At 37.8% G+C, this 72089-nt stretch overlaps 3 protein-coding genes across 3 annotated transcripts; all 3 read left to right on the top strand.

The window, feature by feature from the left end:
• Nucleotides 1-30864: 30864 nt before the first annotated feature.
• Nucleotides 30865-31840, top strand: LOC118488800. Its single transcript, XM_035986160.1, has 2 exons — nucleotides 30865-31410; nucleotides 31511-31840. Exons 1-2 carry the CDS (start codon nucleotides 30865-30867, stop codon nucleotides 31838-31840), a joined length of 876 nt encoding a protein of 291 aa, XP_035842053.1.
• A 3269-nt stretch (nucleotides 31841-35109) lies between these two features.
• Nucleotides 35110-48396, top strand: LOC110920945 (eukaryotic initiation factor 4A-3). The gene is made up of 8 exons (XM_035986752.1): nucleotides 35110-35508; nucleotides 37041-37281; nucleotides 37402-37482; nucleotides 46925-47032; nucleotides 47118-47237; nucleotides 47327-47494; nucleotides 47574-47660; nucleotides 48036-48396. Exons 1-8 carry the CDS (start codon nucleotides 35201-35203, stop codon nucleotides 48147-48149), a joined length of 1227 nt encoding a protein of 408 aa, XP_035842645.1. The 5' UTR covers nucleotides 35110-35200; the 3' UTR covers nucleotides 48150-48396.
• Nucleotides 48397-49546: 1150 nt separating this feature from the next.
• Nucleotides 49547-49954, top strand: LOC110923811 (zinc finger protein ZAT11). Its single transcript, XM_022167869.1, has one exon. It carries the CDS (start codon nucleotides 49547-49549, stop codon nucleotides 49952-49954), a length of 408 nt encoding a protein of 135 aa, XP_022023561.1.
• Nucleotides 49955-72089: the final 22135 nt, after the last annotated feature.

Here is a 72089-nt window from a genome sequence, read left to right as displayed (position 1 = left end):
CAAGATCGTCCAGACCTTGTTTCAAGAGTGTTCCGGGCTAAATTAGATGATCTTAAGGAACAGCTCTTCAAGAAACATATCCTCGGGGAAGTTATGTCACACCCCAACCGATGGCGGAATCATCGGGGCGCGGCACTGAGCGAAACAGATTGTTCAAAGAAATTCCATAACAACTATTATTACCGAATAGTTTAAATGTCACGTCCCATACCGTGACCCATAAGATAAATTTAGTTATTACAGTCATAGGTATCCTTTAAACAAAACAAGTTCCGACAACTCAGATTTAAACACATAAATGTAAATTGTCTTGGTTTCTAGACTCTTCCTAGCCTCGATTTCATCACCACACGTCTATGCATCCTAGCAACTTAAGCACCTGTCACATACGTTAAAATAAAGTCAATACATAAAATATAAAGGTGAGCATACAAGTTTGATAATAGCATATAGAGTTTGAATAGTTTACGCATAACCAGCACGTACACAGAGGGCAATGATGCATGTAAATTATCGACATGGACCTATCAATACCAGTGACTGTGGGTTGACTATCCGAGACAGTTCGCAATACATGATCACCACCGTAAATCATGCAAGTAGATTGTCCTTAACAACCCCCGTGTGAACGGGTGCTGAGTCCAAACTATAGTACTACGTTGCTAAGGCAGGTAGACAGCTTTCCACGTGTAAACATAATAACAAGCATACATTTAATCACGTAATACATGCAATTGGTTAGCGTTCAAATAGTTTGTATAGTGTGTTCGATTGTGATTTTGATAGGTAACGTATGTAACACCCAAAAGTGCTAAAGCTAAAAGGGTACCAGTATACTCACAGTGATTGGTTGTGGATTGAAGGGAGCACTGAGAGTGAGATTAGTCTGAATAGTTCGATAGCATAACGATAAGTAACGCGAAAAAGCAAACAAGTATGGATGGATCGAATAGGCTGGTCGATCGAACGGCAGGTTCGATCGAACGGCCTGTTCGATCGGCTGGTATATCCGATTGGACAGTCCTGTTCGATCGGCCGGTTGGCTCGATCGGCTGAACCATTCGAGTGGATTGTTTCTTCCTCTGGCGTGTTTGTGTTAGAGGATTTGAACTTTTGAAGTTTTTGTTGCAGTATTAGAGAACCTTGAAGTGTTCCTACCTTTCAAGTCGGTCGATCGAGCGAACCGCTCGATCGGCTAGCTCACTCGATCGGCTAGCTCACTCGATCGGCTAGGAGCTTCAGGGTTAGTCCTCAACTGAATGTCACTCGGATCGAATAGTCTGTTCGATCGGCTGGCATTCCCTACTACGAACAAGTTGTGAAAACGATTAAGTGTTGAAGCATTGTATCTCATGATCCGAACAGTAATGTTTACCCATCGAGTGACCCATTCGATTGAACATTACTTCGTCAACACTATACTTCAAAAGTTTGGGAGTGTGGGACCATGTGCTAGCCGATCGGCTGGCCCGGTCGATCGGCTGGCATGTCCAATCGGCTGGGCTGTTCGACAGCCTAGCCGTTCGGCCAGCATTTCTGACCTGGTCGGCCTTTCATCTAACACTTGGTTGTTTGTTTATTTGTCATTCTTTCAAGGTATCTTGACAACGTGTTGAACTATGATAACCTTCGTTCCCACCTGTTCCCTTGGCTCGAACAGGAATCACCCAAGTCCGGCCGGTTGAACGGTTTGGAATGTCGGTTTAGAGTTTAACCGATATCGGGTTAACCTTGTATATAGAATCCGAATCTTGAACCTTTTAACTGTTAGAATGGTTGTTTAGCCGGTTCAAGCTCCGTTTCTATTGATTTGAAAGCATTGAGTGTAAAAGAGTTGAAAGAAAGTTGGAAATCCTTCTTTCAATCCTTCACATCATGAAAATGTTTAGATCTATGATGGATCTTAACTTGTTTATGTGGAAGTCGGTTAGATCTAAGCTAATCATAGTGGAATGAGGCCAAAACATGATGTTCTTCAAGAACACCATGATGACATCACCCAAGAACACTTAGCTCTTGGTGATTTCATGGTTAGAATCCAAGTTTTGAAAGATAGAAAGGTGTAGAATCAAGTAATGATCAAGATCGTACAAGAATTAGAGTGAAAACTTACCGGGATTGAGAGAAATCTGAGAAAAGGTGAAGAAGATAGCTGGTTCGGTCAGAGCTTTCCAAAAATGGAAAGTATGACAATGACAGCCCTATTTATAGGCTTCCAAAAGAGGAAAGTGGCAGCCGATCGGCTGGGAACTCCGATCGAGTGGGCAGCTCGATCGGCTGGCAAGGTGCTAGCCGATCGGCTGGCCTGTTCGATCAGGATGCTTCATGTTCGATCCGCCACGCACTTCGAGTATTTTGCGACGATTTTCGACGTTTCGATTCCGACGTATGATGTTATGATTTCGATAGAGTTCTTAGTCAAATTACTTTTAATCCCAACCACTATATCTAACATACAATCTTCGTTAAGTCACGTTTTGATGCCGGTTTCGATTTGAGTTTGATTGCCTTTCGAGTTTCGATTCGATTTTTCGATTGGTTTGCTTGAATACCACACCAAACATAAAGTAAACACGCACAAGTAACACATAAGGCACACACACACGTATAAGGATACCGCAATTCGCATAATTCTAGTCTCGAGTTCGATTGATTGTTAGATTGGTTTGATTGCTGATTAGGTTAACTTTATCGCATTGTTACTTCCTATCGTTCACAGTCGTAGATCGGTTCACATTAAAACACATTCGATTACCTCGATTCTTGCTGATTACAACACTTACTCCACATAATACAATTAAAACACAAAATCGACTATCTACAGTCAAAGAAAGTTAAAGTTGACTTGGACTTTGACTTTGACTTTGACATTCGAAAACACGGGGTGTTACAGCCTCCCCTTGTTTAGGGAATTTCGTCCCGAAATTAGGCTCGAAGGCTACACGACACCGTGATTTACCAATTTGATGCTTCAGATCTATTTATTTAAACAACTGCGGGTACTTGGCCTTCATGTCGCTTTCGAGTTCCCAAGTGAACTCCGCGCCTCGTTTGCCTTCCCACCGGACCTTCACGATCGGGATGCGAGAGCACCTGAGCTGCTTGGTTTGGCGATCCATGATTTCGACAGGCTTTTCCACGAAGTGTAACGTTTCGTTGACCTGAAGATCGTCGAGTGGTACGATTAGATCATGATCAGCAAGGCATTTTCGGAGGTTAGAGACATGGAAAGTCGGGCGGACGTTACTGAGTTCTTCCGGTAATTCGAGTCTGTAGGCGACTTTTCCGATTCTTTCCAGAATCCTAAAAGGTCCAACATATCGAGGCGCGAGTTTCCCTTTCTTGCCGAATCCGACTACACCCTTCCAAGGTGATACCTTTAGGAGTACGTAGTCACCAACTTCAAATTCAAGGGGCTTGCGTCTTTTATCGGCGTAACTTTTCTGTCTGTTCCGAGCTTTTACCAAATTGTCTCTTATCTGGTGGATTTTGTCAGTCGTTTCTTGTAGAATCTCGGGACCGGTTAGTTGCGAGTGACCGATCTCGTGCCACACAATAGGCGATCGACATCTTCTACCATACAAAGCCTCAAAAGGTGCCATTTGGATGCTGGCATGATAGCTGTTATTGTACGAGAATTCCACCAATGGCAGGTGTTTGTTCCAACTTCCACCAAAATCTATAACACACGCTCGGAGCATGTCTTCAAGAGTACGGATCGTTCTTTCAGTCTGTCCGTCGGTTTGAGGGTGGAATGCAGTACTCAGATTAAGCGACGTACCAAGGGCCGCTTGAGACGTTTCCCACAATCGCGAAGTGAACCGAGCGTCACGATCTGAAATGATATCACGAGGCGTACCATGATTACGAATGATCTCGTCGGTGTAGATTTGGGCCAGTCCTTCCACCTTGTAGTCTTCTCGTATCGGCAAAAAGTGGGCTGACTTCGTGAGACGATCAATTATGACCCAAATACTGTCGTGACCTGATGGCGTGGGCGGGAGCTTCGTTATGAAATCCATGGCTATACTCTCCCACTTCCATATAGGTATCGGCGGTTGTTCGAGTAAGCCAGATGGTCTTTGGTGTTCAGCTTTGACTCTTGCACACGTTAAACAGCTTCCAATGTAGAGAGCGATATCCCTTTTCATCCCCGACCACCAGTACTTATAACGCAGGTCCTGGTACATCTTATCTGCACCGGGATGAATAGAATACCGGGATTTGTGGGCTTCGTTCATGATAATCTTTCGCAAATCGGTCCGCTTAGGGATCCAAATTCGGTCCAGATAATAGAATGTCCCATCTGGTTTGCTTACTAACTGAGCTCCATCATGATAGATCCTTTCTCTCTTCAATGTACGCTCGTTAAAGCAAGCATGTTGAGCTTCTCGGATGAGGGTTTCGAGGTTGTGCTGTGCTTGGATATTTCGGGTACTGAGCACGTAACTCTTTCTGCTGAGAGCGTCAGCAACCACATTCGCCTTGCCTGGGTGGTAACGAATCTCACAGTCGTAATCGTTGAGAAGTTCTACCCATCAGCGTTGACGCATATTAAGCTCTCTCTGGTTAAAGATATGTTGTAAAATCCTGTGATCAGTGTAGATTGTACACTTAGTGCCATACAGGTAGTGTCGCCAAATCTTCAATGTAAAGACAACCGCGCCTAGCTCGAGGTCATGGGTTGTATAGTTCTTCTCGTGGATCTTGAGCTGACGAGATGCGTAGGCTATAACCTTGTCTCGCTGCATGAGAACACTGCCGAGACCAAGGTTAGAAGCATCACAGTAGACAATGAAGTTGTCGCTTCCGTCGGGCAATGTAAGAATCGGTGCGTTGCACAGCATATGTTTGAGGGTTTGAAAGGCAGTCTCTTGTGCGTTTCCCCACACAAAAGGCTTGTCCTTATGGGTAAGAGCGGTAAGCGGCACAGGGATCTTGGAGAATCCTTCGATGAACCGTCGATAATAGCCCGCTAGTCCGAGGAAAGAACGAACTTCTGACGGGTTCTTAGGCGTAATCCAGCTTTTGACAGCTTCAATCTTCGCAGGATCGACATGGATACCCCGACTATTCACTATGTGACCCAGAAACTGAACCTCCTCCAACCAGAATTCGCACTTGGAGAACTTGGCATAGAGTTGGTTCCCCTGAAGTAACTCGAGAACCAAACGTAGATGTTGCGCGTGTTCGGCTTTCGATTTGGAATAGATCAAGACATCGTCGATGAACACGATGACGAAACGGTCAAGATAAGGCTTACACACACGATTCATGAGATCCATGAAAACCGCGGGTGCGTTGGTTAAACCAAAGGGCATGACAACAAATTCGTAATGGCCATAACGGGTTCGAAAAGCGGTCTTTGGAATGTCTTCCCCCTGAATCCGTAGCTGATGGTATCCTGAACGCAGATTGATCTTAGAAAAACATGCTGCACCTTGTAGCTGATCAAACAAATCGTCAATTCGTGGCAAAGGGTATCGGTTCTTGATGGTTAGCTTATTCAATTCCCGATAGTCGATGCACATCCGGAACGACCCGTCCTTCTTTTTGACGAAAAGGACTGGCGCGCCCCAAGGAGAGGTGCTTGGGCGAATAAAGCCTTTTTCGAGTAATTCCTGGAGTTGGTTCGAGAGTTCCCGCATTTCGGATGGAGAGAGTCGATAAGGGGCTTTGGCAACGGGGTTAGCTCCAGGAATGAGGTCGATACGAAAGTCGATATCACGACTTGGTGGTAGTCCAGGAAGATCATCAGGGAACACCTGAGGAAATTCACGAACCACTGGAACATCTTTGACTTCAACTTTCTTTTTCTTTCCTTTCTGCGCTACTACGATGTTGGCAAAGAAGGCTCGGTATTCCTTGCAGAGATACTAGCTGGCTTGAATACATGACATAAGCTTGAGACCCTTCGACGTTGTTTCACCGTATACACATAGAAGATCACCATCCGCGAGCGAGAATTGAATCATCTTTTCAAAGCACACAACTTCAGCATGGTTTTCACGAAGAAAGTCCATGCCTATTATGACATCAAAACTTCCGAGTTGCATCGGAATAAGGTCGATCGGAAAGATGTGATTGTTGAGTTCGAGGGTACAATCATGGAGTACTGAGTTAACGGCAATAGTTCTTCCTGTAGCAACTTCGACTTCGAATGACGAGGATAGATAAGAGCGCTTACGACTAAGGAGCTTCTCGAATTCAAATGACACAAAGCAGTTATCGGCTCCAGTATCAAACAAACATGATGCATAAATACCATTCACAAGGAACGTACCATTAACCACGTTGTTATCCGCCTGAGCCTGGCGGGCGTTGAGGTTGAAAGTTCGGGCATGGGCTGCTTGCTGCTGCTGCTGGGGCTGCTGTTGTTGCTGTTGCTGCTGGGGCTCTTGCTTGACTACCCTGTTCGGGCATCTGTTGGCAAAGTGGTTAGGGTCACCACATGCAAAGCAGACTCGAGCATTGACTGCTGGTGTTGGAGCTGCTGGTTGGCCTTGAGGAGCAGGGAGTAGAGCTTGGTTGACAGTAGCTTGAGCTGGGGTTTGACGAGGACCATAACAGCAGTTCGTAGTGAAATGACCGTAGAGGTTGCAGTGAGCGCAAAATCGACAAGCTAGACCCACTGGGTGATGATACGAACATGTCGGGTAGAGTGGGTGAGGGCCTGTGTATGCACGCTTTGCTGGTGGTGCATTGATCACTGGAGCTGAACGCTGGTGCTGCTGCTGTTGAGCTGGTACAGATTGTAGCAGTGGTCGCGGCAGCACAACTCTTGTTGTTGGAGCTGTTGTTGTTGTTCTTCTTCTTCCTTCTTGAAGACTTGGAGGATTGAGCAGGTGAGTCGGTGGGTGTTGCAGTGGCTTGATGCAGAGACTTGGTTTGCTTATCCCAAAAACCTGACTTGACTCGCTTATCGTTGATTTCAGCGGCGAGTAGGTAGGTTTCCTCGATCGTTGCTGGCTTGGCTGCGTGAACAAAATCGGTTACACGGTCGGGTAGGGCTCGGATATACTTCTTGATGGCTTGATCTGAGGTCTTGACTTGATCAGGACAGATAATGCTAAGCTGCTTGAAGCGAGCAGTGAGAGCAGCGTTATCTCCATCCTTCTGCTTGATTCCCCAGAACTCGTCCTCCAGCTTTTGGCGCTCATGAGGAGGGCAGAATTCTTCGATCATAATCGCTTTCAACTCCTTCCATGATAGCCCGTAAGCTGCATCATTTCCGCGCTTGTTTCGTTCGGCCGTCCACCAGTCTAGAGCACGGGACTGGAAGACGCCTGTAGCATTGAGAGTGCGGAGATGCTTAGGACATCCGCTCTGGCGCAGAGTGACTTCGACCGAGTCGAACCAGTGAAACATGGCTGTCGGACCATCTTCGCCAGTAAACTCTTTTGGCCCGCATGCTTTGAACTGCTTGAAGCTGAAGGCAGCCTTGCTTGAATCCTTAGGGATTTCAGCTCGTGATTCTTCAGACGACTTGCTAGCGTTCTCATACACCTCACTCACAGCTTTCGCCACAGTTTTGGAGATGATGGCAGCGAGACGTCTGTCCCTCTTTTCCTGGCGGGTAAGTGGGGCTCGGGGTCGGGATCCAGACGACGACATGGTTTGCATTAGACATCGTTACGAGTCTCAACACAACGAAATCGAATCTCACCTCACGCGTCTACTACTATCTAAAGCTTAGAATCGCGTCGAAACACATATCACGTAAACACATATGCACAAAACCACAGATGCACGTAAGCACAGAAGCACATAAATACAGAGGCACATAAACACGAAAACACGTAATCATTTAATCACAGAAGCAGTCATAATATCGTCTAGATTGCAGCAACTGGAGATCGATTAGGGGTAGAATAACGGTACGAGTCGTGTGTGTCGATTGAAATGATAGCAAAATCGAATAACATCCCAAAATATAAACACAAAACAGAGAAAGCACACATAAACACATAAAATTAACGAGTCATCAGAGTACGCGGTTACGGTTCTCAGAATCGAAACACATAAAATCGAGAGATAGATTGTCTGCGGCTACTAGACATCGACTACCCAAGGTAACTCGACCATTCACAGTAGACTTGTCGTCACCTTCGACTCTAGAGGTCGTGTTTCTGCCTCGGTTCTTGGGCATTCCACACGCGCCTCCTAGGTCGTACTTGTGAGTTCAGGTCGTTGGAGTCCATCGAAGCCTTGGTGAGATAAATAAAATCCAGAACAAACTGCCAAGGTCAGGGTTTCACCCCTTGGCTTAGCAATTTCTTCCTTGTTTTTAATAAAATAAAGGAGGTTACTTGTAACAACTGTCACTAAAATCCGTAATTAGGACGATAATTAGTCAATAAGAAAACCTTAATTGAGAAACCCAAGTAATTCTGCACTAACCCTAAAATTTTCATAACAATCGGAATTAGGATCAGGGCCCCTAAAACTCAAGGGGGGTTAAACCCTATTGACGTTTATCTTCAAAACGTGCTGGGGAAGTAAAAATTCGTTTGATCAACAACTCAGCAGGGCTATACCCGCGACAAGGCTACCCTAGGCTATGTAGGTTTCCATGGCGAGTCGCGACAGAGGTCACGACATCTTCCGCGACATGCGGGGGAGTCCAATTTTCAGTATAAATAGAAGGGGTTGGGACTTGAATTCAGGTGTTCATTCGACGTTAAAATTCATAATATACGTCGAGTTATAAGCAACACAGTCCAACACACACACACTAATCACGAGGTGCTGCCGCAATCAGGGTAATAACTCGATCGCTATTACGATTCAACGTCCGATCGATTATAACTATCCAACGATAGTCCGGGTGCTGCTCAATTGAGCTTGTACTTTGATTATTCGTCATGATTTAGACTTGAATATTAGAGTGCTGTTCGAATTCGGACTATGCTCTGTTATTCGTTGTGAATCCGATTGAATTATCGAGTATTGCACTGATTAATCGTTGTGAAGGTTTAATCTCGTGAATTGACGTAACTGCTGTATTAGTTACTAACCTGTGTGTGTGCATTGTGTTAAATTAGGTTTAAGCAAGGCTAATCAGTAGGCTTATATCTATTGCTCGTTAATCTGCAATGTGAGTCATTCTTCTTTTTAAATTGTTTTCTCACAGTTTGTGAGTAAATATTACAATACCTCAAATTATTTTCAAGGTTATAATTACAAGGATTAAGTCTTTGTAATCACCAAATTACAGCTGGTATGTGGGGTATTGTGCACATTACTGTTATTATCACTCTATGTGAGTGAATATCACTCTATGTGAGTGAATATTACTCTATGTGAGTTATTATTACTCTGTGTGAGTACACCGTCACTATTTGGGCAACGGGACCCAATAGTGGTATGACCACAGTCACATAAATGAATCGAGTGACAAATACCCATTCTTGATAATTGGTTGATAGAAACATTGTAATCGCTCTTAATACTGTGAATTATAACTAACGGGTCGTTTTAGAAAACAGAATGATTCACTCAGTATTTCCCGCTGACAAAACCTTTTTCAAACATGTTTCAGGTGATCTGTGTGATCCAGGAAAAGTGCAGTAAAGCACTATCAAGCTCAGAGAAGTGGCTCAGTGTAAATAAATGAATAAAACATGTTTTGAAAAATACAGATTTCTGTGTGAAATCAACTATTGTACATTATGGGATTTATCCCTTAAACTTTGTGTAATATATTAAAACGAGCATATTTCACGGATAAAAGATCCTGTTATAAAAAGACTTCCGCTGCCGCCTAAATTAAATACCACGGGAACTGCCTCGCGGACCCCGACTCCGTCCAGGGTGGGTCGGGGGCCGTGACAGCGAAGGTGGTATCAGAGCTAATAATTAAATTGAGCCACTGATCGAGCCACTGATTCAGCCTAAATTAAGTATTTGGACAAAGCTTAATTTTACTAATTGTTATTCGGTGATTATATGTTTTATTAACTGGCTATTTTTAGTTACAGTATGGGTAAGCAAAAGATGTCTGCTATCTACCACAAAATAGATATTGCATCTTCTTCTAGAAACCCAGTAAACCTAGAAGAAGGAATCTTTGTCCGCAAAGCAAACTATGAGAATCCACTTTCCCCAGAGAAAAGGGATTCGATACTTAAAAAGAGTCAGGAGACAAAGAAACCCCGAACCAAGAGAGTTAGGTTTAACCCAGAAGTCCAAGAGTTGGGTAATAGTACACCTTGGGAAGATAAAATAGACGGGAAATGGGCAAATCTCTATATGCTAGCTACTGTAGCAGAAAATGCTAATCTTTAAATATCCGATAAGTTGGGTCTAGTAAGAGAAATCACAGTCCCGTGAATAAATAAAATCCTAAGTGTGTTTATTTATGTTGTTCTTTGTATAAATTAATATGCAATAAAACTTCAGTGTTTTGTTTGTTAAACTTTGTTCCAAAGTTTTAACATTGCATTTTGCATATATGCTATGCAGCATGAATGAGATGTCGGAAACATTCCAGAATCTCAACTTATATCCAGTGCCTATCGAAGTCTCTCACGACTTTACTGGTTACATTGCTGACATAGAAGAACCTGTGGAATTTAAAGCTCCACCGCTGGAAAAAGCCAAACCTAAAAAGAAGAGAAGATACGTAGGGTGGAGGAAAGTGCGCCGTAGGAAACCTGCCACTAGGAAACTCCCTAAAATAGAAAATCCTGTGAGTATGAGCAAGGGAAAGGAAATAGAAACTGGAGAAAGTTCAAAACCACATGAAAAAGAAATAGGAATAGATCTGAAACAAAAGGGAATAGAGATTGGCGAAAGCTCTAAACAATCTGAGGAATTCACGTTCCAAGACGAAATAGATCGCCTACTGGAAAATTGTGATGTTTTAGAGCCTATCAACGATAATCTCTTTTCTTACCCGGCTACAGTTCAATTCCCACTAAACCTAGGACCAACTATTCCAGACCCACTAGTTCATACCAGACCATTGGGCCAAATGGAGGAATGGTGGACCAATGATTGGCAATTCCAAAACATAGTCAACAGTCCTTATAGCTTTCTTCCACAATTTGACCCAGAACCACTCCCAAATCCTCCCATGAGTAATGAAAACCTAGCTGAACTCCGTCAGTTCGGTGAAGAACTGATAGGTACAGGTAATATGATCAGGGAAATGGGGGAGCATCTAACTTGGAAGTACGATGAGAGGGAGCATCGTTACTAGAACCGTCAGTTAAACCACAGAAAGTCGTATTGTATGATAGTAACTTAAAATTCTGTAAAATGGGCAATAAAACTCTGTAAAATACGGTGTGTATGGATGCATATACAATATACCATAACAAAGTAAAAGTCGAGAAATCGACAATTTTGGTTATATTCGTATGTTGTGATAATCTATGTGTATCTATGTGAATTTTGTCATTGATAAGTTAGACACTAATAATTGTTACCAATTAGCAGATGGAAAACGTTAACAATGAACCAATTAATGAAGTAAATCAATCTGAGCAAGAACAGGAAGATCAATATATAACTCGACAAGATATCGAGCATTTTATTGCCCAAGGGATAGCTCATGCTATTCCAGAAATTGTGGCTGCTGTTCAAAAACCTGCCGAACCACAATTAATTCCTAGTAAACGTATTCCAGAAGATAACGGCAGTAACAGCGTTAATGGAGGCGACAATCATGACGATCATGATCCGCAAAAGGCCCCACTCCCTAAAAGAATGAAAGCTGCAACGTCTGGTTGCACTTACAAAGAATTTCTTGCTTGCAAACCCGCTGAATTTGCAGGTAACGAAGGGGCAACTGCAACACTGCGTTGGTTAGAGAAAACCGAGGCAGTAATTGCAATAAGCAAATGTGCCGATGGAGACCAGGTGATGTATGCATCCAATCTGTTCAAAGAAGGAGCACTCGAATGGTGGAACACGGTCCTCCAGGCAAAAGGAAGAAGGATAGCCTACGCCATAGGTTGGGAAGAATTTAAGAGTTTGGTAGAAAGAAAATTCTGTCCCGAATACGAGAAGGAACAAATGGCAAACAAGTTCCTAAGTCATCGTATGCTAGGAGTAGATTGTCGGGGATATACTTCGACATTCTTTGAATACGCAAGGGTAGTGCCATCACTGGCTTCGCCAGAACCGGTACTTATTTCTTGTTACATCTGGGGTTTAATTAGTGAAATCTGAAACATCGTTAAAGCTGCGAGACCTCGTACTATTGACGATGCTGTAGAATTAGCTAACACCCTAACAGATGAATTGGTACGCACAAGAGAGGAAGATCGCAAGAAGGAATTAGCTCAAAAGATTACCCAGGGATTTCGTGTGGGTAATGCCAAGAAAAGAGGAACCGGGCAATCCTCATCATCTCCTTTCTGCAAAATTTGCAAAAAGAAGCATTATGGACAATGCAACATGGTTTGCAATTTTTGCAAAATGAAAGGACATCGGGAAGAAGACTGCAGGAAGAAAACAAAAGTTTGTTATAATTGCAGAGAAAGGGGACACTTTCAATTTGAATGTCCTAAGTTAGCTAAACCTGTAGTTAACCAAGCCAAACCAGCTGAAGGAGCAACCAAGAGAAATGCGCGAGCATTCCAGCTAACCACTCAAGAGGCCGAACTCATTCCAGATGTGATAGCTGGTACGTTCTTAGTTCACAACGTCTTTGCAAAAGTATTATTTGACTCTGGTGCGAACCAAAGTTTTATAAATACTTTATTTTGCCAAGATCTTAAGTTACCATTAACCACTCTTAGGCAAAACTTCACAGTAGAAACCGCAGAAGGAAATTCTGTGAAAATAGATAAAATCTGGCAAGAAGGAAAAATAGAATTATTAGGCCATAAGTTTTCTGCAAATTTGTTACCAATGAATTTAGCAGGATTCGATGTAGTATTAGGAATGGATTGGTTAATAGCCAACCATGCTCGAATCCTATGTGACAAAAATGCAGTAGAAATTCAAACCCCTTCAGGAGAAATAATTTTAATTACTGGAGATAAACCTCGAAAGCCACTGAAATTTATCTCAGTAATGAAATTGGCTAGTTATTCGAGAAAACAGGAAATGGTGTATATGATTTCAGTAATCATTAACACTAAAGATAAAGAATTTCAGGACATCCCCGTAGTCTCAGAATACCCAGACGTTTTTCCAGAAGAATTACCTGGATTACCACCTGATAGAGAAGTAGAGTTCAGAATTCATTTAATTCCAGGTACTGCACCAATAGCTAAAGCACCATATAGATTAGCACCTACCGAAATGCTAGAATTGAAAAAGCAATTAGATGAATTACTAGGCAAAGGATTCATACGACCGAGTTCATCCCCTTGGGGTGCACCAGTATTGTTTGTGAAAAAGAAAGATGGATCGATGAGAATGTGTATCGATTATAGAGAGTTGAATAAGATTACGATTAAGAATCGATACCCACTACCTAGGATTGATGATCTTTTTGATCAACTGCAAGGAGCTAGGTATTTCTCTAAGATAGATTTAAGATCCGGATACCATCAGTTGAAAGTACAAGAAGAGGACATACCTAAAACTGCTTTCAGAACTAGGTATGGTCATTATGAGTTTACAGTTATGCCCTTTGGATTAACGAATGCCCCAGCAGCATTCATGGACATGATGAATCGAATCTGTAAACCATACTTGGATAAATTTGTGATCGTTTTCATCGACGATATACTTATTTACTCCAAAAGTCAAAAAGAACATTGTGAGCATTTACACGTTCTCTTAACTTTGTTAAGAAACGAAAGGCTTTATGCCAAATTCTCGAAATGTGAATTTTGGCTGCAAGAAGTACAATTCTTAGGTCATGTGGTAAATCATGAAGGTATCCATGTAGATCCTGCTAAGATAGAGGCAATTACGAAGTGGAAAGTTCCACAAACAGCTATGGAGATAAGAAGTTTTCTAGGCTTAGCTGGATACTATAGACGATTTATCAAAGATTTTTCTAAGATAGCCGTACCATTAACTAAGTTAACCTGTAAAGCTGCTAAGTTTGAATGGGGACCTAGACAAGAAGAAGCCTTTAAGATTTTAAAGCATAGATTGACGAATGCACCAATCTTAGCTTTACCCGAAGGAACAGAAGATTTTGAAGTATATTGTGATGCTTCAAAATTAGGATACGGATGTGTGTTAATGCAACGCAAGAAGGTAATTGCGTATGCTTCTAGACAATTGAAAAAGCACGAAGAGAATTATACGACTCATGATCTAGAATTAGGAGCCATAATCTTTGCCCTTAAGATATGGAGACATTATCTGTATGGAAGTAAGTTTACTGTTTATACAGATCATAAAAGTCTAAGATATATATTTGGGCAAAAAGAGTTAAACATGAGGCAAAGAAGATGGATGGAAATGCTAAGCGATTACGACTGTGATATCCAATATCACGAAGGAAAGGCAAATGTGGTTGCAGATGCCTTAAGTCGTAAGTACCATGAGAAACAGAAACGAGTCCGTGCTCTGAGATTAAATCTACAAGTAGATTTAATGGCACAAATCAAAGAAGTTCAGAAAACAGCAATCCAAGACGATGCTGAAGGAATGAAAGGTTACCTAAAAGAACTAGAACAAGGAAATGATGGAATTTGGAAATTCCATAAGAAACGAATTTGGGTACCTAAGCAAGGAGAGTTAAGAAATAAGATTTTAGAAGAAGCTCATAAATCTAGATATACCATGCACCCAGGAAACAATAAGATGTACCAAGATTTAAGGAATAATTTCTGGTGGATAGGAATGAAAAAGGATATAGCCGAATACGTATCCAAGTGTTTAACTTGTTCACAAGTTAAAGCTGAACACCAGAAACCTTCAGGACTACTACAACAGTTAGAAATGCCTGTATGGAAATGGGAACTTATAACAATGGACTTTGTTACAAAGTTACCCAAAACCAAAAGAGGTAATGATGCGATTTGGGTAATTGTAGACCGATTAACCAAATCAGCTCATTTCTTACCAATGAAAGAAACCTTTAGCATGGAAAGGTTAGCACAACTATACGTGGACGAAGTAGTATCCCTACATGGAGTCCCAATCTCTATTGTATCGGATAGAGATAGTCGTTTTACATCTCATTTCTGGAAAATTTTTCAGAAAGCAATGGGAACTCGACTAAATCTAAGTACTGCTTATCATCCACAAACAGACGGACAGAGTGAAAGGACAATACAAACTCTAGAGGACATGCTCCGAGCATGTGTAATTGACTTTGGTGGAAATTGGGATAGCCATTTGCCATTAATTGAATTCTCCTATAACAATAGTTATCATTCAAGCATCGAAGCTGCACCGTTCGAAGCACTGTATGGACGCAAGTGCAGAACCCCAGTATGTTGGGCAGAAATCGGAGAAAGTCAATTATCAGGTCCTGAAATTGTACAAGAAACTACTGACAAGATAACTCAGATTAAGGAAAGATTGAAAACGGCTCGAGATCGTCAGAAGAGCTATGCAGACAATCGTCGTAAGCCTTTAGAATTTCAAGTAGGAGATAAAGTACTTTTAAAAGTCTCTCCTTGGAAAGGAGTAGTACGATTCGGAAAGAAAGGAAAGCTAAGTCCAAGGTACGTTGGACCATTCTCAGTGATTCAACGAATAGGACCAGTAGCTTATCGGTTACAACTACCAGAAGAATTGGCTGGAGTACATGATGTATTTCATGTATCCAATCTCAAGAAATGTTTAGCAGATGAATCCCTGGTAGTACCTCTTCAAGATGTAGAGGTGAACGAAAAGTTGAAGTTTATAGAGAAACCACTACAGATCGAGGACAGAAAAGTCAAGTTTCTCAAGCACAAACGACTAGTACTAGTAAAAGTCAAATGGGAATCCAATAGAGGACCAGAATACACTTGGGAACTGGAATAGGAAATGAAACGAAAGTACCCTCATCTATTCCAGTAAATCTCGAGGACAAGATTTTTCTTAAGGTGGGGAGGATGTAACAACTGTCACTAAAATCCGTAATTAGGACGATAATTAGTCAATAAGAAAACCTTAATTGAGAAACCCAAGTAATTCTGCACTAACCCTAAAATTTTCATAACAATCGGAATTAGGATCAGGGCCCCTAAAACTCAAGGGGGGTTAAACCCTATTGACGTTTATCTTCAAAACGTGCTGGGGAAGTAAAAATTCGTTTGATCAACAACTCAGCAGGGCTATACCCGCGACAAGGCTACCCTAGGCTATGTAGGTTTCCCAGGCGAGTCGCGACAGAGGTCACGACATCTTCCGCGACACGCGGGGGAGTCCAATTTTCAGTATAAATAGAAGGGGTTGGGACTTGAATTCAGGTGTTCATTCGACGTTAAAATTCATAATATACGTCGAGTTATAAGCAACACAGTCCAACACACACACACTAATCACGAGGTGCTGCCGCAATCAGGGTAATAACTCGATCGCTATTACGATTCAACGTCCGATCGATTATAACTATCCAACGATAGTCCGGGTGCTGCTCAATTGAGCTTGTACTTTGATTATTCGTCATGATTTCAACTTGAATATTAGAGTGCTGTTCGAATTCGGACTATGCTCTGTTATTCGTTGTGAATCCGATTGAATTATCGAGTATTGCACTGATTAATCGTTGTGAAGGTTTAATCTCGTGAATTGACGTAACTGCTGTATTAGTTACTAACCTGTGTGTGTGCATTGTGTTAAATTAGGTTTAAGCAAGGCTAATCAGTAGGCTTATATCTATTGCTCGTTAATCTGCAATGTGAGTCATTCTTCTTTTTAAATTGTTTTCTCACAGTTTGTGAGTAAATATTACAATACCTCAAATTATTTTCAAGGTTATAATTACAGGGATTAAGTCTTTGTAATCACCAAATTACAGCTGGTATGTGGGGTATTGTGCACATTACTGTTATTATCACTCTATGTGAGTGAATATCACTCTATGTGAGTGAATATTACTCTATGTGAGTTATTATTACTCTGTGTGAGTACACCGTCACTATTTGGGCAACGGGACCCAATAGTGGTATGACCACAGTCACAGAAATGAATCGAGTGACAAATACCCATTCTTGATAATTGGTTGATAGAAACATTGTAATCGCTCTTAATACTGTGAATTATAACTAACGGGTCGTTTTAGAAAACAGAATGATTCACTCAGTATTTCCCGCTGACAAAACCTTTTTCAAACATGTTTCAGGTGATCTGTGTGATCCAGGAAAAGTGCAGTAAAGCACTATCAAGCTCAGAGAAGTGGCTCAGTGTAAATAAATGAATAAAACATGTTTTGAAAAATACAGATTTCTGTGTGAAATCAACTATTGTACATTATGGGATTTATCCCTTAAACTTTGTGTAATATATTAAAACGAGCATATTTCACGGATAAAAGATCCTGTTATAAAAAGACTTCCGCTGCCGCCTAAATTAAATACCACGGGAACTGCCTCGCGGACCCCGACTCCGTCCAGGGTGGGTCGGGGGCCGTGACAGCGAAGGTGGTATCAGAGCTAATAATTAAATTGAGCCACTGATCGAGCCACTGATTCAGCCTAAATTAAGTATTTGGACAAAGCTTAATTTTACTAATTGTTATTCGGTGATTATATGTTTTATTAACTGGCTATTTTTAGTTACAGTATGGGTAAGCAAAAGCTGTCTGCTATCTACCACAAAATAGATATTGCATCTTCTTCTAGAAACCCAGTAAACCTAGAAGAAGGAATCTTTGTCCGCAAAGCAAACTATGAGAATCCACTTTCCCCAGAGAAAAGGGATTCGATACTTAAAAAGAGTCAGGAGACAAAGAAACCCCGAACCAAGAGAGTTAGGTTTAACCCAGAAGTCCAAGAGTTGGGTAATAGTACACCTTGGGAAGATAAAATAGACGGGAAATGGGCAAATCTCTATATGCTAGCTACTGTAGCAGAAAATGCTAATCTTTAAATATCCGATAAGTTGGGTCTAGTAAGAGAAATCACAGTCCCGTGAATAAATAAAATCCTAAGTGTGTTTATTTCTGTTGTTCTTTGTATAAATTAATATGCAATAAAACTTCAGTGTTTTGTTTGTTAAACTTTGTTCCAAAGTTTTAACATTGCATTTTGCATATATGCTATGCAGCATGAATAAGATGTCGGAAACATTCTAGAATCTCAACTTATATCCAGTGCCTATCGAAGTCTCTCACGACTTTACTGGTTACATTGCTGACATAGAAGAACCTGTGGAATTTAAAGCTCCACCGCTGGAAAAAGCCAAACCTAAAAAGAAGAGAAGATACGTAGGGTGGAGGAAAGTGCGTCGTAGGAAACCTGCCACTAGGAAACTCCCTAAAATAGAAAATCCTGTGAGTATGAGCAAGGGAAAGGAAATAGAAACTGGAGAAAGTTCAAAACCACATGAAAAAGAAATAGGAATAGATCTGAAACAAAAGGGAATAGAGATTGGCGAAAGCTCTAAACAATCTGAGGAATTCACGTTCCAAGACGAAATAGATCGCCTACTGGAAAATTGTGATGTTTTAGAGCCTATCAACGATAATCTCTTTTCTTACCCGGCTACAGTTCAATTCCCACTAAACCTAGGACCAACTATTCCAGACCCACTAGTTCATACCAGACCATTGGGCCAAATGGAGGAATGGTGGACCAATGATTGGCAATTCCAAAACATAGTCAACAGTCCTTATAGCTTTCTTCCACAATTTGACCCAGAACCACTCCCAAATCCTCCCATGAGTAATGAAAACCTAGCTGAACTCCGTCAGTTCGGTGAAGAACTGATAGGTACAGGTAATAGGATCAGGGAAATGGGGGAGCATCTAACTTGGAAGTACGATGAGAGGGAGCATCGTTACTAGAACCGTCAGTTAAACCACAGAAAGCCGTATTGTATGATAGTAACTTAAAATTCTGTAAAATGGGCAATAAAACTCTGTAAAATACGGTGTGTATGGATGCATATACAATATACCATAACAAAGTAAAAGTCGAGAAATCGACAATTTTGGTTATATTCGTATGTTGTGATAATCTATGTGTATCTATGTGAATTTTGTCATTGATAAGTTAGACACTAATAATTGTTACCAATTAGCAGATGGAAAACGTTAACAATGAACCAATTAATGAAGTAAATCAATCTGAGCAAGAACAGGAAGATCAATATATAACTCGACAAGATATCGAGCATTTTATCGCCCAAGGGATAGCTCATGCTATTCCAGAAATTGTGGCTGCTGTTCAAAAACCTGCCGAACCACAATTAATTCCTAGTAAACGTATTCCAGAAGATAACGGCAGTAACAGCGTTAATGGAGGCGGCAATCATGACGATCATGATCCGCAAAAGGCCCCACTCCCTAAAAGAATGAAAGCTGCAACGTCTGGTTGCACTTACAAAGAATTTCTTGCTTGCAAACCCGCTGAATTTGCAGGTAACGAAGGGGCAACTGCAACACTGCGTTGGTTAGAGAAAACCGAGGCAGTAATTGCAATAAGCAAATGTGCCGATGGAGACCAGGTGATGTATGCATCCAATCTGTTCAAAGAAGGAGCACTCGAATGGTGGAACACGGTCCTCCAGGCAAAAGGAAGAAGGATAGCCTACGCCATAGGTTGGGAAGAATTTAAGAGTTTGGTAGAAAGAAAATTCTGTCCCGAATACGAGAAGGAACAAATGGCAAACAAGTTCCTAAGTCATCGTATGCTAGGAGTAGATTGTCGGGGATATACTTCGACATTCTTTGAATACGCAAGGGTAGTGCCATCACTGGCTTCGCCAGAACCGGTACTTATTTCTCGTTACATCTAGGGTTTAATTAGTGAAATCCGAAACATCGTTAAAGCTGCGAGACCTCGTACTATTGACGATGCTGTAGAATTAGCTAACACCCTAACAGATGAATTGGTACGCACAAGAGAGGAAGATCGCAAGAAGGAATTAGCTCAAAAGATTACCCTGGGATTTCGTGTGGGTAATGCCAAGAAAAGAGGAACCGGGCAATCCTCATCATCTCCTTTCTGCAACCGATGGCGGAATCATCGGGGCGCGACACTGAGCGAAACAGATTGTTCAAAGAAATTCCATAACAACTATTATTACCGAATAGTTTTAATGTCACGTCCCATACCGTGACCCATAAGATAAATTTAGTTATTACAGTCATAGGTATCCTTTAAACAAAACAAGTTCCGACAACTCAGATTTAAACACATAAATGTAAATTGTCTTGGTTTCTAGACTCTTCCTAGCCTCGATTTCATCACCACACGTCTATGCATCCTAGCAACTTAAGCACCTGTCACATACGTTAAAATAAAGTCAATACATAAAATGTAAAGGTGAGCATACAAGTTTGATAATAGCATATAGAGTTTGAATAGTTTACGCATAACCAGCACGTACACAGAGGGCAATGATGCATGTAAATTATCGACATGGACCTATCAATACCAGTGACTGCGGGTTGACTGTCCGAGACAGTTCGCAATACATGATCACCACCGTAAATCATGCAAGTAGATTGTCCTTAACAACCCCCGTGTGAACGGGTGCTGAGTCCAAACTATAGTACTACGTTGCTAAGGCAGGTAGACAGCTTTCCACGTGTAAACATAATAACAAGCATACATTTAATCACGTAATACATGCAATCGGTTAGCGTTCAAATAGTTTGTATAGTGTGTTCGATTGTGATTTTGATAGGTAACGTATGTAACACCCAGAAGTGCTAAAGCTAAAAGGGTACGAGTATACTCACAGTGATTGGTTGTGGATTGAAGGGAGCGCTGAGAGTGAGATTAGCCTGAATAGTTCGATAGCATAACGATAAGTAACGCGAAAAAGCAAACAAGTATGGATGGATCGAATAGGCTGGTCGATCGAACGGCAGGTTCGATCGAACGGCCTGTTCGATCGGCTGGTATATCCGATTGGACAGTCCTGTTCGATCGGCCGGTTGGCTCGATCGGCTGAACCATTCAAGTGGATTGTTTCTTCCTCTGGTGTGTTTGTGTTAGAGGATTTGAACTTTTGAAGTTTTTGTTGCAGTATTAGAGAACACTGAAGTGTTCCTACCTTTCAAGTCGGTCGATCGAGCGGTTCGCTCGATCGGCTAGCTCACTCGATCGGCTAGGAGCTTCAGGGTTAGTCCTCAACTGAATGTCACTCGATCGAATAGTCTGTTCGATCGGCTGGCATTCCCTACTACGAACAAGTTGTGAAAACGATTAAGTGTTGAAGCATAGTATCTCATGATCCGAACAGTAATGTTTACCCATCGAGTGACCCATTCGATTGAACATTACTTCGTCAACACTATACTTCAAAAGTTTGGGAGTGTGGGACCATGTGCTAGCCGATCGGCTGGCCCGGTCGATCGGCTGGCATGTCCGATCGGCTGGGCTGTTCGACAGCCTAGCCGTTCGGCCAGCATTTCTGACCTGGTCGGCCTTTCGTCTAACACTTGGTTGTTTGTTTATTTGTCATTCTTTCAAGGTATCTTGACAACGTGTTGAACTATGATAACCTTCGTTCCCACCTGTTCCCTTGGCTCGAACAGGAATCACCCAAGTCCGGCCGGTTGAACGGTTTGGAATGTCGGTTTAGAGTTTAACCGATATCGGGTTAACCTTGTATATAGAATCCGAATCTTGAACCTTTTAACTGTTAGAATGGTTGTTTAGCCGGTTCAAGCTCCGTTTCTATTGATTTGAAAGCATTGAGTGTAAAAGAGTTGAAAGAAAGTTGGAAATCCTTCTTTCAATCCTTCACATCATGAAAATGTTTAGATCTATGATGGATCTTAACTTGTTTATGTGGAAATCGGTTAGATCTAAGCTAATCATAGTGGAATGAGGCCAAAACATGATGTTCTTCAAGAACACCATGATGACATCACCCAAGAACACTTAGCTCTTGGTGATTTCACGGTTAGAATCCAAGTTTTGAAAGATAGAAAGGTGTAGAATCAAGTAATGATCAAGATCGTACAAGAATTAGAGTGAAAACTTACCGGGATTGAGAGAAATCTGAGAAAAGGTGAAGAAGATAGCTGGTTCGGTCAGAGCTTTCCAAAAATGGAAAGTATGACAATGACAGCCCTATTTATAGGCTTCCAAAAGAGGAAAGTGGCAGCCGATCGGCTGGGAACTCCGATCGAGTGGGCAGCTCGATCGGCTGGCAAGGTGCTAGCCGATCGGCTGGCCTGTTCGATCAGGATGCTTCCTGTTCGATCCGCCACGCACTTCGAGTATTTTGCGACGATTTTCGACGTTTCGATTCCGACGTATGATGTTATGATTTCGATAGAGTTCTTAGTCAAATTACTTTTAATCCCAACCACTATATCTAACATACAATCTTTGTTAAGTCACGTTTTGATGCCGGTTTCGATTTGAGTTTGATTGCCTTTCGAGTTTCGATTCGATTTTTCGATTGGTTTGCTTGAATACCACACCAAACATAAAGTAAACACGCACAAGTAACACATAAGGCACACACACACGTATAACGATACCGCAATTCGCATAATTCGAGTCTCAAGTTCGATTGATTGTTAGATTGGTTTGATTGCTGATTAGGTTAACTTTATCGCATTGTTACTTCCTATCATTCACAGTCGTAGATCGGTTCACATTAAAGCACATTCGATTACCTCGATTCTTGCTGATTACAACACTTACTCCACATAATACAATTAAAACACAAAATCGACTATCTACAGTCAAAGAAAGTCAAAGTTGACTTGGACTTTGACTTTGACTTTGACTTTGACATTCGAAAACACGGGGTGTTACAAGTTAAGGCATACGTTTATGTCATCGAATTTCAAAAGCGTGGTTTGCTGCACGCACATTTTCTCCTTATCATGTACCCGCAACACAAGATCAATAACGCGGACCATTATGATAAGGTTGTGTGTGCTGAAATTCCTAACAAACTAAGACATCCCAAAATGCATGAGATGGTTGTCAAGCACATGATTCACGGTCCTTGCAGAAATTTACGATTAAGCAGTCCTTGTATGCAGGGTGATCCTAAAGTTTGTCGTTTTCACTATCCTAGACAATTTAATGAACAGACAACACAAGGAGAAGATGCGTATCCGTTGTATCGAAGGTGAGACACCGAGATAGAAGTGGACGTACGAGGAAAAACACTTGATAATAGATGGGTGGTCCCATATAACCCAAGGCTTTTGATGATGTTTAACTGCCACATGAATGTTGAAGTTTGCTCAAGTATAAAATCTGTGAAATATCTTTTTAAATATGTTTATAAAGGACATGACAAACAGGTTATTCAAGTCGATCAAAGTGAGCCAGGGGTTGTTATTAATGAGATAAAAAGATTTCAAGATGCACGCTACAGATCGCCCCCAGAGGCTATGTGGCGCATTTTTTCCTTCTCTCTTTCTCAAATTTTTCCTGCTGTTCTAGCCTTACAACTTCATCCCCCAAATAATCAGATGGTTAGATTTAGAGATGATGACAGAATGCCTAATATTGTTGATAGGGAAAGGGATAAGAGAACCATGCTAACAACATTTTTTGAGATAAATAGAAACGATGAAACAGCAAGGGTACATTTGTATAAAGATTTTCCAAAACACTTTACGTGGAATGGAAGCACACGCCGTTGGAGTCGTCGTTTCGGTAAAAAACAAAGAGGTCGTATTGTTTCCGCTAATCCAGTCGAAGGAGAAAGGTACTACTTACGCCTACTTTTGTCAAATGTCAGAGGGCCTACTTCTTTTGAACATCTTTGCACAGTTAATGGTCAACGGTGTGAGACATTTCGGAAAGCAGCTCTTGAGTTAGGCTTAATAGAAGACGATGAATATCTATCACAATGTCTTGAAAAAGCCTCTACGTTTAGTTTCCCAATGCTCTTAGAAGGTTATTTGCGACCATAATGATTTTTTGCCAACCTAGAGATATTCGAAAGTTATGGAATGACCACTTTGATTCACTGTCTGAAGATCATCGGTTACACTGTCAAAGTATAGAACGAGTTCAAAATATGGTTCTTACCGAAATTAGTGTCTTGGTACAATCCATGGGTAAAAATATCAATGAATTCGACCTTCCTAAGATAACAGACGATGTTAACTTACAAGATGAAGGTTATCGTGAGTTACAAGAAGAGTATGGGATTGTTTTGGAACCTGAACACTTGAGTGCCAAAGATTCACTTAATCCGGACCAAAAAAACGTGTTTGATGAGATCATGATGCATGTTGATAATGATCTTCCAAGCGTGTTCTTTATTGATGGTCCAGGTGGAACTAGAAAAACATTTTTGTACATTGCCTTGCTTGCTGAAATTCGGTCACGTGGTCTTATTGCTCTCGCAACAGCTTCATCAGGTGCAACGGCTAATAATATGCCAGGAGGTAGAACGGCTCACTCGAGATTCAAGATTCCTCTTAATCTTGAAAATAATTCAATGTGCAATATCAAAAAATAGAGTGGGGCCGCTAAACCGATTCGGTCTGCCAAAATAATCATATGGGATGAAGCGTCGATGGCTAAACGACAGGCGATAGAGGCAGTCGATCGTACATTCCAAGACATTATAGGTGTTAGTCTCCAATTGATGTCTGTCGTTAAGGACATTCAAAAACCAACTAAACCAGTAGATAGGGTAAGTCGGATATCGAACCAGAGGAGGATTGTGGAAAGTGTATAATGCTCAGTTTTGACTAACTACTATTAAAAAGTAAAACTCAATTGTTGAATTTGATTGATTATCTAAAAATTACAACCTAAAAGTGAAGTTTAAAGCAATAGAGAGAACAATGGTTCCTCCAGATTTCAGGTTTTACAGCTAGATTCAGTTATGTGTTAAATCGAAACACTTACATAGACATAAGTGTTGAATCTAATTAACCAGTTGTGATAACCAACGACTAAGTACTCCGGTCAATACATAACGGGAGGTTATCGAATGATTATCAATTACAATTACAAACCCTAACCCCATGTCAAATATATCCCAATTACTAGAACTCTCGGGAACTGAATGCTTAGAAATTAAGGCTTAAATAAATGCAATTGTTTACAACCAATAATCAAATCAAAGGTGAAAAGCATCGAATGCTTAGATCACCGAGTTAAACGATTGTCACAAACACATAAAATTATCCAACTTACAAAAACCTCCATCCGGAGGAAACCATAAAAGGACTAGCCGCTCATTAGGGTGGGATGATCTTCACAGCTTGATAGACGGTTGCCCCGTAGCCGACTCCCCTCTTCTCTCCGTCGAAGATGATGATGTGATCTCTCCTCAATCAATCTTCACGTGTGTGAATCTAATCGTGGGCCCCCAATTTACGAACAATATTGTGATGGTACCAGCCTATGTGAATGCCAAAGAAGTCCACGTGATGGCTTGTTTTCTTCTGCCTTTGGTCTCCTAATCCAAGATGGCAGCCCTATAGTGGAGCCCAAAGATATAATATGTAGTATAATGATGACCCAATAAAAATAGTCCAATGCCCACTTGTGATGATAATTCGATATATTCAAAAGTCAAGACCCTCACGTGATGTCTGCTTCATGTTGGCGGCCCACCTTTAAGTCCATGTGCGGCCCAATTGATGATGTGATGTTGATGTCGGCCCATTATGATGATGATTCTGTTTTTTTGTTATCGGCCCAATTAAACAAGTCCAAACGTCCCCTATGTCGGCTATATCTAATGTTGAGATGTTGTGTTGATATCTTGTTGATGGTTGCCTTCTAGTCTAGCCGTGATGATGATGTATGAATTGTATGTGGTTGCCGCCATTATGTCTCCAAACAACCTCCAGTCACGTGATGCTGTTTTTGATGATGTTGTTGTATTATTAAAATAACAACCCCCCTTCAATTAAATAGTTATGCGTGGACATTTAACCAACCGCAGCTTACGGGTTAAAATCCGTAAGTTACGGTCCCTACATTCTGTTTGTAATCAGCCACTTCTAATCGTCAGCTACGCTCCTCACACATCCAACTTTCATTTAATTACCAATCAGCCCCTACACTTCATTCTTATGCATCTCTTATATATTCAAGCAACCTTTTTGACCTGAACAAGTCCCGAATAACGCCTTTCGCTATGTTTATCATCCACTGGTGTTCCGCATCATCTTTAACCACTCTAACTTCACCGATTTAAGTGATTTACCTGTAAAACCATGAACACTCGTAGTTAATATATTCAAGGCACATTATCACTTAAGCGACAATAATTCACACAAAATACACACATTAACACTCAGGTTTCACACACTCCATCACATCCCCACACTTAACATTGATTGTCCTCAAGCAACCATTACCAACATTACTCACCTTATTAACAAATCACCATTAAATCCCTTACCGTATTAGCAATTCAAGGTCCCAAGTCATACCCGTCCCATAGACTGACACAATCGAGATTGACAATCTGACAGATAAATGATACGCATTTAAAACAGCTTAAGACTTGCCTAACTAACACTAACATGCTTATGATACTACACACATGCCACACGCCCCTCACAATAATCACTCCTCTCGGCTCAATCAAGACTAGCGTGTAATGTGCTAGTGTATAATTCACTCAAAACCAAATATGCTACCTTGTAATCATAAGCTTGTATAGCAATCATACCTCCACTGTATCAAGTAACGTAACACATATCAAAAGGACTTTTGGGTTTTGGGTTATGGGTAAAGGTAAGGAATTATTTTTGGCTTTTTATGTTTATCGGCGAACACAAATGAACATACCAAACCATGAAAACTTATTCACAATAATACTAACACTTTGGGTTATTTTCGACCCATTTATTTAACACGAACATAACAATATTTTTTTTCTTTCTTTTCTCTCTTTTTTTCAATTTTTTTTCATAATATACTTCTAAACATACTTGTCATTCATGGTTGGTAATCAAACAGGTCAAACAAGGTCTATCAAACGAAGGGTAAAAGGCTCAACATGGTTTACTAAGGTAAGATGGATAAACAAACAACATATGAACAATGAACGGATCCTAATGCCTTTATCATCTATGTGTATACGCTAAAGCACAGTCTCGGCACGTATCGAACCACACAAGTTCTAACACAAAGCAACATATGGCCTACACTCATCAATTGCACATTTATTGTAATTCAACTAACAATCTAGTAGGCTCAAAACATCTCACCGAATAAAAGGAATATAGGTTGCCGACACGTAGCATGTGTAATTCCTAAAGCATGTTACTCCTAGTTAGGCATCTCTTCTCAACTATTTTCTAAAAACCTGTCAGAAATACTCTCATGAAACTTAAAGGGACAACCATGACTAGGGATCTAAGTTAGTTTAATATCAGCAAGGAACCCCTTAGTGATTGAAAATGTTGGTTTTCATGTAGTTCAAGCATACTTGAGACAAAAATTTTTCAAAATTTTTCAATTTTTGCCCAATTTCAACCACTTCAATTTGTGCCCAATTTCAACCACTTCAAAGCTTTTGAGATCAACAATCTTACCAACCCTCTCTCGAGTTACCGCATCCCCACACTTGGGATACATTGTCCCAAATGTATGGTGTAATTTATAATCTAAACTCGAGAAATACCACCCACAAACCATGAACGGCTAACAACTAGACGACTCAACACAAAGAAACCACTCCCAACACAAAAATTTCACACCACCAAGTACATAAAAACAAATAAAACACGGGATAGATAAACACATGCACCTGATCAGAAAACAAGTGAGTGTTTATAGTGTGTAGCTGTTGCGATCTAACCGGAACATACGCCCCTCATGGATTCTTTGAGATCTCACCAGGGATGTTGCCAAACATCCCCACACTTGATTCATTGCATCCGTGAAGATAGAATTGTATAAACCTGTCAAAACACAACACACCAAATGAAACCAAAACAAAGTACAAACTCTACATCCTCGGGCTGCCTCCCGAGAGCGCTAAGTTTAAAGGTCTTTAGCCAGACCGTACCTGATATGCACTACGGTGGTCTCAATGCACACTTACCCAAAACATTTCCAACAAATGCCCGGAAATTTACATGCCATCTCCATAAGCTTCTCAGTATAATTGGCATGTTTAGAAAGAACATGCGGGTTTCGCTAATCCACTTCACGAGATATACACCGATGTCTTGTAGCTTCACCCTTTTCATCTTCTTCCTCGAACCCTCTTCCCCACACTTGTTAATTGAAATGATTGATATGGGAAGAGGTTCGGTACACACATTCATCTTATCAGACTGCTCTGCCTCCTCATCCTCACACACCATCTGATCCACCAGTGACTCTTCATCAGATAAAGGATTCATTGGTGTGGTATTATCCTCCACAACCTCCTCCTCCATGTGAGAATAATCTTTAATATCAACAGGTAATGGTGAGAGACGCTCTTCTATTTCTATCTTCATTTCATCAGAAACTAGGCAGCTGATTCGATCTTCATCGGAAAGGTTGGGTGCTAATAAATACTGCTCGAGTTTGGACAAACTCGCTTCCAACATAGCAAGCTTTTTCTCCTCCTCGGTCTGACACACCCTCGGGCTTAGAATATTCTTCGGGATGACATTGTCGGTATCCCTGATACGGTTTTGAGATGTATGCATCCATCATTTTTTATTCCAATACTCTGGATTTTCCAAATACACCGCGCATACATCCTCATCATAAGAAGTATGATAACGACCGCAACAGAAACATCGTCCATCCGTCCTTGGCTCATAATAAACATCCTTGTCCCGATCATATCCATCCGAGTAATAATCATCCTCCATCTCTAAGTCATAATCATCAGCGTATGATGGAGGTGGAAGCTGTGAAACATAAGACACCCGTTTTCCATGTGCCCTCCTGTAGTGGGCCTCGTGGCAACCGATACACGGATGACGTGGACCCCCGCACAATATACACGTAGAAAAGCTGAAATATGTGTAATGCTCTGTCATCCTGCACAACACAACTCAACTACCAAGTGTAAATCACGAACATCAAAGAAAAATCTTTTTGGGATTTTTAAATTTATTATTATTTTTATTTTTTATTTATTTAATTATTTTTTATTTTTTTTTAATTTTTTTACTAAAACTTAACACTAAACACTTTGCGCACGCCTCCCCGACAACGGCGCCATTTTGATGTTTGTCGTTAAGGACATGCAAAAACCAACTAAACCAGTAGATAGGGTAAGTCGGATATCGAACCAGAGGAGGATTGTGGAAAGTGTATAATGCTCAGTTTTGACTAACTACTATTAAAAATTAAAACTCAATTGTTGAATTTGATTGATTATCTAAAAATTACAACCTAAAAGTGAAGTTTAAAGCAATAGAGAGAACAATGTTTCCTCCAGATTTCAGGTTTTACAGCTAGATTCAGTTATGTGTTTAATCGAAACACTTACATAGACATAAGTGTTGAATCTAGTTAACCAATTGTGATAACCAACGACTAAGTACTCCGGTCAATACATAACGGGAGGTTATTGAATGATTATCAATTACAATTACAAACCCTAACCCCATGTCAAATATATCCCAATTACTAGAACTCTCGGGAACTGAATGCTTAGAAATTAAGGCTTAAATAAATGCAATTGTTTACAACCAATAATCAAATCAAAGGTGAAAAGCATCGAATGCTTAGATCACCGAGTTAAACGATTGTCACAAACACAAAAAATTATCCAACTTACAAAAACCCTCCATCCAGAGGAAACCATAAAAGGACTAGCCGCTCATTAGGGTGGGATGATCTTCACAGCTTGATAGACGGTTGCCCCGTAGCCGACTCCCCTCTTCTCTCCGTCGAAGATGATGATGTGATCTCTCCTCAATCAATCTTCACGTGTGTGAATCTAATCGTGGGCCCCCAAATTACGAACAATATTGTGATGGTATCAGCCCATGTGAATGCCAAAGAAGTCCACGTGATGGCTTGTTTTCTTCTGCCTTTGGTCTCCTAATCCAAGATGGCAGCCCTATAGTGGAGCCCAAAGATATAATATGTAGTATAATGATGACCCAATAAAAATAGTCCAATGCCCACTTGTGATGATAATTCGATATATTCAAAAGTCAAGACCCTCACGTGATGTCTGCTTCATGTTGGCGGCCCACCTTTAAGTCCATATGCGGCCCAATTGATGATGTGATGTTGATGTCGGCCCATTATGATGATGATTCTGTTTTTTTGTTATCGGCCCAATCAAACAAGTCCAAACGTCCCCTATGTCGGCTATAACTAATGTTGAGATGTTGTGTTGATATCTTGTTGATGGTTGCCTTCTAGTCTAGCCGTGATGATGATGTATGAATTGTATGTGGTTGCCGCCATTATGTCTCCAAACAACCTCCAATCACGTGATGCTATTTTTGATGATGTTGTTGTATTATTAAAATAACAACCCCCCTTCAATTAAATAGCTATGCGTGGACATTTAACCAACCGCAGCTTACGGGTTAAAATCCTAAGTTACGGTCCCTACATTCTGTTTGTAATCAGCCACTTCTAATCGTCAGCTACGCTCCTCACACATCCAACTTTCATTTAATTACCAATCAGCCCCTACACTTCATTCTTATGCATCTCTTATATATTCAAGCAACCTTTTTGACCCGAACAAGTCCCGAATAACGCCTTTCGCTATGTTTATCATCCACTGGTGTTCCGCATCATCTTTAACCACTCTAACTTCACCGATTTAAGTGATTTACCTGTAAAACCACGAACACTCGTAGTTAATATATTCAAGGCACATTATCACTTAAGCGACAATAATTCACACAAAATACACACATTAACACTCAGGTTTCACACACTCCATCACCCATTTGGTGGGAAGATAATGGTTATGGGAGGTGACTTCAGACAGGTGTTGCCGGTTACTAAACATGGCACTCGAGCACAGATTGTAGACTCCAGCGCACGAATGTCACCTCTTTGGTCTTTGACTAAGAAGATGCGGTTGACCATAAATATGAGAGCGCTGGAAGATCCATGGTTTTCTAAATTTCTTTTAAGAGTCGGCGATGGAACTGAAGAACCAATCGAAGGAAACTATATCCGCATACCCGATGACATGACAATTCAGTGCAACAACAGAGAAAACGCTATAAAAGAATTGATCCATGCCATCTTTCTATCAACTGAAGATAATGTATATTCTTCAGATTATATAATCTCTAGAGCAATATTGTCCACTAAAAATGAGAGTGTTGACGAGATTAATAATCAAATGATTGAAATTTTTGAAGGGGAGGAAAAATTTTATTACAGTTTTGATGAAGCTGAAGACGATCAGCGCAACTTCTATCCGGTCGAGTTCTTAAACTCGCTAAATGTTAGTGGTTTGCCGCCTCATAAGCTTCGTTTAAAAATTGGATGCCCAATAGTATTGTTACGTAATATCGATCCATCACATGGCCTGTGTAATGGCACTTGGTTGATATGTAAGGGTTTCATGCGAAATGTTATTGATGCGGAAATTGCAGTTGGTCAACATGCCGGAAAAAGAGTTTTTTTTGCCAAGAATCCCTCTAACCCTTTCTGAAGATGACATGTTCCCATTCAAGCTGAAAAGAAAACAATTTCCAATTCGACTTAGCTTTTCCATGATGATTAATAAAGCTCAAGGTCAAACAATTCCGAACGTTGGTATTTATCTACCGGATTCTGTATTTTCACATGGACAACTTTATGTAGCGTTATCAAGAGGGATTTCAAGACAAAGTACGAAGGTGTTGGTACATCTCGCCAAAGAATTCAAACAACGCGGAGTTTACACATCAAATGTTGTCTACCAGGAAGTGTTGCGTGATTAATTAATCGCATCCGTATCAAAACGAAGGTAAGTTAGTAGATTTTGTGCCTTATTTGCTTCCAGAAATTACCTTTTAATTACTATTTTAAAGCACCTGTAAGCGTCTAACATTTTTTTATGTGTCGAAATCTGGTACAGTAGAGGAGAAGATACAAGAAAGTCATAAGCGAACGGATGTATTGTTAAAACAGGAAGAGATACAAGAGACTCCCCGCATTTTGTTTTTATTGTTTTGTCCAGCTACTTGACTGTTTTGAACTCTTCTTGTTTTTAATTACATCTACTTCCTTGTTTTGTACTCTTCTTGTAGAAGATCACGCCGAATCTACACCTAAAAAAATTTATCCGAGTATATCACCAAATAATCGATAAACTAACAGAAACACCAGTGCCATCATATCACAAATAAGAAAACTAACTTAAGTACTATACAATATATCACGAGACGACGGATAAACTAAAGGTAAACGAGTATCCTATTGTAAATCGTCACTCCCGCCGCATCGCGCGGGTACGTGACTAGTATTCATATAACTTATATATTATATTCAACAAATCAAACTCTTGACGATGAACAAATGGACATTTGTCAAGATAGTAAGTACATCATCTTAGGCTTTGAATACTTGTCATGATTCTAATGGAACCTTGTTCCATGAAAACACTTAAACTCTTTTAGAGTTTCATAGTGTCAAGAACAAGTATCATGTGTACTAGATGATTATTTTCATATGTTATTTTCTTGTTGTTTAAATTCCGAATCTATAATCTTCCGTTAACTCCCAAAACTCTCACACCTATGTTTCTTCATGTAGAAGGACAAGGTGCTCCAAACTAATCAACCAAACAACTCTCGCGGGATTATCAAGTAGGAAAGCTTGCAAAACCGTGAGTATACTCGATCCCGTTTTCCTTTTTATCACTTTTGGGTGCAACATGTATGTTATACAAAATTACACTTCACATGAAACTATTTTAAACTCTATCCATGCTTAACATGAAACTATATGATGCTTGTTTAGACTTGTATGCTAATGTAAACTATTTGTGTCGACATATGCTTCATTAACTTTGCTAGCCTACCTTAACAATTATAGCGCTATAGGATTAACGCACCGCCCACGAAACTTGGGGTATTCTTAAGTTAAACATTTTAACCTCCCGCTCCTCTATTTGGGATAGGCTATTTTAACGCGTTGGAATCTTGGGTTTGAACATATAGTACACCGTTTTGGCATGCTTGTAAACTTGCATATTATGATTCATGTTGAATATGAGCCCTTAAACTATTTTATGCTATATTATGTTATGTAACAAAACTTGTATACTCGCCAACTTTTTGTTGATATATTTTAATACATGTTGCAGGTTGATTGATGAGTTGATGTTGAAGAAATGCAATTCAGGTGGACTTAGATACACACCTAGATTAATTTATCTAATTTGATGTTATGTTCGTTTTTGAGACAATGTTGTTCCTTTTTATTTGAATCTTGTATGACAATCTAGTTTTGAATTTAATTATTATTGTCACATGGTGTTATGAAGTCTCTTGCAATCTCGTTTTCGTCTAATCCCGATGTTTCCGCCATCGGTTGGGGTGTGACATATTGAGAATGTGATGGTCATATAAATAGCTTGAGATTGCATACATACAATTACCAACGTCGATGGAATACTTATTTATAAGTTCCATTTCCACTAATTGTATTACAAATAATATACACCTTTAACCATTTATGTATCATTTAATCTATTTTTTCATAATAGCTTGTGTTCGTAGTCTTCAAAAATTAAAACTAAGTGCAGAGTTGTGCTTAATTTTATTCTCAACATAAACCCTTATCAACAAAAGGCCTTAATCAAATGTTAGAATTGTCCCTCATCAAAAGTTTAAATATAATTAGGGATCAACATCATACAAAAAATCCTTATCTGTTTACCCTTACTTGATCCTATCGTCCCTGACTCCTCGTTCAAACGGAGAAATCGAAGTTAATTTTGTTCCAAAAGTTCAACACCACCCTTAAATCAACCTAAGGTTGCTCGTAGCATTGACCCGAATTCTGGCTACAAATGTTAAGTTGTTCGACAATCACTAATCAAGATCAAGGAGTAATCATTACATCTCATACATGGTGTGTCCATGGCCATCTCGATTAAATCGTATCTACCTAATTCTGATTGTAGATCACTTGTCGTTTGTTTCACTATCATGGAAAGAAACAAGAGAGACGAAATATAGTGGGAAATGAGATCATTGAAGACAATATTAATTTTGGGTTTGATTTTGAGGTGAAAAGATAATTATGCCCTCACCCCAACTCTAGCCCCCGTTAGTCATTGCACGAAAAATCTTCATTGTTGTTAGAGCGAAGGGTTCATAGGGTAACAAACCTGAAGCAAAGGTACTTAGGAAGCAAAATTTGAAAGGTAAGGACTCATGGTGATTTCTAACTAGAACTACTAGGACGTAGGACGCAGATTGCAGTTTGAGAAAAATGCTCGGATAGTCCCTGTGGCTTGCTAAATTTTCACCTTTAGTCCCTAACTTTTTAAAATTACACCTACAGTCCCCAGGTTTTTGAATTTTGTTCCCAGATAGTCCCTGGCGTGGATTGGGGTTAGTTTTTGGTGTTAGGTGCGTGTGAAATGACAAAAAATACCCATACTGTCAAATTAATATATAAAAAGTTAAAATAAATATAATTAATAATTTACAATTTATGTGGGACCCACTACCACCCTACCCACTATCTCCACACCACCACCACTATCTCCACCTTAAGCAGTGATGATGATGGCGGCGGTGGTGGTTGTGGCAAGGATGGTTGTAGCAGTGGTGGTTACGGTGAAGGGGGGGGGGGTAGATGGTGGTGGTGGTGTGGAGTGGGGAAGATAAAGTGAGTAGGGTGGGTGGTGGGTCCCACATAAATTGTAAAATATTAATAATATTTCTTTTAACTTTTTAGTTATTAATTTGACAGTAAGGGTATTTTTGTAATTTCACACGTACTTAACATCAAAAACTAACCCCCATCCACGCCAGGGACTATCCGGGAACAAAATTCAAATACTCGAGGATTATAGGTGTAATTTTAGAAAGTTAAGGATTAAATGTGAAAAATTGACAAACCATAAAGACTATCGGAATATTTTTCTCTTGTATTTACTTTTTTTTTTATAGTTTTTCTTTTTTAGAATATAAATATTTTCTAGGGGCCAAAATGGCAAAATCCAAACTTGGTCTAAAATAAACCCTAAATAGTAACTACACAACCTCACGTCGTCACGTTTGTTTCTCAAATATCAGTCACTTGCCCCAAATCGGAACCCTAAAACAACCACACACGAATCTCTAATGGCGGGAACGTCGGTGGTACCGGCGAACAGAGGGCGGAGGAACACGATGGTGGACGACGAGAAGCTGGTGTTTGAAACATCGAAAGGAGTGGAGCCAATCATGACCTTCGATCAGATGGGAATTAAGGACGATCTCCTCCGTGGAATCTACCAACACGGCTTCGAGAAACCTTCCGCAATTCAACAGAGAGCTGTACGCCCAATTATTGAAGGCCGTGACGTCATTGCTCAGGCTCAGTCTGGTACCGGAAAAACCTCAATGATTGCCCTTACTGTTTGCCAGATTGTTGACACCTCTTCCAGAGAGTATGTTTTGTTTATTTTTATCATTTGTTTGTTTAATTGCATTATTTGATTTATTTCATTTGAATTGGAACTGGAACTGGAACTGTAGGTTTGGGATTTAGGGTTAGTTTTGAACAAATTTTCCCAATGTTTTAAAAACCGGTTTTTAAATTACACCTCGTTGAGCTCTAAAATGGTTCAACCGGTTGAAATGGGTTGTACCGGGTGGTTCAACCGGGTTACTAGTTAACCCTCTAATTTCATAAAATACAAATTCATCTAAAAAAACAAACCTATCTCAATTAGGATTTATGTAATTGATCATGGTTTTATCTAAAAAAGTATTTTTCTTGTAAAATATTAAGCATTTTAAGAGCATTTTTATTACCTATAAACAATATTAGACAAGGTGGGTAACAATTTCAACAACGATGGAGTATTAGAATGGAAGGCACTAGGTTGATTACCGGAAATGTGGAAGGTTGATATAACCTTAATATCGTATTCTATTAAAATTAGAAAATCAAATTTTAAGATAATGCAAACCGGTTCAACGTTGAACCTGTCGAACCGGATTTACCTACATAAGACATACCATATTCGGGTTTTACTGGCCTTTATTGTACCGGGCCCGTCTCTGGTATCCAGTTTAACCGGTGTAACTGGCCGGTTCATACCGGTATTTAAAACATTGATTATTTTTCTATTTTTTTTTGTTTTCAGTTTATTATTCTAATGCTGTAATTAATTAATGTTCATTAAATGCTAATTAATATTACATGGCAACGTTTGAATAATGTTATTGCTGTAAATTGCAAGTAGAGTTGAAAGTGAGCTTTCTGTATGTGTAGTTCTATTGTTCTAACGTACTTGTTTTACGTTATTTGACTTAAGGATTTTATATTATTTCGGATTCATCTATTTATTTATGATTAGCTAAGTGATGGATGATAAGATGATGTTAACGCTTTCAGTTTGCTCCTTGGTTTATAGTGCGTGCATTAGGAGCGTATAATGCACGCATCACCTGATGTGGTGACGAGATCACATCACGTAATGCGAATGATGTTGTGCATTATGCAGTTGACTAGTATTTAACTATTTATATAAATTGGACCGTGGTCCGTGAATGAAATGGGTGTGAGTTTTTCAAATCTGATTGAGCAATGAGTTTCAAGCTTTTGAACACAATAGGCCACGGATTGATTATTGAACAAATATGACCAGAGATGATGAGAATATCTTATAAGTTATAGTGTTTAAAAGTTTACTGTTTAAAATACTGTCTATAAATAATTGTCTTTAGTATTTTTTGATAACGAGCGCCACACACGTGTGATGCATGCTTTGCACATTGTGCATCACGCATTGGCTTTTGGGATCAAAACACATTAGATCGCATTCACGCTTTTTTTTTAAATCACGGTTTGCTCATGCTTGGTTAAGTGGTTTAGGTTTTTTTACAGTGGTTATTTCTATTATTTGGAAATTTAATTACCTTTTCTTGTTCTTTTAGTTTTCTTAGCTCTATAACTGCACAACTTCATTTACAGGGTCCAAGCGTTGATTTTGTCACCTACAAGAGAGCTTGCAGCTCAAACAGAGAAACAAATACTGGCTATTGGTGATTTCATCAGCATACAAGCCCATGCATGCATTGGTGGAAAAAGTGTCGGTGAGGACATCAGAAAGTTAGAAAATGGAGTTCATGTCGTTTCTGGAACCCCTGGTAGAGTCTGTGACATGATCAAGAGAAGAACATTGAGAACTAGAGCCATTAAATTGCTAATTCTTGTACGTTATTCATCTCTTTTACCTTTAAAACTAGTATTGATACTTGCACTGCTAAATTTTGCCACTTTATGGTATGATGCAGTCTTTAAAATAATGTCCGTATTTCGTAAATGTCAACAGGATGAATCTGATGAAATGTTGAGCCGAGGGTTTAAGGATCAAATTTATGATGTTTACCGATACCTTCCACCAGAGCTTCAGGTGATCTACATTTTTTTCTTTTTCTACAACTAGTCATGTTTAAAGGTGTTAGGACCGGTTTAACTCCGAAACGATTGCATATGACACGTTCGACGTGCGGAATCCGTGAACGTGAACGACCGAAACACACGAGACGTACTCAATCTGTGATTCTATAGAAATGTATGAAAGTATACAAGCAACACGAATCACCTTTTGCCTTTCTCTCTCTACTTTCTCTCTCTAGCTTCTCTCTCTAACCTCTAAGCTCCAAAGATCAAAATGGCAAAAGTCTCTAACTAAAAGCCTAAGGCTTCTATTTATAGGCCAAGGTATAAGGAGAGTTCTCCTTATTTACAATCATGCCACCTTGCCTTTTAATAACAAGATATAACAATATAATCACTAAAGATCTTCTGATTCTGCTACGAACTGAGATGACGGAGGCGATAGACATAAATGTACTAACAGTCTCCCCCTTGGATATTGCCGCAGTCAATCTCAAACATTCAGACTCGTAGCTTCTTTTCTTATCTTTCTCTCTCTTTAGCTTGAATATAATCCCGGTGGATCTGTCTTCAGCTTCAGCTCCCCCTTTCAGTAAACTCTTCAGGCTCCCCCTTTCGTCAAGCTTCCGTGCTTTGGGATCAACACCTTGCTTTCTGGTTACAAGCTCTTCCTGGAATGATTCCTGGCACTTTGCACGCTTCTGTTTGCGTTGAGCTCGTCTTCAGACTCCCCCTTAGACTCGGCTTTCGGGATCGTAGTCTGGATTTTTCCTGTAATAACTCATACAAATGATAAGTAACAATATTTTCAAATTCATTAAACATGTTCTCTAATACACTCCCCCTGTCAACAAACTTAATAGATATGGCAATATAAAGAATCCAATTTTCTCACACATTATCATTCAAGTTCAAATTAATGACCTTGAAGATATTCACAAACTGTTTTTGAAGATTTTCCAAGAAATTTCAAGTTTCAAATTAATGAACTCGTTTTGTTTTTAAAAAAAAAAAAACACAATCAGCATACTTCGATTTTGAAACTCAGCAACTCAGACATCGGTTTATCGAAAATAACGCCGAAATCAAAATCTTTTTGTGTTTTTCTAAAAAGAATAAAGCTGTAAAGAAATATATACAAACATATTTACAAACAATATTTTTGTTTTGAGTATGCATTAGAGGATCATATCAGTTTTTGACAAGTCACAAGTACCGTTAAGCTTTAAATCATACTCAGAATTAAACAATTCACTTAGATTGTCGATATACTGATCCATTTAAATTTTCATACAAATTTCAACTGATTCAGGATACGATTTAGATGTTTTATGACTTAAACTCATTCATGTGTCCCACCTCTTGAATATACTCCCGTATCCAGAATCCCAATATTCAGTCTTACAGGTAAGAATACTACAATGATGTCTGTACATAAATTAGGGTATGCGAGAACTGAGGGATCTCAGGTCAGAACTTCCGTTCAGCAGAGAGATATCAGCTTCGACTTTGCAATGTGTTCCCTTTAGAGAATCTTTTAGCTACAACAACTGATTATCAATTTTATTGTCTAATCAGCTGAGGGCTTTAATGCTATGTTTCAATTTTAATGCTATGTTTCAAGCATTTTGGTGAAAGTATTAGCCAGGGACTAGGTCAGAACCACCGTTCAGCAGAAGTCCCGGAATAATACCCCAGACATCATAGAGTATAAACACCTAGTATATCAGAATACGAGACCTTTCAAACGAGATTTCAGGGGTTACCTATATATCCAAGTAGTGTTCCCCACAAAATAAGCAAGTTTTGAATTTAGGTTTATATCCCGAAAAAGCTTACTAAATGTATAAAAACCTATCGACATATCATCAGTGAGACTGTTTAATGCTATTTAATCATTACATTTCTTTAGCATACTGCAACTGTCTACTGATGTACTATCATTTCCTCTTTTTACGCAAAACTCAAATTTTTGATTTTATCATGTTTTTGGCTTTTTCAAATTTTCTAATGTTTTTGGATTTTCTAACAATTTTTCTCCCCCTAAAATGCAAAACCATTAAAGAAATTTGACAAACCGATACTGATAGCTTTGTCTCGCCATCCATTTTCTGCTTCTCATGCTCTGTTACGCAGAAAACATAACGTACCCCCATGATTTACAACCCATTGATTTTGACCATTAGAAAACCATTCTTCAACCTGTGAGTAATCATGTTTGTTCCACCGTGAGGATTTCGGCATAGTCCATCACCACTTATTCTAAGTAAACTAACATCAAACATCCCAAACATCAATCCAAACCAACACAACCAACAAACATAAACACAACACAAATTCATACAAAACAAACAACAAACTCCCTGTCTGACCAAAACCAGGGATCTTCAATCTCCTTCCATGCAACATTCTCACAATCTTCATCTGCATATAGCACCTGCACATTCAAATTTTATCAAATACTCAAACAATTTGGCATAAAATTTCAAACAATAAAGATAGATGCCGATTCATGCTTCGCGATCCAGGAAGCTCCGGCATTTCAACCACTTAATCAAACATGGTGTCCACCCAGGCCTCAGGAGCCTTAGGTGTAACCTTGATTCTAGCAATCTGAATTTTAAAATTTTCAGCCTTGAGCGGAGGAAAATTTGCATCATAGGCAACCAAAACTGAATCCTCAGACGTTTTCACCTCAGAAGTTGAACCTTTCGTTTCAGCTTTTGGTTTCCAAATTTGTGTTTGTTTTTCAGATTTCTTTTCAACATTCTCAGTTTTTATCTCATCGACACGTTTCTTAACCGACCATTTTTGACCTTCTGGAGCACCTCTTTTATAAAAATTTGTTTCTTTCTGAACCTGTTGCTTTTGAACAACATTTTTAGGTTTCCAGATTTTTCGAGGTTCTGTCACAACAACTATCGGTCTCCAAATCTGTGTTGTAGTTGATCCGGATGTATGAGAATTCCAGGTCTGTCTTGAATCGAACCTGTCCGATTTTGGTTTCCAAATTTGATTTGATGCAAACTTGTTTGTAGTGTACCTCCAAGTTTGTCTTGAATCAAATCTGGTTGACCTTGGTTTCTCATTACCAGATTTCTGTTTTTGAACATCAACAGACTTTGGAATTTGACATTTCCGTGCAACGTGTCCAATTTGATCACATTTAAAACAAACTTTCTTTGACACATCTTTTGGCTGTTGTTGTTTCTTTTTCATGGCCTCAAACTCTGCATTAGATTGTGTTCCAAGTTTGAGTTTTTCTTCTTCAGTGAAACTTTTTCCTTGAACAAAATTCATTTTTGTCTGAAAATTTGACCTTTCAGTTCTGTTTCGATTATGTTTCTTCCTATACCCCAAACCAGACTTCATGTTTTTCTTCTTAAAACCAGGTTTGTTATAAGACCCTTTGAAACCTTTACCAGCAAACTTCGACATTTCAGACTTCTCAATTTCAACCATCTTGAAAACTTTGTCAATTTTCTCTGAAATCACATTCTGAATTGGGAAAACCACATCCAAGAATAGTTTGTCCGATCCAATCATGGTATAGACCAATCCTTTTGAATCATCATTCAAATTTTTCTCAGATTTTGTATCTTTCAGATATCCATCATAAAGATTTCCTTCATCTTCATCTTGTGATTCAGACTTACCTTTTGTAGACTCATCTTTCAAAACACTATCAACCACCTTACTCACCACCTCTGAATCATCAGCATCATCAGATTTGGTGTAAGTAACATCGATACTGTCAGGTAATTGGTCAGCTATGTTCAAACCCTTTGCCACCTTTTCCTCATCATAAAAAGTATAACTGTCTCTCAATGGTGGTGGTACCTGATGATATTCTGAACCAATACCCTTATTACAAACATTAGTATCTTTGTTATCAGGTGTGATATTGAAAATACGTTCGAGAATGTACGAAGAGTCATGATAACTTTGAAGTTTTGTAACAATCTTTTCTTTTTCAGCCAAGACTTGTTTAAGATTCGCAATTTCATCAACACGTTTGTTTAATTCAATTTGCTTTTCTTTAAATTGTCTTTCATATATTTCTTTAGTTGTTAAAGTTTCAGACAATCTTTGATCAAAACTTTTGACTTGGCTCTTTAAAGTATCATAAGCTTCTTGTACTTTCTGACTTGACCATTTTAAAGAATCATACTGTTTTTGTAACTCTAGAAACTTAGATTCTTTCTCAATACAATCAACACATTTTGTATCACATTTTTCTTTCAAAACTGTATTTTCTTTTTCAAAATCATGACACTTTTGTGTTAGTTTCTCAACTTTTAATTTTAGACTTTGCTCTGTGTCAATCCTTTCTCTACATTTCAGTTTTAACACATGTTCAAGTTTGTTCATTTCATTATCTTTTGTTTTGATTATTTCTTCTTTTTCAATACAGGCTTTGCACTTTTCAATGCAATTCCTGCACTTGTTTTCCTTTTCTACAACTAAATCAACATCTGGTAGTTCAGAAAATTCTGTTACCTCAGTAATTGGCACCTTGACATGATCAGCTGCCTGTGTCTCCTGTATCTTCTCAACATTTTCTTCCATATCTTTCTGATTCTCTTCACCAGCAAGCTTTGCAACAGTCTTTACTTCTTCAATCATCTTCTTCAACTCTTCTTCTTTTCTCTTCTTCATCTCTACCACCTTCGGTAGACTTGTTTCAAAGACTTCTCTCAACTTGTTCATCAACTCTGGCAAATAGCTGCTATCAGAAAGCCTTTTTGTGTTGAAAACACGCTCACTTGGAAACACATTAGTCACTGCATCAAAATCAACTTTTGACGGATCTACCACCGGATTCCCCTGTGGATCCAAGTAACACTCCAACTCTTCATTCCATCTCTTGGCTCTCTGTGCTTCATGAAATGGTTCATACAGCTTGCCAATTTCCCATCTTGCACTATCTTTTCTCCACCATGTATCATGATCATCTTTTGCCACGAATGCATAACCAACCGCATCCTGTTCTGGAAGAACTTCTTTGCTCCAGTCATAGCCTTCATCATCATAAATGACTACTAGAGCCCTTGATTTTTCTTCCTGCTGTTTCAACCTTGGTGGTTCAGACTTATTTTGATGATAAATCGCTTTCTTGTAATAGTCTTCGTTGAACGGATTTTCAGAAGCTTCAGCAACATATGAATTTCTGCACTCGCGCTTGAAGTGACCTTTTTGTTTGCATTTAAAACATGTCACTTTGGATTTGTCAAAACCCAGTTTAGTAGATGGTCCTCCAATTGACTTCCTCCCCGTAATTTCCATGAACCGTTGTGCTCTACGAACTGCACTGGCCATGCACCATCTGATATCCATCAGTTCCATCTCCTCTGGATCTATTTGATCATACTCTTCTTTTGTCAAATTGGTATTTCCAATCTTCCCTGCGACGAGGCCTTCATATGCTTCCAGTACAGACGCTAAGAAAACCATCTGTTGTTTCGCTGATTCTTCACTGAAGTTCTGCCCATTCTTCAAATCGATTACAATATTACACTGAAATACATTCTTTGAAGCAGTTTGATCTGAAGTGTTTGAAGAAGCACCACTGTGAAAACCACTGTGAAGATTTTCATTGTTCACTGTATTCGAGCTTTCAGCAGAAAAAGCTGTTTTTGGAGACCCAGCTTGTGGTATATGACTTCTGTAGTAAAGTTCCACATTCTGCTGATGCGATGGAATATTGACTTTCGATCTCTTCAATTCTAACTCATGGCTTTCAAGCCTTTCAATCAGCAAGTCAATTTTTAATTCCTCTGGCTTAATTGTGTTTTTTAGCATAAGCGCGAAATATTGCCATTCCTGATCATTTGGTAACGAATCAAACAATTTATCTACCATCAGATCTTCATCATAACTAATTCCATGCCTTGTCAACTCCATCTTCAAATGTCCAAACCTTTCAAGCATACTACAAACCGATTCATTTTTCATGCAGCTAAACAAATCAAACTCTCTACGCAACAACTTTTTCTTGTTTTTAACAATCTCATTACTCCCAATGCATTTTCTCTCCAATGCTTCCCACAATTTCTTTGACGTTTTTTCTTGTTCAAGCAATGAAATAATATCCTCTCTTACTGACTGTTTAATCAAAGTTATCATTCTGTATTCAGCAACAACATTCTTTACATCTTTTTCTGTATAATCTTTCTCCTCGATTAACTCTCCTCCTGCTTTTTCTGGTGCTTGATATTCAGTTACTAACTTCAACCAACTTTCAGGAGCGAAAGCTTTCACCCATCCTTCAAACCTGTTTTTCCACCAATTGTAATCTTCGACTTTCATCAATTTCGGTGGTTTTTGTTGACTACCATACATATTTTCAAACTTCAAATTTTCTGATATCTCTTTTGAAACTTCTCTCATCTCAGTTCTTCTTTCTGACGATTCGGAAGTAAATGCGTTGTAAAATGTGTTGTAGAATTCCTCTGCCATGATTTGAAATTCTTCAATTACCTGAATGAATTATGTAAACAACCGATTAGTTCAAAGGCTTTTAACAAACTTGATTTTGAAAGTTAATTGATTTGATATGATTTAAAAATTTATATGATCCAAATCAATTCTAAAATACTTTCTCAATTTGATTATTATCAACCGATCGGATGGGGATTTGCTAGCCGATCGGGTGGAAATGAATGCTAGTCGATCGGGTGAGAAGTGAATGCTAGTCGATCGAGCAGGAATGATATACTAGCCGATCGAGTGGGAGGTGGTGTTAGCCGATCGATTAGGAGGTAGTGCTAGCCGATCGGTTAGAAGCTTTAACAAAACACAAAGTCTGCTACTCGAACGGTTTAACCAGCCGATCGAGTGAGAATTGCTGCTCGATCGGTTTGCTTATACGATCCAACTTCTGTTCGAGTGACAATTTCCTGTTCGAATCACAATACACTATCTGATCCAAGAGTTGCTAGCCGATCGGTTAGCACATGCTAGCCGATCGGTTGGGAATGGATGCTGTTCGATTGATTGAAAAAGGAGGTGAATCCTAGTCGTTCGGCTAGGTCAACAAGTCAACATTTGAAAGTGATGTCAGTGATGCTTCTGTTCGATCGGTCAGGTCAAAGGTTCAACTTTTTATGCTGTTCGATTGGTTAGTTGTAGCGGTGGTGCTAGCCGTTCGGCTAGAAATGCTACACCTGCTGCTGTTCGATCGAACAGAGTCAAAAAGTCAAAGTGTTTAATGAATGTTATGCTGCTACTCGATCGAACAAGGTCAAAAGTCAATGGCTTTTAATGAATGCTGCTGTTCGAGTGAATGACTTTCTAGCCGATCGAACAGCTGTTCGATCGAGTTACCTACTCGATTCACACAACCTTCTGTTCGATCGAGTAGAAATAGTGTATAACACACAAAGTCTGTTCGATTGGTTGCACATAACGGTGGAACGAATAGAAATGGCTATTCGATCGGCTACACCAGCCGAACAATAAAAGCTACAATTCGATCGAACAGGGTCAAATAGTCAACTGTTCGATTGGAGTGCACTAATATGCTGTTCGAGTGAGATTTTTCTGTTCGAACGGTTAGCACTTTGCTAGCCGTTCGAGTAGCCTAACCGAACGGTTGGCCTACTCGATCGAGTAGAACCTGATGAAGAACTTGACGAACATTTTCAGCAAAAACGAGCACAAAATCACTGATTTCTCCCAAACTACTTGGAATTTTGACCTGAAAATTTGTAGGATCATAGATCAGATATATGCGCACAACATATCAAAATTTCAGCCAATTTGAACCGTAAAAACACTGTTAATTTTGCGATTTTCAGATAAAAACGTGAAGAACAAGAAAGTTAAGAAGAATTTGACAAATCTGAGTAAATTTGACTCTGAATCTGAAGGATTTCTGTGCGAATTCGTGCGTTTGATCTGTGCAATCGAGCTCCTGCTCTGATACCACTTGTTAGGACCGGTTTAACTCCGAAACGATTGCATATGACACGTTCGACGTGCGGAATCCGTGAACGTGAACGACCGAAACACACGAGACGTACTCAATCTGTGATTCTATAGAAATGTATGAAAGTATACAAGCAACACGAATCACCTTTTGCCTTTCTCTCTCTACTTTCTCTCTCTAGCTTCTCTCTCTAACCTCTAAGCTCCAAAGATCAAAATGGCAAAAGTCTCTAACTAAAAGCCTAAGGCTTCTATTTATAGGCCAAGGTATAAGGAGAGTTCTCCTTATTTACAATCATGCCACCTTGCCTTTTAATAACAAGATATAACAATATAATCACTAAAGATCTTCTGATTCTGCTACGAACTGAGATGACGGAGGCGATAGACATAAATGTACTAACAAAAGGAATTGATAGAGCTATTTTACGCATGTGCAAATTTTCAATATTTACGAATACATGTAAATTTAAATGTGTAAATTTAATTTCCAACATTGTAGTCGAATAATAATGGCGGGTGTAAAAAAAGTCGAATTTGATATATACAGGGAAAGGTTTAAATGAGAACGCTAAATATTGTGAGAATGAATAAAAAACCACGAGAACTTGGTCAAAACTCAAAAACAATTCAAATTCAATTTTTTTTACACTTGTCATTATTATTCGAATACAATGTTAGAATAGAAATTAAATTTAGACGTTTAAATTTACGTGAATTTGTAAATAAAGAAAATTTACACATGTGTAAACTTATTATATTTACACATGTGTAAAAAATCTAATAAGAGTAATTTTGAGAGAAAAAATGAATTATTTGATGTTGTAAATTCTTTGTTTGATGTTATATTTTAATTACAGTGAGGTTTGTATTAAAAAAATGGTTTTGATTGGTTTTTTCATTTGTTCTCACGCTTCTCGCAATATTTAGCGTTCTCAAGATAACCCTCCCCTATATATATATATAGGGGAGGGTTCAACCGTTCAAGCGAAAACTCCTTTATTGTGAGAACTCAAAAACTCCTAAAAAACACACCAATTTTTTTTTTAACATTTTTCGGCTGTAAATCTAGTATTTTTAAAATACAAAAAAAATTGAAAAAATAAACCGGCCAACTATAATAGTAGCATTGAAAAAAAAAAGCGACACGTTAAATATTTTGTTTGTGTCAAAAAAAATATACTCAAATGAAAGATAAGAAAATTTGTGATCTTATGGTGCAATTTAAATAATAATAATAATAATAATAATAATAATAATAACATATGAAGAAGATAGAAATGTTTGAAAATTCATATATGTATTTTTTCCAATTTTGCCCCTCATTCATTAAAAACCCCCTTCCCTTCATTAAGGAGTAGTTTTCGAGTTCTCTCACTAACTATGGGTTTTTATTTGAACACTCCCCTACGTATATATATGAGTGTGTGTGTGTGTGTGTGTAATCTTGTCTACATAAAAGATTACATATGTATATGTGTGTATATATACGTGTGTGTGACTGTGGATATGTATCATTGGTGCAGGTTTGTTTGGTGTCTGCTACACTTCCTAATGAAATATTGGAGATGACTAGCAAATTCATGACCGATCCTGTTAGAATTCTTGTTAAGCGTGATGAATTGACTCTTGAGGTACCACATATGCTGCTTTGATAAGTACTATATTTTGTCTGCCAATAAGTGTTTATGTTCTAATTTATCTCGTTTACTATTGCAGGGAATAAAGCAGTTCTTTGTTGCTGTTGAAAGAGAAAATTGGAAGTTTGATACTCTCTGTGATCTGTACGATACTCTTACAATTACCCAGGCTGTAATCTTCTGTAACACAAAGCGAAAGGTAATTAATTGTAGCACATTTTATTTTCAATATATTATATGGGATTAAAACTTAACCTTGTCTTACGTTGTACGGTTTGTACTGTGTAGGTGGATTGGTTAACTGAGAAGATGCGTGAGAACAACTTTACTGTATCGGCAATGCATGGAGACATGCCTCAAAAGGAGCGAGATGCGATAATGGAAGAATTTCGATCTGGTGTTACTCGTGTCTTGATTACCACAGATGTGTGGGCCAGGGGATTGGATGTTCAACAGGCAAGTCTTAACACTTTTATCTTATAATTATGTGATGTCATGATTACCATCTAACATGCTCTTTAATACTCTGTTTCAGGTTTCTCTGGTGATTAATTATGACCTCCCAAATAACAGAGAGCTTTACATTCACCGTATTGGTCGATCTGGTCGTTTTGGACGAAAGGTAATCTAGAACTATATTCTTTAGACCGTTTTTCTTGAATATGTTATTCTTGTCTCTACATTGAATTATTTTTTCTAAAAAAATTATGGATATAAAGAGCAAATATGATCCACGATCTCCAATGCGAAGTGGAGATTTTAGTAATTTGACTTCTGTTTTGATATAATTCATAAATTCGAATTCTATTAAGTTGTGACATGATAATTTGATTCATCATCTGTAGCTTTGGGCTAATTGACCCATCGCTAAATGTCTAACTCATTGGGCCGCTACTTGATGAACGGCTTTCAATAGTGGGGGCTGTGGGGCTTTTCATATTAAAAATATTTTCTAGGAGTTTTTAAACTTCTTAATCTCATATGAAATGACTTGCAGGGTGTTGCTATAAATTTCGTGAAAACGGACGATATCAAGATTCTAAGAGACATAGAGCAGTATTACAGTACCCAGATAGATGAAATGCCCATGAATGTGGCTGACTTGATATAAGTTTCGAGAACCGAATGTGGAAGAGCTTTAATTTTCCAAGTATGAGTGGTTCTGTGATGTTGCAGTATTTTAACTTTTGATTGTAGTTGTGGAGGATAATCTAAAATTAATTGTTGTCGTACTGTAGGCTACAAATATTTTGAATTTATTTTTGTGAATATAGAAATATTTCATCCAGATTGACAGGAAATATCCATGTTTCATTTTTCTGCAACAATTATATATTATTGTTGCATGTTTACTCTTTCATTTGGTTTTGATCTGGTTATTTGTAATACTATACAAGCTAGTATAAAAGTAGTGCTTGAATACATATGCATTGAAGATTTGAATCTCACAAAAATTGTTTGATTATGGATGGCTTTGCTTGGGGCATCCCCCAACATCTCGTTAAGCTTGAACTTGAACATGGGTTTAGAAGTGGACATGAGTTGGGAATTTATGTAATGTCGCTAATTCCTTTGCTTTCTCTAACAAAAGTGATTGATGGTTTTGATCGGGAGATTCAACGACCACTTTCTCTTCTAAGGGGATGAGAAATATAATAAATGATATCTGGGCCAATTTCAAATGGATCAATTCAAATGGGTGCCATTTAAGATGAATTGCTTTGCGTAGAAAATGATTCGTAATCGAATCCCTCTCTTATTGAACCTGTGTTCGAGAGGCGAAAAAGATCCAAAAACTAGTCTTGCAATGGAAAAGAAAGATCCGGGACCATTACAAAATTGGATCGACCTGAATTGGGATGGAAACCAGCAAAATGGAACCAATTAGACTCGCCACATAGAAAGGGTCTCTTTGTGAGCATACTCTGACCTGAAAATAAGTATTTATGGATGGAAATATAAAAAGAGAGAAACTGGATGGACATATAAATATAAATGGGACTTAAGGAAAAACAAAATTATCAGGATAAAAAAAATCAAAGATAATTAGTATCAAATTAAATGCAACTAGCATGCACCGGACGGATAGGACAAAAAAAAAAGCTCTATTTTTAATTAAGAAAAACTAAATTAAGTTGAGTTTTGGATATCGTTGATTCGTTTCCATAATATATAACCTCTTTGTGCCGAGATCCACGCACATAAGAAATCAATCACATAGATTTATAGATACGATTAATATCCAGTTATCCAAAGGTGTACAAAATTAAAAGATTTGCATGCAGCCATGCAAGTAAAAAAACCTAAGGATACTCTAATTAATTAGTTAGCCGACCTGAATTTTATACTTGCCACTTAAGTTACCAAAACAACTATAAATTCCACTCATAATTAACTTCATTCATTCATTCTCTCCACACACACACACACACACACACACACACACACACACACACACAAACACACATTCGGTTATCCGTTCAAGTGTACGTACGTATATAATCCAATATGTCCATGAGTATAGAGATGGAGAAAATGGTTACAGGTTCTTCTAGCACTAATGGTACTTTCGAATGCAAAACATGTGGAAAAAGATTTCAAAGTTTTCAAGCACTCGGCGGCCACCAGGGAATCCACAGGAAGGTTGATCACGTTAACGAAAGAACCTTGTTAACTCTGAATATCTTGGCTCCAAAGGCAGCGTTGCACCGATGCAAGATTTGCATGAAGGAGTTTGAGACGGGGCCTGCGTTGGGCGGCCACATGACGCGCCACAGGCTTCAAAAAGATTTGGACAAGGAGGTGGTGGAGGGTGGCGGTTTGATGCTGATAGCGGCCGAAGCGCAGTTGGAGGCTGAGGAACGGCATTATATGGAGTTGATGTTGGCGGCGAAAGAATGGCGACTGTTTATGTGATTTTTTAGGTTGTGCGTAACTAGGTGTTGGTTGTATATGGTTTAACGATCGATACATGTTTATGGTCATGGTTATTGTTACGGTTATGGTTATGGATGTTAATTCGACTTTCTGTTTTGCGTTTTTCAAATATATATGTATTGTTGTTTTTTTAAGGGGAGGGCAATATATATATATATATATATATATATATATATATATATATATATATATATATATATGGGAAGGTTCATTGGGGAACACTTAAAAATTGGGGAACAGCGGGGAACCGGCTCAAACGAACTCCGATTGGACTCATTCCAGCGGCGTTGGAACCGGCTCGTCGAACCCTAACTAAGATCTTTTAACCCTAAACCCTAAATCCTAACTCCTAAACTCTAAACCCTAAAGCTAAAAAAATAAGGCTAAAACCTAAGATAAACCGTACAATCTAAACTATAAACCCTAAAAACTAAACCCTAAAGGCTAAACCCTAAGCTAAACAATAAAGCTAAACCCTAAACCCTAAAGCTAAACCCTAAACACTAAATCTAAACCCTAAAGCTAAACCCTAAAGCTAAACCCTAAAGAAAAACCCTAAAAGCCAAACCCTAATATATTTAGGGTTTAGGGGTTATGATTTAGGGTTCAGGGTTAAAAGATCCTAGTTAGGGTTCGACGAGCCGGTTCCAACGCAACTGAAATGAGTCCAATCGGAGTTCGTTTGAGTCGGTTCCCCGCTGTTCCCCACTTTTTAAGTGTTCCCCAATGAACCTCACACTATATATATATATATATATATATATATATATATATATATATATATATATATATATATATATATATATGTAGGTGTTGTTGGTTTGCAAGTGTGTGTGTGTGTTTGATGCAATTTGGCATGTGTTCATGGATCATCAAGAACGAATTTGCTAATTGCTACCATGATGATTTCGGTCATTAATTAATCTTACCATTAAATGTCTCCTAATTATTCATCAATCCTCTTTACTAACCGGATAATATCATATTGGTTTGACTAGGGTTGGTGTTTCTGCTTCGATTTTGGTTGGATTTCGGTTTTTTAATTTTTTCTTTTTGTTCGCACTGCTTCTATTTCACCGGTCTACACTGAAATAGAAAGAGTTTCACACCCAAACTTGTCCCAGCCGAACCACTTGAAACCGGTTTGAACCGGTTTTTACCGTCAAGTTCGTTCTAGCCGTTAGAAAACGGTCATTTGATCGTTTGAGACCGATTTCTAGCCGCTTTGACCCTCCCAATACTATTTTGTCATTCCATGTTAGTATAAATAGCTAATTGGTGTATTTAGTTGATCACAACTTATGTAACACCCCGTTTTGTTGACAAATATAAAACTAATATTTCAAATATTGTCAAAAGAGTAAGAAACAAGTAGAATGGCTATTTGAAATATGTCGTGGATAGACAAGTAGTATTACATCAGAGACCATATAATAATAATAAAAATATTATATTTCGACCTTACTCTGTTTCTAATGAAACTTAGGTCAAAATGTAGAGAAAAATAAACTGGTCTTAACAACAAATGAACTAGCTGAATTAGTTATAATAATATAATAATATAAAATTATAACAACAAAAATGTGAAAATATGTCGTGCATCCCACATCGAACAGAAAAGATGTAATAAGTTTCACATCCCACATCCCACATCGAAACTCAAAACTTTAAAAAACTAAGCAGCTTATGACTTCTTGTAATAGTACTCATACTCATTTTTGAGTACAAGTTTTTCATGGGAACGATCTATACGGAGAATCTTAACCTTCTTAGTTATTTTTGGAAAGCGAGTAGGAAGACTCTATATCAGATATAATTTTAAAGTACGTGCTTGCTTAGGTTTAGGTCTAGTTGATTATTATTTTATTAGGTTAAAGGGTGTGAAGGTCATGGTTGGGACATGATTCGCTACCTAGAAACATGAATGGAAGGCTACACCACCTTCTTGCTTGATCCCCATGGTTTGCATGGATTAAACCATGTCAACCATGGTCCTTCTTTCCATTTTTCACCAAATCATTTTATTTTTCTTTAGACAAAAATAAATTAAAATAAATAAGGGGTTAGTGGTTTGGGTGATGACCATACCCTTAGGGTAGTGGTTTTAGATGGTAGATTAGAGGTGAGTCACATGACACTAACGTGGATGGTCATGGTGGTCATAAGGGTCATGACCCCACCCTATAGCCTTAGTATTTGTATTATTATTAGTATTATTCTTTTAGGTATTAGGGTTATTATCATGTGCGGATATCGAGTAGCCTAGTCTTAGTTAGGCATGGCCTGATCAACTATATAAAAACAAGGCAGCGCTAACAAACATCCAATCATGATAATAACTAGTTAGATGTGCCATAACCTAACCTAGGATTTCTTATGCTCTATCAGGACCTAGAGACATTGTTTGATTATGCTAGCCAGTGTCACACATGTGAGTTTTGTGAATGTTTTCAATACGTGAACAGAAATACAGAAATATTGTTTGATCATGCTAGCAACTGTTACACATGTGAGTTTTATGAATGTTTTAAATACGTGAACATGTTTGCCCCAAACTTTAATAATGTGGCATGACTGTTGTACGCATGTTTATAACCTATGCACGCATACACACGATATTTGTGGTCCCTTATACATGCTGATGTGGTGGGATTTATCAGGTACTACACCAGTAGGTGTAGGGACATTAACTGTATGATGATATATGTCACGTGGTGACGTTGATTTATAATGATATGGACGGGTACAAAGTCATAGTGAAATAATGTAGTTTATAACTCGTGTATATTTATGAACTCACTAGCAATAGCTGATGTGTCTTTTTAAGAACGTGTCACAAGTGATGAGGGGCATGATCACTGCTCATAGTCCCAGACTTGTGATAGTCTCGGATCAGTGTGATCTGGTGGAAACGTTGTTACATCAGGTTAGACTTAATCTGATTAGATGTTGTAATTTGAGTTTCCAACATTTGTACAATACGTTTATTATCAATAAGATAAGCACTTTCTGTATCAACATGTGTCATAAAGCATCCTTATCGGGTGGGGTGTCACAACTTACAAAAAAAACCCCGCTCTTGTTTCACTTCACTTACTTTCGAAATGCTTCCAAGTGTTCCCATTTGGATCGAAGACGAGGAGTATGTCGTGGGCCTTGCTTTTATACACGTTAGAACTTTAGACTTACAAGAGGGAGGTATAAGGTATCGTTGTGGTCCTGATTTTTGAAAGCGCTAAACGGATAGATTTGACGAGCAAATTGGTTTTGCAATTGAGCATACAAACGATGAAATCAAAAGAAAGATGCCGAGTATATCCAAAGTTCTTTAAAATCTTCACATAATCCACTGCAGACTGATGGACAAGTTGGAAGATCCACTTAATGATGAAAACGTTGTGAAAGAATCTATAGCAGAATATGAACGAGATAATTGAAGGTCATTTACCAAGTTAGAATTTAGAATGTTATATTGGACGTCACTTTGTAATTTATCTCATAAAATTTTTATATTAATGATATTATGTTTAAGAAAGTGTAAATTGGAAGGTGGGGAAATAGGGATTATTCTTATAAATTTTTTATGTAATTTTTTTGTCGACTAATATATGCGTGAAAAAAACACGAATCGGTTTGGAATCAAAACTAAAACTAACACCCAAATCGGTTTGTAAGCTAGAAAAAAAAAGATATTGACAAACTCTATTCAACTCTATATATAAATATAAATGACCTGTTATACATGATCTATATATAAACAAATATAACTTGTTAAATGGATATGTAAGACTTGTAAGTGCCCAACTAGAATCTAAGTGACTCACTAAAATTTATTATCAGTATCGTGGCGAAGCAAACTGATTCTCATCGAACAACACTAGTACCGATATTGGTTCGATTAAAACCATTACCGGTATTCGTTTTTATAGTTTTCGATTTTTGTAAAATATATGCCAATACCTTTAGGCATATCATAACTAAACACCTTGCATGCATGCATGTAAACTTTCGCTCTAAATATAAGGATACCCTAATAAGCCGACCTTTTTAATCTCTTTCCACACAAGAAACCATAAAAACTACCACTCATAGACTTCATTCTCTCAATCCTCCACCCACACACACTATTCCTCACATTAGAGTATACATTTAAGCGTAAATACATAACCATGAGAACAGACATGGAGAAAACAGTTACAAGTTCTTATTGTGATATCTGTGCCTCAACGGCCATTGAACAAATACCAAATCAATGAAATGTTGTGTTTCATACTTGGGATTTGTATAAATATGTGTATCGTTTGCACATATCAATTCTTGTTCGATTTCAAGCTTTAAATCGCTTTCTGGAAGGTTATACGCAAACTGATGCGTAAACGCAGTTAGTATAACGCGACAAACACTCCGGAATAGTGAAATAGGCTTAACATACCTTAAATAACCTTTACCTAACTTAGAAATAAGTTTTGGAGGGTTTGGTGTGTCGAAATCAAGTTTATTCGCTTACAGGGACTAAATACGACAAACTACGAAAGTATGCCGATTCGTACTGTAACGAACCTTACGGAACATGATCATAAGTTAAACATGCCCTAAATATCCCTTACATAGCTTAGAAATAGGCTTTGAGGTGTTTTGATGCGCAAAAATAAACTTATTGATCAATAGGGACTAAAAGCGTTAAAAAGTGCATAAGTTTGCATTTTCGTGCATATCTTACGTTCTGAATATATCCAGACATCCAAAAATTTATGTAATCATTAAAATATTTTATTTTAGTGATTGGCATGATAAAATTCCATTCGTCGCGTAATTTGGATCGTTTTTGCGTTCGTTACGATTTCCGTCGTAATTAACCGAACAACGCAACCGTACGACCAAACGAACCGACATCCGAGATATTTTTGAGCACATTTCAAGTTCCCTATACTTTAACTTCATTTTAGAGCCTTGAAATGGGGTTAACGGGGCTTAAAAGTGCCAAAAAAATCAAGTTTTACAAGTGCAGGGACCATTTTGAAATTTCTAGCAGATACATTGAACTTGGTCAATTTTTGAGGTTTTGATGGTTTTAACCCAAGGTTTTGCTCTCTATGGGCTGGAATTTGATGGTTTTACGTATTCCCATGGTTTTAAAAACCATGTGCCCAAGTGGAGGGCCAAGATCAAGGCACGAAATGCGAGAAACGATCCTAACGGTTCTCTGAAATCTATAAATACCCAGGCTCCCATTCCATTTTCCTCACACCTTGATCTAATTTTATGCTCTAAGTTGAAGCTTTATGCTTCATACCTGAGTATTTAGATCAAGTTCTTCCTAGCTTGGGCCCGTTGTAAGTTTCTTTCGTGCTTTTATGCGTTTTTAAGCGTAAAAGTCAAATAGTGTTTGACTTTCTGCTTTGACCAACCTTTGGTCAATACGAAGTTCGTTTGAACTTCGCAACGTGAGCGTAATCATGATGGTTATAGTCCCTAGTGACTTTACCTACTGATTACCACGTTGATTAGGTGTAGTGACGAGTCATAGTTTCGGCCAAAATACGTGCCTATGCGTATTTTGTAACCAAACTATTCTTGGGTATCAAAACCATTTGTTTTGATATCAAACATGTTTTCTAACTTCGTTAAACATGTCTTAACATGTTTAACTCATCACTTTAGGTTTAGTGCTTATATAGGGTCGTAAGATAAGCGGTCTAAACAACCGCTTAGACTTTCGAACCCGACCAGTTTGCAATCATTAGGATCCGATCAAACATGTTTTGTGACCATAGTTGTATAGGGAATAACCTTCCGAGGTTATACCTTATGGTCACTACGTTTAGTTAGTTGTATGATAAGTAATTTTTATGCCTTAAGAAAATGACCAAAATGCCCTTTTTTACGCATAAATTCATTTTAAGCATATGTAACCTAAATTTTCACATCTAAACTGATTAGGTAACATTATTTGATATGTTAAGGCATATAATACTTGTCATAAGACTAGTTAGGCGGTCCAAACGCGTTTTACGCGAACGACGCAAAAAAGTAGCGTAAGCTACCTAAACGAGTCGTAATGGGTCATAAGCACTTAGGTTAGGTTTCGATTTAGTATGTAGGCCTTGTTAAACCATATCATATGAGTTCCAATACTCATTTGGTTTACAAAATCTCATCCTATCCGATCTTTCGATTTAGGTCCGGTTTATTTACATAGTTACTTATATTAGGTGCCGATTGATTCCGTGCTCCCTCTAGCTTTGCTTGGTTGTTATTTAAGACTTCTAAGCATTCTCAAGCGAGTACATAGTTCCCCTATTTTACTGTTTTCAAATGTTTTGGGGTGATTCATATGTGTTAAATGATTTCGATGTTTTTAACGATGGTTTCGAAAATGATTAAAATGGTTTATATTAAATTAATAACGATTTCGATAATGTGGATAAACTTTTTGGTTGTAATTACATAACGAATAACATTCATTAGTTTTGGCCGAACTGACCAGTATTAGGTTATGGTACCATAGGATCTGACAAATCCCGTTATCAAACTGCACCCATGGTTATGTGTGGGTTAGGTGGATAACGGCTGAATCTGTGATTGTTAATTTACCCTTTGGTGGTTTATTAATGCGAGTTTCGAGATAGTCGAGTCACGAAGGTTTGGATGTTATTAGCGAGACGACCAAAAGTAGTTTTCACAATTTAAAACGAGAATGGTTTAAACGACTGAAGCGATTTTTAACGAGTTAAACGATTTGGGTAAACGATTGATTTTTGGTTAGTGTTTAGATAACGGGACGGGTGTAATATGATGAAAACATGGAAGATACGCCGCTAGTACTTCTTATATATAAGTGTTTTCATCATATTACATGCCGTGGTGTTATTTAGTTCAATTGGGTAAACGATTCCGAAAAGATGTCACACAATGATGTTTTCTGAATAATATAAACCATACGAGTTTTATTAACGAGTTTTTACGAGATGTTTTACATTTTGATTTAATTAAATAAATGTTTTGGGGTTAAGAATCATGGCTACGAGATTTTATAAATTATAACCAACTTGATTTGAGTTGGTTAATTATGTCGCAATACTATACTTTTCAAAACAAGGTTTTTAATTAAGTATTGCAACATGTAAACTAGCCATGAACCCGACACTCTCATAAACCTATGTGCTCACCGAAGCGCAGTTGGAGGCTGAGGAATGGCATTATATGGAGTTGATCTTGGCGGCAAAAGAATGGAGATTGTGGTTAACCGATTGATATATGTTAACATGTTTTGTTTGTGGTTGTTGATTTCGCCTTCAGTTTTTTAGGTTTCAAATATTATATATTGTTGGTTTGCAAGGTGTGTTTAAACGTACCCTCGATTACTAAAGTCTAAACATACCTCATGCATGTGAAGCTGTGAGGGGGAAATATATATTTTAATAGTGAGAGTCTGTGTGACAGAGAGAGAGAGTATGTTTAGCAAGACTTTAGTTTGCAAATGTGGCTTGTGTGTTTAGATTAAATGATAAATACACATTCTAAACTTAAGACTATTATGATCTCTATTGCAAATCCGTCGTTCCTTTTTTCTTAATTTATTAACTATGGTCGCAATTGTTATTAACTATGGTCGCAATTGTTCAGTTTTCTAGTAGTGTTGGATTTAGAGTCCATGCGTGTAGGCAAGACTACCAAGGGATGCTCCACCGCTCATTATTATTCTTTAACCATCACAACACCGTATCATTATCTCCTAATTATTTGCCGCTCTTCTTTCCTATCTAGATATATCAGATTGGTTAAGTTTAGATTTCTGTTTCGATTTTGGTTGGATTTTGTTTTTTAATTTTTTTTCCTTTTTGTTCTCTGCTTCTATATATTTCCGATTTTACACTTATTATAAATATTTTAACAAATTCAATCTAAATGCTATATTTATTCCACCGGTATAAACATAATATAAAACAATATTATTACTCATCTCACAAGTTTTTCATAAATGATATTTATAACCATACTAGTGCTAATACCCGCGAATTTCGTGGTGTTGAAAAATGATATGTTTATACTTCTGATAGACGGATTGTATGGATAAAATTATAATAGCAATCTGAATTTAAAATACTAAAAAAAACAAACGCATTGTACTACAAACGTAAATAAAGAGGGATCGAAAAGTAAATGTAAGATATATGTTTTTCGGGTTTTCAATATAAACTGAAACTCCATTACTGTAACACTTCTGCTTGCTGGAGTTTCGTAACCAATAACTTCGAATTCGTTTTAGACCAGTTGAAAAAACAATCGTCACCTAAGGAAATACGTTCAGCTTCAAGTATATCATGCCATCCAACAACACCGTACCTATGGTAGATAAAATATGAAAAAATTTGTTAGTAATACATATACAAATAGGGTACAAGATAAATAATAACTAAGATAATAAATTGATTGACAAACCTTCTTTGACCATCAATATTGTGTGTACAAAGATTCTTAACCCAAGTATTTCCTTTAACAACTTTGATCTTTAGTTCTAGAAAACTTATTTAAACCACTTAAGTCAGTAATTAACTTGTGAAGGATCTACATTTTGTAAGAACGTTAAAAATATGTAAATGTTATTAAATGAAAAACACTAAAAATAAAAAAAAAATAAACATAAAACAGGATAGTATAATACCAATTGATGAGTTACTGTCATTGCAAAAAAAAAGGATAGTTAGGATCGTCACTAACTTGTCGATAACCTTCCACATTGTTAATATGTTCATATTCTTGCTCAATCAAAGGAGTGTTGTTTAACAAAACTTGACGACCATGTTTATTGAATATGGTAATATTAAAATGTTTTACGTCCTTTATTTGAAAACACAGAATATCCCCAGGATTTAACCTTAGATCTTCAATAAATTTTAACCAACCATCAGCAAAACAATAATTTGGACCAATCTTACTAATATGGACTTCCCATTGATGATTCTCGGACACGTTAAGTATAACCATGTTATCCGGTAAACGATAATCATAATGTTTTGAAATAAAAGTATTTGGTAAAACCTGTAAAAAAAATAATTATTACAAATTTATGCGTATTATGTTTTTTTAATAAATCGTAATAACAAAAAATTAAAAATTAAAATCTATAATAAAATTACGTACCGTTGGACTTTGTAAAGGAATTTGAATAATTTTACAAAACGATTTTCCATACTCTTTATTTGGATCATGAGAGAAGAACTTGAACTTAAAAGTACGATCACCAAGATAGTTGAACATCATAAAGAAAGATTCATGGCCAAAGTAGTTTAAAACCTCACACCATCCATCCGTAAAGTAAAATACATCTTCTATTAGTTTGATAACAACATACCATAAATGCGTTTCATCAAATTTAAGACTAACAGTTGAAGATTCTAACTTATTCATCCATATAAATCTACTCATACATATAGGTATAGCCTGAAAACCAAAAAAAGAAAAGGCAAATTTCTTTCGAACAAAAGATAAAACAATACGAATGATTAGTTTTAAAAAGTAATACGGAAAAGTATGTACCTGTTGAAGGGATAGCAGATCAAGTATAGTTATGATAAAATACGGACCATGACGATACATGTTAACCCAAACACGAAAATTCAGAAAGAAGACTAACAATCGAGTAGTACTTGCAACACATACAATGAAAGAAAAAATTTATAGTATGTATTTATAAGAGAAAATTGATAAATTATTCTTAAAAATACAATAGAATCAAAAGTTGTTATAACTATTTATGTAAATTATTATTCAACTGAATATTGGCCAAAAAAAATAAAATTTTTTGTAAATGTGTAATAAAAATTTAACCAAAATAAAATATCTTGATAGTAAATAATAAAAATCATTGTAATAGATGTAACAAATCGTAATACTTTCATTAGAATATATAATTAGTTTAGTTATAGATAATGCATACTCAAAGATGTTCCTAATGAATGTACTGAAAAATATAACAAATCGTAATACTTTCATTAGAGTATATTCATTTTTATTTTTTATTCATTACTATACTTGTAAATATATTGAAAAATATTTGATTTAATGTATTAAACGTTTAATAAAAAGGTAAACAAAAAAGCCTATATCTATTTATGTAAAATATTGAAATAAATAATGGGAAAAAAATAAGTTAATGTAATATACTGAAAGAAACGGATATAGCAAATAAAAAGATCAATATATATTTAAATATTATAAAATCTAATACAATCATAACATATCAACTCAACTTCCTTCAACACTCATATCATCTTCAATCACAAAGCTCAAGAAAATTACAATCGACGGTTAAAAAAATTGGTAAAGTTACTTTACCGACTTAATTTCCGATCACTTGAACGACATTCTACGGTTTGATTTACACACATATTTTCCGATCACTTTAACCGCAATCTTCCCTTTGAGTTACTTTACCGACTTGTTTCCGGCGATTATTGAAAAATTAGACGTGAAATAGGGTTTTAGGTTTTCATGAATTTGAATGTTTTTTATGTTATGTGTATCTAAGAGGGATTAGATTCTATTGCATGTGTTTAAAAATATAGAATTTCGGTTAATTATGTGATTTAGTTGATATATTTTGTGGATCTTCTTGTGAAAAAACAGAATTTCTTGGTTAAGATTGTTATTTGGATGATTGAATAGCTTATAAGTATCACATAAAACTTAAGATTGAGCATATTTTTTGTTGACTCATAAGGTGTTTGTTTCCGGCTATTATTGAAAATTTAGACGTGAAATCGGGTTTTAGGTTTTTATAAAATTGAATGTTGTGTATGTGATGTGTATCTAAGAGGGATTAGATTGTATTGCATGTGTTTGAAAGTATAGAATTTCGGTTAATAATGTTATTTGGTTGATATATTTTGTGGATCTTCTTGTGAAAAAATAGGATTTCTTGGTTAACATTGTTATTTGGATGATTGAATAGGTTATCAGTATCACATAAAATTTAAGATTGAGAATATTTTTTGTTGACTTATATTGAAATAGGATTACATTGATGTCATATACTTTTATTTTTCCTTATCTATGAGAATATATGTATACAATAAGATTCAACACTAAAAAAAGAGGTATGTCAACTAAATTGAGTATGTATTTACTTGTAATCAAATACATTGATCTGATAAGAGTTCCTTTGTTATTGTTTAAAGTCTACATAGACAGATTTTATGTATATTATGAATTAGGATTATTGCTATAAAGGCATATTTATAAAAAAAAGTGTGTATCTAGTATTGCTTAAGACGTAATTTTGTTATTGCTATAAACATATATGTATGCATTCAAGTTGAATACTAAATGTTTATAACAGTTATTGCTATGTTACAGGTATATAAAAATGAGTTCGTCATGTGTAGCTGTGTTAGATGAGCAATCCTCGTTAAAACTGGTATGCTACAAATGTTACAAAAAAGTATATATAAATTGTGTTAGATACGATCTAAAACATAAATTTAATCACATGTGCTGCCAATTGACTTTGTTAAGAGTGTATATGGTGATTATTGGCAAAGAACTAAATTAGTGATACATAATGAAAGTCGAAGAAGTTGGCCAGTTTCTTTGAGAAGTGTAAGCGGGGAATCTGTTATCACTGACGGATGGAGTAATGTGGTAAGGGATCTTCAGTAGACAAAGTAGACGTTATTGAGCTTAAGGATAATCGAAGATAAAAATACTCAAATGAATTGTTTCGTCGAGAACATGTGTGGTGAATCTTTTTTAACAGTAAATCGTTACGACATTTTAAAGATAATAGTAAGTATACTAATATGTATGAATCGATTTTTTTGTTATAGTTGTAAAATAAATGGTATACATATACATTTGACAATAAAATGCTACATAACTTTTCAGGTGATTCCAGAAGCTTATGTCACAAAATGTTACTCTTACACGCCAGTCAACGATTGTTACAACATATATGCAGGAGGTCAGATTTGGAAAGTTGAGACAGACAAAATCAATGATAATTATGTTTTTACAAAAGGTTGTCCGAAATTATTTCATGATCTTGCGATAGAAGATGATGATATATTGTTGTTGATGAAGACGGACATCAACACATTTGAGTTAAAAATTTATCGTCGAGGAGTTGAGGTTGTTTTGACCAACAAAGAAGAAAGTGAAGATGACTCTCTGCTGGAAATTCCTAAAGACACATACTACAAAAACGTTCAGTTTGTAAGTATTTTCAACTAAACTGTAACGGTTTACTTAAAAATACGACTAATTTACGTATCTTATTGTATACCAGACATTCTGTGATGATGATGACTCGATAAATCAGTTGATTTCTGAGGTACTAACCTTACATTTATGTAGATTAAAATACATTACAATCAGATTTTGTCATTTTATTAACTTTCATACACAGATTCATGAAGGTAGTAACAAAGAGGAGGTGAAAAAGAACATTGGTGGAAAAGAAAAGTCGAAGGTAGAAACAAAGATTTTGATGAGAGAAGAGACAAACCAACCAACAAAAGATGATGTAATTATTTCAAACATAATAATAGATGATTAGTTTCATTAATATATATAGACATATTTAGTTAATAATTGTTGGTTATTGTTATCTAACGTTAGTGGTTGTCTTAACAGCTTAAGAAGAAAGGAAAATAGGTTGAGGCATATTGTCATGCGGACGACAGTAAGGAACTGATATGCGGAACAGAAGTTGAAATGCCAAACATCTCAACAGTTGGACTGAGAACTCGCAGCCAGTTGGTATGTATAGCATAACTTAAAAACATTTAGTGATCAATATTTGTTATAAATTAAGAGATTGGTCTAAATATAATGTATGTCTTAAAAAATAAGGTAAACAAAAAAAGAAAGAGATATGGTCATGCATTGAAGATATTGTTGAACGAAAAGTTGTTGCAAGGACAATTGCTGTTGAGAAAAGTGGTAAATATGAATTCACAAAGAAGGGAGAAAACCGCATGGTATGTTTTTTTTTAACCTAGTCAATAATAAACAGAAATACTATAACATGCATAAGGCTGATTTACTTGTTAATTACGGCATTCATGCAGAGAATGCCTACTGATGTTGTAAGATTTGCCGGATTCAGAAATAAAGTGCATGAGTTAAAAGTGACGAACATGAATGGAAAAACCATCATATGAATCTTAGGCGCCAGAAGAATGGAGATGGTGTAAGGTATGCAATTGAAGGTTGGCCGATGTTCATGAAGGAGAATGGCCTTCGTTTGGGTGACACAATGCATTTCACATTTGTAAGTTCAGGAAATCTCCTGATCTTATCACACGTGGATGGGGTTAATGCAGGTTAACAAGTAATCTAATGATGAAGGTGTTTGTGTAGACGAAATCATGACTCTTTGTGCTACTGATTTTATGTTTCCTCTTTTTTGGACTTGCAATCTATGTTTATCATGTTTTATTTTGTTCCTAGGGGTAGTTTAAGGATAAAGACAATTAGTATTATATCATCCAACCACGTACCATATTTTTGAATGTAATTAACAGTTGGTATCGTGTATAAACAGTTCTTGATTATCAATGTTTAAATAGATATATTTACAAACTAAGTTGTGGTTGTTTATATGTGATTCAGATTGTTTATATAAGTTGTAAGTAAGATGTACTACAAATGTAATGCAACCAAATAAGCGGAAGTAAAAAGTAAGGATGAATATCGGAAAAAAACAAGGAATAAAAATACAGTTGGAAAGTAATATACACTACATTTGTAGTTTTATTAGTAATGTTCCCATCATTGTCTAATGTTAACATCCTTAAACCATCCATGCTTTTGACTCTTGAAACTGCAACATATAGTTGTCCGTGAGTGAAAATAGGCTGCTTTAGAAACAAACCAACCTTCGATAATGACTGTCCCTGGCTTTTGTTTATCGTCATTGGAAAACACACAGCTATCGGGAATTGCCTTCTTTGAAGCTTGAAAGGTATTCGTTGATTGATCCTTGGAATAAAAGTTCTAGTACCAATATTATTACCAGAAATGTTTCGATTATTATTCTTTAAGGGATGCTCCACCGCTCATTGTTATTCTTTAACCATCACAACACAGTATCATTATCTCCTAATTATTTGCCGCTCTTCTTTCCTATCTAGATATATCAGATTGGTTAAGTTTAGATTTCTGTTTTGATTTTGGTTGGATTTTGTTTTTTAATTTTTTTTCCTTTTTGTTCACTGCTTCTATATATTTCTGATTTTACACTTATTATAAATATTTTAACGAATTCAATCTAAATGCTATATTTATTCTACCGGTATAAACATTATATAAAACAATATTATTACTCATCTCACAAGTTTTTCATAAATGATAGAGTTAATTGTTCGGATGGTCCCTGTGGTTTGCCATTTTTTCACCTTTAGTCCCCACCTTTTTAAAATAGCATGTTTACTCCCTGTGGTTTACAAACGGGTAACGCTAATGCTCCCCATCGTGGATGAATGTTAGTTTTTCAAGTTAAGTCTAAATGAAATGACAAAAATACCCCTTTATATTATAAAAGCAAAATAAAATCTGAACACTAAAATAGATTGGACCCACAAAAATAAAAAGAAACCAATAACTCTGTATCACCCTTCTTCCCAACCACCACCGGAGACCATTCCAATACCCCTAGCCGACGACCATGCGGCGACCTTCTGCTCCACAAGGAGTTTGCAGGATTTAACTTCCCTGATTCCAAAAGAGAACAAATTCGACAACATTATTATAGATGCATTGATGTGGGACTCCTCGATATAAACTGGCGTTAACCAATGACCTTTGATGTATGACTGTAAGAGTCCAATGAGAACAGAGTCTCAAAAAAACAAGATTAAACCTTTATTAGTAAAAGAATTTTGCAATCCACCTCTACTCGCTTATGAAATATAAGGTGTCATGGAGACCAGGCAAAACATATAGGAGTTTATTATATTATATGGTTTCCTATTTTATTTCAATCTATTTTTGCATGATATTGTTCAACCGACATTCCAGCGGGTCGGTTCCGTTTTTTTGTTTCTTTTGCTTATATATGGTCTTGTAATCTTCAATTAAAAAGATAGAACAGAAGGATGAATCGATTTTGATTTTCTCTGAATACCAATTTCTTCATGGTATCAGAGCCAAGTTAGTCAAAATCAAGATCCTAAATTTGAAAAACCTGATGGCCGGTACAGACGGATCCAAGGCCAATGATCTGATCGATCCCAACTCACCACTATACCTCCATCCATCAGATTATCCGAGACAGATGCAGGTTAACGATAGTCTGACGGATAACAATTTCAATGATTGGGTGCAAGAGATGACAGAATTCTTGTTTGCCAAGAACAAGTTCGGTTTCGTCGACGAAACGATTAAGAAACCAGAAAAATCACACAAAGACTATACGCCGTGGATGCGATGCGACGCCATGGTGAAAGGATGGTTAAAGACTGCGATGGAAAAAGACATACGGGCAAGTGTGAAATATGCGAACACAACGCCTGAGATTTGGAAGGATTTGAACGAACGTTTCGGTAAAGAAAGCACACCGAGAGCGTATGAATTGAAGCAATCGTTGAATGTCACCCGACAAGATGGGGCTTCTGTTTCTGCATATTACACGAAGCTCAGGAGGATTTGGGACGAGATCAATGAAGTTTTGCCAATCCCACAGTGTTCGTGTGATGGATGTAAATGTGGAGTCGGAAAACGACTCGTAGAATTAAAAGAAAAGGAGAGATTATATGAGTTCTTGTTGGGACTTGACAATGAGTTTGCGGTCATACGAACTCAGATCCTCGCTATGAAACCAACACCTACATTGAGCAATGCTTACCATATGGTGGCGGAGGACGAGCAGCAAAGAAACTTGGCTTTCGGGAAGAAAACGACATCTGAAGTAGCAGCTTTTCAAGCGGGTCAACCAAGTCGAAAAGATAATCAGCCTAAAAAAAAAACAATGGCAAAAGTCCGAGAAGGCTCCTGCAACAAAAGCTGAACATTGTACCTTTTGTGGTCGAGATGGTCACAACATGGAAGGATGTTTCAAGAGAATCAGCTATCCGAAATGGTGGCCAGGAAAGACGAAGAAAGAAGGAACCAAACCAAAGGCAGCTTATGCTGAATCAGTTACGAGCCCAGTGACGGGATTGACCGATGAACAATACAGTATGTTCCTGAAACTTTTCGGTAGCAATAAAGATCGCGCACAAGGTGAGACGACTCCGCAAGCGAACATGGCATGTATGTATAATGAAAATATTGAATGGGGTGTAATGGATTCAGGGGCAACTGAGCACATGATCTTTCAACAAGAAGTGCTCGAAAATATTATCAATAAAACCTATGAAGCTCCTGTAACAGTTGCCAACGGGGAGGACGCACCTGTTGAGGGAAATGGCGAGATCCTCCTCAAGGGTGGGATCAAAATAAAAGGGGCATTGTTTGTTCCAAAATTCAAGTATAATTTATTATCCGTTCGCCGACTAGCGAAAGATTTACATTGTGCGATCACTTTTTTTCCGGATTTCTTTGTAATACAGGAATTGAGAACGAGGAACTTGATTGGAACGGGTAATTGCGTGAATGGTCTTTACAGGATGGGAGTCATGCGGAGAGAAAGAAAAGCATTGGCGGTTTCATCTGGTACCTGGCACAAAAGACTCGGTCATACCCCAAATATAAAGTTATCTCGTGTGAATTTTTTTAAGGATGTTCATTTGGATTTTGAAAACGATGTTTATGACTCTTGCATTCGAGCTAACTTTTCGAAAATTCCCTTTCCAAATAGCTTCATAAATACGAATGATTGTTTTGATTTAGTTCATTGTGATATTTGGGGAGGGTACCGAACCCCATCTTTGTCACGTGCGAGTTATTTTCTTACTTTAGTTGATGATTATAGCCGATCAGTTTGGGTTTACTTGCTCAAACAAAAACATGAGGCAAGCACATGTTTAATTCATTTTTATAACATGGTTGAAAGACAATACGGGAAGAAAATTAAACGTTTTCGAAGTGACAACGGGGGTGAATTCACATCTAATCAAATGAAAGATTTTTATGCCCAACACGGCATAGTCCTAGAGACCACGTGTCCACATACCCCACAACAAAATGGGGTAGCAGAACGAAAACATAGGCACATTCTGGAAATAGCTCGTGCCATTCGCTTTGAGGCAAATTTACCTATTAAATTTTGGGGCGAGTGCATTTTGACCGCAACGTATATCATCAATCGAATACCCACCAAGGCAACAAATAACAGAACGCCTTACGAAATATTGATCGGGAAAAGTCCAAGTTATGATCACATGAGGGTTTTTGGGTGTTTGACTTATCATTTGAACCATGACACCAAGGGGGATAAATTTGAGCCACGAGGTAGACGAGGGATATTTCTTGGTTACCCCTATGGGACAAAGGGTTATAAAATATATGACTTTGATTTGAAGAAAGTAGTTATTTCTAGGCATGTAAAATTTATAGAGACATGTTTCCCTTTCTTAAATAAAGAAGTTGAAGTCAATGCAGTAGCTCATGATGAAGAAAGAGAGCATGTGCATGAGGATTGGCGGCAAGGGGGAGAAAAATTTACACACATGCATGGAGTTGATTCTAATGATCATCACTCAGTGGGCCCACAAAGCAATGAAGATGTCAATTCCATACAAGAAAATGTTGAGGGATCCATACCACCTACCACCGCCACTGGCCCAACGACTCAACAACTAGAGCCAAATGATAGCCAATCACCTACCAATCACTCGCATGAGACCATAGCAAGCACTCGCAACACAAGAGTTCGAACTCAACCACAACATCTCAAAGATTACTCAGTCAAGCTTCCTCCATCGATAGACCATGCAAACCCGTCATCCGATCAAGTAACCTCTACGGTACATCCCTTAGCACACTATGTCTCTTATCATAATTTTAGTGCTAATCACAAAGCTTTTATTTCGGCTATTGACTCTTGTCATGAGCCTAAGAGTTTCAAACAAGCATCACAGGATCCGAAATGGCGTGAGGCTATGGAAAAGGAAATTAAAGCCCTTCAAGAAAACGGTACGTGGACCCTTGAAGAATTACCCGTTGGAAAGAAGGCCATTGACTCGAAATGGATTTACAAAATCAAATATAAACCCGATGGCCAAATCGAACGGTACAAAGCACGTCTTGTCGCCAAGGGATACACTCAACTAGAAGGTGTGGACTATCACGATACGTTTGCACCAGTTGCTAAGTTAGTAACTATGCGGACCCTTCTAACCTTGGCGGTGAAGCGAGATTGGTTTATGCATCAATTAGACGTGAACAATGCATTTTTACATGGTGATCTTGACGAGGAAGTCTATATGAAGATACCCCAAGGCTTCATGAAAGAGAATGAGAAACGTGTGTGTCGGCTTCGAAAATCTATGTATGGTCTCAAGCAAGCATCACGAAATTGGTATTACAAGTTTACGCGCACGCTGGTTGATATGGGATACAAGCAATCGATAGCAGACCCTTCTTTGTTCATATACAAGCATGATTCGGTACATGTAGTTGCTCTTATATACATCGATGACGTCATAATCGTTGGAAATAACATGGCGAAAATTCACGCCACCAAATCGGTGCTTAATGAACAGTTCACGATTAAAGATCTCGGTCGCTTGCGGTACTTCCTCGGCATTGAAGTCGCTAGAACAAAAGACGGTCTTGTACTTAGCCAAAGGAAGTATACTTTGGACATATTACGAGACATGGGTCTTGAAGGTTGTCGACCTAGCTCCTTGCCTATGGAACAAAACTTAAAGCTTGATAAAGGAGATGAAGAACCTCGTGTTGATGCTGGGCAATATCGAAGATTGGTAGGACGTCTTTTATACTTACAAGCTACAAGACCAGATGTCGCTTACTCAGTTAACTTACTCAGTCAATTCGTAGCCGACCCAAGACAATCTCATCTTGATGCTGCCATTCGCGTAGTCCGTTATCTCAAAACCACATTAGGCCAAGGGATTCTTTTGCCTAAACATGGGGGTACTAGCCTAGTGACTTATTGTGATTCCGACTGGACGGGTTGCCCGTTATCCAAACGCTCTCGCACAGGTTATCTCCTCTTGCTCGGTGGGGCACCAGTTTCATGGAAATCAAAGAAGCAGTCAGTGGTCTCTCGATCCTCAGCCGAAGCTGAATACAGGGCCATGGCTACCACCGTTAGTGAGATTTTATGGTTTCGATGGTTACTCACCGAACTCGATGCTACACAACTCGGTCCGACTCTATTATTTTGTGATAATGAAGCTGCTCGTCATATTGCTAATAATCCCGTGTTTCACGAACGTACCAAACATGTGGAGATGGATTGTCATTTTGTCCGAGAACGTGTTGAATCCAATGAAATAAAACCCATGCATATCGAATCGACGCATCAGATTGCTGACTTGTTAACAAAACCGTTGAGTGGACTCCAGTTGAAATTCTTACTCGACAAGTTGGGTATTTCGAATCTACATGCTCCACCTTGAGGGGGAGTATAGGAGTTTATTATATTATATGGTTTCCTATTTTATTTCAATCTATTTTTGCATGATATTGTTCAACCCACATTCCAGCTGGTCGGTATAGAACAGAAGGATGAATCGATTTTGATTTTATCTGAATACCAATTTCTTCAAAACAAACCCAATAACAAGATTTTGAGTCACTCTGGGAAATTATAATAACACTTTGGGTGATTTTGGGTCATAAAGTCATAAGTAAATTCTTGGTGCGTGTCAGCGTGTGGGTGGGCTAATGCAAACAGAACAGAAAAGATGGTGGGTCAAAATTGGTGAGTTACGAGCTCGGGGTTAGTCAAAATCGACGCAGGAGACGCTCTCTCTGACAGCGCCAAGGTGTCGGCATCTCCGCTGACGGCCTTACTGGAACTGAAACCATCCACATTAACGACGGATGAGTTTGAGGTGCCGGATTCCTCGACATCTCAAAACACTGGTGTCTCTTCTTCGTTAACAAAGTTGAAATTCAGATCCAACATCTCTTAAGCTATTATATACGAATCATTGAAAATTTTTACACACTTGAGTTGAGTTGAGTTGAGTTGAGATTGAGCATGGTTTTATTGAAAATTTTAACACATGCCTCGATAGTGCATCTGCTTTCTTCTTTGTGGTTCAGACCTTAAGAAGTGTGGCTCGAGATGGTGAGGTTTCACTCGGTATCATAGTTGTTTGTTGGTCGCCGGTTCATTTGGTGGGGTTAGTCGCCGACTTATACGTCGGAAAAGAAAGGTGTGGGTGGGGGGCTGGTTTGATATTTTTTATAAATAAAAAATAACAAGTGGGCCCAACAAATAATACTGACTTTATTTATTATTAAGGGCAATTTAGTCTTTTTACATGTACCTAACTGAGCAAACTAACGAGCATCCACTCAGGGGACTATCCGAGTAACAAACAATTAAACCATAGGGAGTAAACATGCTATTTTAAAAATGTGAGGACTAAAGGTGAAAAAATGACAAACCACAGGGACCATCCGGGCAATTAACTCTAAATGATATTTATAACCATATATTAAACATTAAAAAAACCAATTTAGAAAAAAAATATATACCTATTGAATATGTCTTTTTCATTTATTTTAGGATCATCTACAATAATAATATTATTATTATTAAGCTAACTAAAATACCTTGCTTCACATAAAACTTGTTACATGGAGATAGGACGTAAAGTAACCATTTAAGACGAATTGGGTGCCATTTAAGAAGAATTGCTTTGCGTAGAAAATGATTCGTAATCGAATCCCTCTCTTATTGAACCTGAGGCGAAGAAGATCCAAAAACTAGTCTTGCAATGGAAAAGAAAGATCCGGGAACATTACAGAATTAGAATGGAAACTAGCAAAATGGAACCAATTAGACTGGCCACATAGAGAGGGTCTCTTTGTGAGTATACTCTGGCATGAATGGACGTATATAAAGAGAGAAAATGGGTGATTCAATGTAAATCTTTTTACTAGTGATCCAGTGGGACCCATGATGAGTTACGATAACATGAAAGACCGGAGGGTATGGGTAGTAGCTTGTTGGTTCGGCCGACGAGGTCGTTACCTATTTTTAAATGCAACTAGCATGCGCCGGACGGATAGGACAAAAATTAAATAAGCTCTATTTTTAATTAAGAAAAACTAAATTAAGTTGGATTTTGGATATCGTTTCCATAATATACGCACATAAGAAATCAATCACATAGATTTATAGATACGATTAATATCCAGTTATCCAAAGGTGTACAAAATTAAAAGATTTGCATGCAGCCATGCAAGTAAAAAAACCTAAGGATACTCTAATTAATTAGTTAGCCGACCTGAATTTTATACTTGCCACTTAAGTTACCAAAACAACTATAAATTCCACTCATAATTAACTTCATTCATTCTCTCCACACACACACACACACACACACATTCGGTTATACGTTCAAGTGTACGTACCTATATAATCCAATAGGTCCATGAGTATTGAGATGGAGAAAATGGTTACAGGTTCTTCTAACATTAGTGGTACTTTCGAATGCAAAACATGTGGAAAAAGGTTTCAAAGTTTTCAAGCACTCGGCGGCCACCAGGGAATCCACAGGAAGGTTGATCATATTAACGAAAGAACCTTGTTAACTCTGAATTTTTTGGCTCCAAAGGCGGCGTTGCACCGATGCAAGATTTGCCTGAAGGAGTTTGAGACGGGGCCTGCGTTGGGCGGCCACATGACGCGCCACAGGCTTCAAAAAGATTTGGACAAGGAGGTGGTGGAGGGTGGCGGTTTGATGCTGATAGCGGCCGAAGCGCAGTTGGAGGCTGAGGAACGGCATTATATGGAGTTGATGTTGGCGGCGAAAGAATGGCGACTGTTTATGTGATTTTTTATGTTGTGCGTAACTAGGTGTTGGTTGTATATGGTTTAACGATCGATACATGTTTATGGTCATGGTTATTGTTACGGTTATGGTTATGGTTGTTAATTGGGCTTTCAGTTTTGCGTTTTTCAAATATATATGTATTGTTGTTTTTAAGAGGGGAGGGCAAGATTAATATATATATATATATATAT

This window comes from Helianthus annuus, chromosome 17 (assembly GCF_002127325.2).
Source record: "Helianthus annuus cultivar XRQ/B chromosome 17, HanXRQr2.0-SUNRISE, whole genome shotgun sequence".
Lineage (NCBI taxonomy): Eukaryota > Viridiplantae > Streptophyta > Magnoliopsida > Asterales > Asteraceae > Helianthus > Helianthus annuus.
The sequence above is the reverse complement of the archived record's forward strand: the minus strand, read 5'-3'. Positions and strand labels throughout refer to the sequence as shown.

What these genes read in the sequence shown, in the direction of transcription:
- LOC118488800 (XM_035986160.1), top strand. Translation starts at nt 30,865, where the DNA reads ATGGTTATGGGAGGTGACTTCAGACAGGTGTTGCCGGTTACTAAACAT. An exon ending in TAAAAATTGGATGCCCAATA is followed by an intron (nt 31,411 to 31,510) that starts GTATTGTTACGT and finishes CGGAAATTGCAG; the next exon opens with TTGGTCAACATGCCGGAAAA.
- LOC110923811 (XM_022167869.1), top strand. Translation starts at nt 49,547, where the DNA reads ATGTCCATGAGTATAGAGATGGAGAAAATGGTTACAGGTTCTTCTAGC.
- LOC110920945 (XM_035986752.1), top strand. Translation starts at nt 35,201, where the DNA reads ATGGCGGGAACGTCGGTGGTACCGGCGAACAGAGGGCGGAGGAACACG. An exon ending in TCTGTAACACAAAGCGAAAG is followed by an intron (nt 47,238 to 47,326) that starts GTAATTAATTGT and finishes TGTACTGTGTAG; the next exon opens with GTGGATTGGTTAACTGAGAA. An exon ending in CTGGTCGTTTTGGACGAAAG is followed by an intron (nt 47,661 to 48,035) that starts GTAATCTAGAAC and finishes AATGACTTGCAG; the next exon opens with GGTGTTGCTATAAATTTCGT.